This window comes from Sipha flava, unplaced genomic scaffold, assembly GCF_003268045.1.
Source record: "Sipha flava isolate LNK unplaced genomic scaffold, YSA_version1 207_pilon_pilon, whole genome shotgun sequence".
NCBI classification, from domain to species: domain Eukaryota; kingdom Metazoa; phylum Arthropoda; class Insecta; order Hemiptera; family Aphididae; genus Sipha; species Sipha flava.
Window position 1 is genome coordinate 1,288,101 of NW_020272813.1, and position 72,089 is coordinate 1,360,189.

Consider the following 72,089-nt stretch of genomic DNA (forward strand, 5'->3'; position numbering starts at 1 on the left):
ATAGTTTTTTTTCGGAAAACATTTATCGAAACTCTAATAATAAAAAAAGCTCTAAAGTTTCCTTACGAAATGTCTTTAAGTTTCAAAATATAATCAGACAGTTGTTTTAACAAAGAATAATTCTTTCAAATTTAAAGTATTTTTCGTGTTAATATTACAGTATGTGGGTGGACTATTTTTGAAAATTCTCTTTCTGCGTAGAATGTTGTCAATAATTCACTTATAAACATAGTTTTTTTTTATTTTATTTGTACTTAAATAAATAATAAAAATTATTAAAAACAATAATAATTTTATGTGTCATAATATTTTTAGAAGTTATTCGATCAAATATATTTAATTACGTACGTTTTTATTATAATAGGACGGTATCCTTAAAATAAATATGCCATGACACCCAGCGTCTAGTTCATAATATAAGTTACAGTTGTGGAATAGAACTGGGGCGTTTGAACCAAAATATAAAAGCGGTTTCTCCTAGAGGATGTAATTTCGTATCCTACCAAACCAATATATTTTCTTCTGCCTTGGGATTAGTGTAGGCATTCAAGTGTTTGAATATACTGCATCGTAAGAGATCATGATAACATCTATTTTGAGTGCGAAGGGAATCGTGTTTCTTTGAACTTAACTGAATCATTACATTAATTTAATCAACTTAAGTTGTTTCTTTCTTTATTATTACATTTGCATTGAAATAATTCATTTAATTAAATAATTAGTCATTAAAAGCTATTTTGACGTGAGATTATATTTTGACCCGTGTTCTTATAATTATGATGGGAAAAAAACATTAAATGTTTAAACATTGAAATTTTAATGAAATTTTATTTTGAAAATCAGATACGGTTTAGAGAAACCAGAATTCATTCCCTATTCGTTTTATAATGAAATGAGATAGGATAAGAATTTTGAAATTATTATTTACTAGCCATCGTTAAATTTAACTCTATTCGAAGTAAACACAAATGTAAAGACGGGTACAGAAACGGTCCGTTATCGACATACGGCTTTGTACGGATCATATCTTATAATTTAGTGCGTAACGATGTATTATAATATATTTATATTACATAATATATCTCGTAGAGACAAGAGGAAGTCGTAGAAACTAGTAGTAGGAAACCATTAAGATCTTTTTAGATCTTAGTATCATAATCAATAATGATACGAAACTTTTTGCTTAAATCATATCGGACATGGCGAAATCATTATATGATCTCTGTTTTGATATTAAGTACGAAAGTTTTCTCTAACCCAACAAAAACGTATACAATCGATTGGTGGCCGGTAAAACCTGTAATTCAATTATAATCGAAAACCGGACAAGTGCGAGCGAATACCAAACGTCCGTGATTATTATTTGCAATTAAAGCGTTACAATACACTTTGTTCTATTATACACTATTACGTATGCGCTTAGAGAAAATATTATGTTTGGTTAAAGTTTTTCGATTTTAATCGCAATGAGTTTAAAAATAATATCGACAAACGCCAATGCGGTATTGTCGATTGACACCGGGAGCGAAAAAAAACCGCAAGAATCCCATCGATTCAATAGTTTCAGAAACTTTTAACCGTCTTGCATCTGGAGTCGTGTATCGATACGTTAAGGCCATGGGCACTGGCACCATCGGCTCCGATCACCGAGTTGCTCGGCATGCGCCTTGAAAACTTATCATGATAAATTATTGTTTGATCTAGGCGCACCGTTTGGTAAAGTTTTCCAAAAATGTTTTGCAAAGAATTTAATTTCCGGACACTAGATTTTAATGTGAATTATAAATTCAATTAAATAAATAAATAAAAAATTAAAATCTTAATCCCGTTTTCTGCATTTCAGACTATGTTTCATATACTATTTTGTCATAAATTAGTCGGATGAATATGGTATTAAATTACTCGGTGTTCGGGCAATGAAAATTGTTATTAACTGCGCTGTACTTTTTCGATTAAAGTGTCATAATAAATAGCATATAATTGTATGATTGATCTGAAATTGATATTCAATAAAAACGTGTGTGATACTATTTATCGTTATGTATAAACACGCACAATTTATCATTTATTTTATATATTGATTCGGTGCAGCACTCGTAATTTAGCTCATTTCTTCGACAATGAACGACCAATTGGTCTCCGTGCATTGAACGCATATTTACATATAACGGAAACTTCCGTTGTACAATACGTTCACTGTAACTGTTGTGCAATGACTAACTTCTTGTTGACTGGATTCTCAAGAAATAAATTGTTTTATTACTATTGTTTTATTTTACTATAACTATTTCGCTGAAACCGAAATAGTTATAATTTTTTATATTCGTGCATTGCATTTCATAATATATCGCATACAAAGTTCGATTATGATTTAAATATTTCGTAAAACGAATAAAAACAATATTGGTCTCTAAAAGTTTTGAACTTACTAATCTAATATTAAGTAATGTAGCGTATACCATTTACAATTCATAAGTACAGGATAGTGAAAAGGCAAAATACTGTTATTAAATTTCTTCATGCGTGGTTACTTTATTTCATAAACTTCTCTTTCAAACCCGTTGCGATACATTTCATTGGAAATGCGTATCTCTGGAGAATCGTATTAAGTAAAAAGATACATTCGGTTTATTCATCGTACTTCACGAAGTACTTTAATCAGTTTGCGTATATTAGTTATGAATACTATTATTACAACCTTAATATACGTTTAAGCTGGCAAACCGAATACAGTTTTAAAAACATATTTAAAAACCGTATACCTAACTTTGAATGGAACGCACAGTGTTCAAATAAATTAAATTAATTTTTTTTTCTCCATGCGATGACGAAGCCTTGCGATTTGTGATTGTTTTAAACTTTTTTGTTCGCGTTTATTTCAAAACTCGCAGTTAAATTAATCTGTTGTGTATTCTAGTTGGGATTTCGCTTTTTATAAAATATTTTCGTGCAGTATATTCGCATCAATATTAAAGTGTGAGAATGTCGATACACTCTAAATGTCTACGATTGGTGATTATTTTTGAACTATTTTAAATATTATTAGAGCTGGGCCGATACCGATACCCGCGATATTAATATCGGCTGATATTGATACTATCGGTTTATTCGGGTATCGGTTTTTTCTTGAAACCGATATAATACAGTCCAATATAAATTTGCGTGTAATGGTGGTGGTTATACCGATTATGCTATTTTTAGATATATTATGTTATATTGGTAAACATAGTAAATATGATGCTATCATAATTTATATTCAGTTTCATTATAAATAAATAAATTTTATTTTTTTTTGTATTGAACATAAAAACATCGGCTATTAAACAATTATTAGGCTATTAGTTATTGAATTACATTTTTCTTTTTTTTTTAAGTTTAAAATTTGAATTAAGACTTAAATTTGGTTGTATAATTTGATTTCCTTTAAGAACTTGATTATGTTAATATTTGATTGGAGATTGGGTTGTAGAGCTTCACTTAATTTATGTGGTATGTGATGTTAGATTCTTGATTTTGCATATTTGAAACAATCAGTGAGTAAGTGTTTAACAGTGAACTCCACACTATATGATTCACACATGAGAGGGTCTTTTCTAGCCATGAGGTAGTTATATATATATATATAATAGAATATATATATAATTTAATTCTTTGTCCTACTTACCGCGGTTTATGATTTTATTGAATGGTAATACTAATTGATAAAGATAATAATCAATAGTTAATATTTATTAATTAATTAATTTTAAAATGAATTTTTAAATGTATAATTATTACTAATTTAATTTTTGTCATTTATTATTATTTATTTTATAACAATTATGAATAATGGTGCCTTCTGCCGCCTGGAATTTTTTTTTTCAAAATGTGTGGATGACATAACGAAAGCTCAGTGCACATTGTGTGATAAAAAAATTTCGAGAGATGGATTTAATTCTCTAGATTTTACAACATCCAATTTGCGTTAAAATTTAGATAAAGAGCATCATTCAACTTATACCCGGTTTAAACGTAAACACAATGAAAGTTACAAAAGTGTTGATTTAGCTGATGTAAGTAATACTTTATAAAATAAATATTAATAATTACAAATTTTTTAAGTGTTTTTATTGATTCTTTATTTTAATATTTTATCATTTTATTTAAATATTGATCTCATCGTTTAAAAGTACATAGGTACCTAATAAAACTTAAAGTTGAAAGTCATATTTTTTATGATATCATTACTTGTTAGTAAATATTAGTAATACACTAAATAAATTAAATTTATAATTTGGTTAAATTAATTTAAATTTCTCAATTCAGTTAGAATCAGTTCTTATTTGAATGTTGTTCAGTGCGGTTGTTTTTGTATCGCTCTCGTACGTTGCGTAATCTTCTAGTGTATACAAATTTAATATTTTCAATGTCTACCTGTGTAGAGTGCTCTGCTAAAATTTTATCACCCCCATCAATATCATGTTCTAACTGCCTAAAAGTTAGACACGTTAAATGTGCAAAAATCTCCAAAGATGAATTTGACAAGCTTACCAAACTAAACACACCTTGGTATTGCATAAAGTGTTTTGATAATAGTGATAGTGAAAATATACTTAATTTATATTATATCAAAAATCTCATTATTGAACTTAAAGAAAATTTTTTTGAATATAAAGAAACCGTTAATAACAATCTCATATCAATTAACAACAAATTGGATAATATAGATGAAATCATCATAGAAAATTCTAAACTTAAAAAGGAAGTAAGTCTACTAAAAAATAAACTCAAAATACTCGAAAAAGCATCAATCTCTAATGAAATAATAATAGATGGCAAACCCGAAGAAAAAAATGAAAATATTCCTGAACTCATGCTAAAAATCGCTACAAGACTAAATATTAAGCTTAATAAAATTTTTATAAATGATTGTTATCGTGTTGGCTCAATAAATCATACGAAATTCCCAAGAAGAATAATTGTTAAATTTATTCAACACAAAGAAAAAATTGACTTTATACAATCTCGAAAAGTCATGAGAAATTTTTCTACTTAACAATTAAATAGAAATGATGATTTACCTATTTATATCCGTGAAAACTTAATTTCAAACGGGAACAATTTATTTAAACTGGCACGTGATTTTTATAAAAAATTCACAAATTTGTTTGAACATCAAATGACAACATATTTCTAAGACAAAATGAGCCTTCAAAAATTATTTACGTAGGAAACGAACAAATTTTATCAAACTTAAAAGTAAATTGTAATCCTTTAAACTTATCAAATTTATATTAGTACTCATTAAAGTTTCTTATTATTTATACATAAAATTTTCGCTTATTTTTTTTTTTTTATTTAATTTATATTATACAAATTAATTATTACACCATTTTTAAAAATCCTATTTTTTTTTGCATACAATTTTTTGTTAATTAAAGCAAATTCATCTGATTTTTTTTTTTAGTATCAAGCCATAATTTATGTTACATCATAGCATCAATTAAGTCTAATAACATTCTAATCAGTAATGATAATAAATTAATAATACCTCGATTCCATGTGCCACCTGTTATCAAAATGATTTATTTAACAAATATGACATAACAAATATGTCGATATCTTTTCACATTATTATACCTTTTTAAATTGACTCTCTTAATAATTATTGTGGCAATTTAATTTTACAAAATTTCAATGAAACTAAAACAAATATATATTCTATAGAACTAATAAAATTTTCTTTACACACTATCAATGCAATTAATATTATTGCAATAAGTATTTGTTGTGTAAGAAAGAATTTTGATGAATTATGTTTAACTTTAGGATAGTATTCCGGTGGTTTTTGATGTTATAATTTTATATGAAGTGTGGCTCGGCAATGAAAATATGGATGCAAATACTTTCCAAATTCCGAACTACTCTCTCTATTTTTCTAATCTTAATGAAAACCAAAATAATGGTGTTAAGGTATTTATTAATAACTTAATAGCCTTAATTTCCAGTATTGATAACCTCGTTCAAACATATACTGCTATAGAAATCTTTATAACAAAATGGAATTCTACATTTTTAATTTATACAATATATAGATCTCCAAAAAATAATATAGAATCTTTTATCGATGAACTGGAAAATCTAATTTTATTTAATTTTATTTAATTTATTTTGAACCTTTAGTGCTAAAATTTATCGTGAACAAAGCTTCTGCTGCCAAAAGCTATAACTTATCGAATAGGTTATGATAATAATCATTATCTTAAAAACTACTCGTAAATTAATATGTATAAAATATTATTTCAAAAATCTTAATTAATTTAAATTTCAATAGATTTAACAAAATTTAATCTTGGCAGGTTACATACATTTATATACTTAAACCCGGCAACGACGGGTAATTCAGTTAATAGGAGATATAAATAAAGATTTGTTAAAAGATACGACAATTCAAAACAAATACCTTACATTGATGGCTGAATATGGCTATTTGAAAATGATTAACAAAATGATTAGATATGCATCAAATACTTGAATTGATCATATATTTATGAAATGTAAATCTATACAATTTTCCAAAGCTATAATTAGCCCAATTACAATAAGCGATAATTAAGCAATATTCTTCAGTCTTCTTCAGTATTCAATCCTGAGATTGGTTTGTAACAATTCTCCACTCTTCCTTATTACTTGCCTTCCGCTTTGTCTCTTCATAAGAAGTCTTGGTCCTCTATTATATGTTGCATATATTCCATTTGTGGTCTTCCCCTAGCATTTTTTCCTTCCACACAGCCTTCTATAATTAATCCTAGCAACCCATCATGTCTCAAAACATATCCAATCCATTCATTTCTTCTTTTTTTTATACTACTCCATAGAGTTCTTCACTCGGACATTCTTTCTAATACTTCCTCGTTTGTTATCATGTCTGTCCAACTTATTTTGAGCATTCTTCTGAAACACCACATCTCGAAAACTTCTATTTTTCTCCGTTATTTTTTGGCAATCGTCTAAGTTTCGCTGCCATAAAGCGTTATACTCCATACATATGTCTTCAGAAGATTTATTCTGATGCGTATGCTAATATTTTATTATAATAAGTATAATATAAGAATAATTTTATACTTAGTAAAGTCTAGAGGAAGTTCTCCTGTATTCAATATCTCCTTTATGAATTTAAAAAGCTCACTGCGCATTTTTTTCACCAGATTCTTTCCAAAGTTCTGCTTGGATTTCGTAAATTTCTGCAGCCTTCTTCTTTTTTAGATCTTTAAGTGTTTTATCAAATTCTTCTCTCAGTACACTATAATTTGAGCTATTATCCATTACTTCTTCATCCTCTATTTCTTGTCCCATGAGTTCTGACTCCTCATATAGCTGTTCTAGATACTTCTTCCATATGTTCCCTTTATGTATGTTCTCATAAATAATTAATCCATTGTTATCCTCTATTTCCCCCTTTTTTGGTTTTATAATCGTTAAAGAAATTTTTAACTGATTTATACGCTGCATCTCTGCTACCATTCCTCATTTGTACCTTTAATTCTTTGCATTTTTCCTCTAAAAAAGTTTCCTTTGCTTCTTTTGACTTTCGTATTACAAGATTTCTTAGTTCTCTGCATTTCGGCTGACTTTCAAGAGTAGTTTCATTCTTAAGCTTTCTTCTTTCTTCTATCATATATTCTTGCTATCTCTGTTGTAATCCATTCATTCCTAGGTACTGTTGTTTTATTTTCTTTTAGAGTCTTTGATGCTGCTTCTGTCACTGTGTTCTTTATAATACCCCACCTATTGGTTATATCGGTTCTCTCATTTATATTTATATTGTTTGTAAGTTCTTTAAACTTTTCATTTGCCTTTTCTTCTTTTAATTTATTTATATTCCATCGATCATTGTTTCTCATTGATGCTATGTTCTTGAATTTTAGGTTACTTTTCATCATTAATAGGTTATGGTCATTATCTATGTCTACTCCTGGTTAGCTCCTGCAGTCTTTTACTTGGTTTCTAAATCTCTTTTTGACTATAATATAATCTATTTGATACCTACCTATGTCTCTCGGCATTTTCCATGTATACCTTCTTCTTGGACGGTGATTGTAGTAGGTATTTGTTATTAATAACTTGTGTTTTGAATAGAAATTTATTAATCTTTCTCCTCTTTCATTTCGGTTTCCTAGACCATAATTTCCTATTATGTTTTCTAGGCTTTCTTTTCCTACTACAGCGTTCCAATCGTCCATAATGATAAGATTCTTTAACATCTCCTTTAACTTTTTCAATGATTTTTTCTATTCCTTCATAGACTTCTTTTATTTCTTTCTCACTGCTATTAGAAGTAGGCATGTAGACTTGATTGTATCAATGATTGAACTATGATTGTATCATTAGGTTTCGCTTCGATTTTAACCAATATTATTCTTTCATTGTACTGTACATATCCTTTAACTTTATTTCCAATAGCCTTACTCATTATTATGCTTACCCCTCTAATTCCTGGGTTATTTTTTGTAGTTCCTGTATGTATCAACCTGTATTTCCCACTCCATAGATCTCCAGCTCTTGACCATCTCATTTCTGACAGGCCAAGGATATCAATCTTCATTCTTGCCATTTTTATTTTCAAGTTTTCTAGTATCCCGCATTGCAACATGGTTCTAACATTCCAAGTAGCTATTCTTTTCCAATTCTTAATATTTTCTTTTTCTCCAGTAGTCTCCACCCAGAGATCTGATTGGGAGACTATTTTACCGCAGGAATATTTCACTTTAGAAAATGTCATGTTATTGCTATTTCTTGGGATGATTTATACGGTGGTCCCCCCTTGCCTTCTGTATAGCAGTACAGCCACCAGTTATACAGTTTTCGTATCTGCTGGCTGCTGTTTGGTGTGTAGCTGTTTCTATCATTGTAGGTTACCTGCACTTACACTCAATATTGTAGTAGCTGCTGTCCTGCTACAAGTCCATTTCAGTCACTTTTTACGACAGGCAGGAACAACTGATGGTCTATTTTAACCCCGACCAACAGGTGTAATTCCTTAGTATCGGAAATTTAATAACAAATAGAAGCAATACTCCAAATCCATTTACGACATCAAAAATAAATATCTCAAAGCTCTTAATATTTAATTTACAGAACAATGACCAACCATGGACATTCGTTGACTACAGTATGCAAGAAGCTTTTCGACTTAATAAAGTAAAATATTTAAAAAAAACAAGTATCATATTCTTTTTTTGTTCAAAAGAATTTAGTACTACTTTATAATAGTACCAGATCTCTAAAAATAAATGATTGGAAAGATGTAATGGATGTATTATGGAAGATAATCAAAAATATGTTTTATAAATGGTATATTTAAATATATATTTTTTATTTATGAATTAATTATTCTAAAATGTATTTGCAGGAAATTTAAAATAATTTATATAAAATTATGTCAAATTTGATAAATAAAAAACGATGTGAAAGAGTGTTTCCAACGGTGAAACAAATAGTTTTTTGTTAATGTTACTTTACGTTTTTTATATACTCAGAGTCAGCAGAAGTGTTTTTTTTTTAGATCATAAGGCTATTTTTTGCTGGTTAGGTTAGGTTATACATGAATTTCTTAAAACTCTATAACCGTTTACCTTTTGCCCCATCAACATTTTTTGATGTAATGCATTGGAAATATATAAATTGAATGAAAAATTTATTTCTTCAGAACATTATTCTCTTATTACGTTCGTGTTCCTTTTCTTAAAAATTAGGTTTTTTAAAATATACTTTTTGAACGAAGTGCCATGGTATACAATATAATGTGACCATTATAAATTTATTAGTTATTATTTATACAATAAAAATTATTGTTAATTAAAGATAATATTACATATCATGTACAGCCAAAATGCTCCTACTTTTCGTTTAAAGTCAAGGAAGTCTTTCTTGAAGATGATTAAAGAGTTACCAGACAAACTCTTACAAAGTAAGTTAGATGAGATGGAAACTTCGGAAAAGTTACTTTCTGTCTACAACTTAGACTAACCGGTATGAAAGACGCTGAATACGTCAATAAAAAATATAAGAACATGGGGATATAGAGAACAAAATATAAAATATGAATGTGGACAAAAATAGACAATGTCACACCTACTTGTACGCCTATCTTTCGGTAAGCAACCAAAATGTGATAAATACGGCTCAAATTTGGGCCAAAAGAAATATATAACCAATATACACTATCATATATCATTTAATTAGTGTGTTATAATTATTCATATTTTACATTTTTATATTATTTGCTATTTATTTATTTTAAACCATTCTAGTTCGTTGTATAAATTACATGTTTGTTTTAAGTTTTTAAATATATGTTGCCTGAAATGAGCAAAAAAACTACTAATCATGTCACTATAAAATATTAATACCTTATTTGAATAAATATATACATTTCTCAGTTGTTATTATTTGATGTCGCATTCACGCACGCTGATACTTTTGCGGCTTCTCGAGGGGAAATGCGGAAATCGGATCGTGCGTGTTATCTATGCAGTGTATGTGAATTTTGAATAATGTTGTTATCATTGGTATTGCAATTAATTAGCACCAATTGTTTCTAGTGTAACGGATCATAAACAGTACATCTTTGCGCCAAATATTTACAATCACTTAAAACATTTAATATGATGTTATGATGTATCTATATTATTTTTAAGTATTTTTTGGCAGGGGGACTACCCACCTACCAAATATTTAGAAGGATCAATTGCTCCAAAATAAAATCATCACTACGCCACTGTTCGTGACGTAAGTTAGTTTGTGTACTTAACAAATTAATATTGTGCCATTTTTTTTTTAAATTTATTTATTTTAACTCTATATCTCATATTCTACATTTTAATTTAAAGTATGGATCTACGAAATCAAGATTATATCATTTGTCTAATTAATGTTTTCTTTTGAAAGTTCAACAGAATGTGTATGTGGATAATTTTAGACCTCAAACCTGAAACCAACTCCGAGACTCTTGCTCCTAGATAACGGGTGAAAGACGATACTACCAACCCTATTGCATAATAATGGTAATAGGAACTCCCTGCGCTATACTTACTATTCTCGTTAAAATGGGGTTTTGTTTGTATTTTTATCATTTTAATTACAGTTTATCCCATTATTGTTATATTATTATTCTTATTATATTGTAAACAGCTAAGGTATCATGTATAACCGTCTATATTTTAGGTGTATGCTACACTTAGTGCAAATGAAAATTTATCACGTCATGGTGGTGAGCGTTATTTTGGTAAGAGCAGTCATACCATGTTATTATCATGGACATTTTCAAGTATTTTTTATTAACGCTATATTATTCGGCTGGTATGCACAACGATAATATGTATATTCTAGTGTTGTATTTGCATAACATACGAATAATATATCCGTGCGCCGGAGCGTGCAGAACGATATGGGGCTCAAGATGGCGTACTTTTCGGATCCTGCGGTGGAAGGCGAGGGTGGATGCTGTGTTGGAAATCCGTTATGATTTGTTGTCCACCGTCACTAAGGATTTGTACCATAGGAGAATCTACAGGGTATGCCGGGTGTGCCAGGACACACCCTGCGACTCGTGTAAACCTATGTAGAGCTTATAATAATCATTTAAGTTTTTTTTTTTTAGCTTTTAGCTTTTAGTATTAACTATTACAGCTCAACAATTATATTATATACAACGTAATTAAATTAGATTAACAATAAGATATTGTATCATAATATTGAGTAGGTATACAGAATAGAAAAAAAAAACCAAAAATATAATAATATTAATAAGGTTAATATAAAGATAAGGGCGTATAGATTGCATAAATAGGTTGAATGCAATTGTTGGTAATTGGTTGTGATAACTTATGGGGAATTCGTTGTGAGTTTGTTTATTAGGATGGTGAGAAGGGAAAGTAGAGGGTTTAATAAGATTTTTATTTCAATCAGAAATGTAGATATAGTATCATAAATAGTGTGTGTTGGTTGCTCTGAATATATGTTGGCATACGTTGGACCCACTTTGGTGTTGTTGCCATGATGACGAGTACGAGCTTCTTGCCTTTGAGTATTTGGCATTTTTGTTTTTTTTTTTTATTTGATAGTACCAATTTCTTGCGAATTGGGAATCCTTTGTATGAGGCTGTGTGATCACTAGAACACAGAGCGCATTTAACCGGGAGTGACCGGTCTTTACTACAGTTCGCTGTGAGATGGTCCTCATCACATTTGACGCATCTAGGGGAGTGACAACAGTAATTGCGGGTATGACCATATGCTTGACATTTAAAAAACTGAGATGGGTCATTAATTTTAGAGTGTGGTTTTTTGATGACTACAATGGAATGGAGCAATGTTGATATGTTGAAGATATTGTGATTATTATTCTTAAGTGCCAATTCGACGTGGAAAAGAGGTAATGGACGTTGATTCTTTCTTATATTCACTACGCGTACCATGCTCCGCCAGGGCATCGGAGATATCGGATAGAATAGTGGTATGATGTAAATTGCGAATTACAACCTTAAAGTGGCGCATGTAATAGGGACGGAAGGTATGAAATTCCGCGCTAGTGCTTATTAGATACTTCGAAATGGTGGCGAAGGCAGGGTGACTGTTGGCCCTAATTATTAAATAAGATGGTGTGGATTTACAAGAAAAATCATTAATACCCGTGAGGTGTATTCATTTTTTATGAAACTCAGAAAAGTTTCTGATGTTCTTTACGTAAATCGCCGGCATATGAATGGACTTCAGTACGTTTTGACTTGGTGGTAGTTGCTCGCGCTCTGTAGCATTGGAGTTAGACGTAAATACGTCCGATACCAGCTCATCATTGGCCGTTGACAAAACAGCGAATCGATTTGGCGGGGTAAAAGATTTGGTTTTTTTTTTCATACTTGGGAGAGCTGGAGTGCGAAGACAAGTATCGTTTAAAATTCGTTGCCGGTGATGATTGAAGCAATGCCATACTAATATATGTGAAACGATTCGGTCCGTTACACACCCATTAAATATGTGTTGCGTAATAATGGACTACGGTCATTAGACGTTGCCAATACGGACTACGGAGCGCGATAAAGCACGTGCTCCCGCGATGATGGACAAAACCGTACTGAATCATTTAAGTTATAACGGTTTTGAGTCTAAATATTAAATAATCTATACATTTTAAAACATTTTTATGTATTGTCAATAAACATTACCTGATTATTTTTTAATATTATTAATATTGTTATTTAAAATAGGAAACATCTATTAAACATATGATAACTGATCTGTATTTTGAATTACAGAGGGCCTCTTTGAAGTAAAGGCACATTCTGCGATGAAATCCTAGATTCATCAATGATTTGTACGACTATACAGTATGACTCCGGAGCTATAAAACCGTAAGAGAACTAGTATTTTAACGCGATCGACTTGTATTTATCGTACACGCCCATCCCGCGCACACGGATCCTAATCACGTCGTTTCAACGACTTGACGCGAGCCGTCATTTTCGAAACCCCTCGAACGTTGCAGGTAAATTAAATTACTATCGTCGTTCGGGGCGCATGCACAAGTTTTACGCTCACGAGGTAGCTGGTCCGCTGGATCGGTATTTGAATTCGAACGTGATAAAACAAGGCTTGAAAAACGATCGATACGTATCGTATGTTCTGGGTTTATAGATCGGCAACTATGTGTCATAGGCAGTGGCGTATTCACCTTATTATTAAAGTGGAGGGAGGATATTTACCCCTACCAATAAAATGTACATACGTTTCAGTAAACGTAATTTGATCAAGATAAATAAACAAAGGATAGAATATAGATACTTCTGTCACATTTTTAAGAAATTTAAACGTTCAAAAAAAAAAAAAAAAAAAAATAGAAAAACCATCATAATATTGAAAAATACTTGTAATAAAAAAATGAAAAGCTCTAGGGTGAGGCGATGGGATCCGTAACACATTACCTCCCCTCAAAAACAGTGCAGGGTTTTCGGTAGTTTCGCGGTCCGTTGATCCGCCGACGCCGCGTACACGGGAAACCTTTTAAAAACTCGGACGCGACGTAATAATCCCCTCCGCGTGCAACGGCAGCCGGCAGTCGTGTTTCCGGTCGCGGCAGACCGCTCGCGTGTGTATTTTCTCCCATGCCGCGTCGTAACTATTACAATATTAAAATATATTCAAGACAATAAATCTGTACGCGCGCGCGTGATCGTCGTCTCCGCGTTCGTTTATTCATTTTTTTTTTTTTTGTTTTGTTTTCTCCGTTGTCGAATTTTTGATACACGTACACGGATGGGCGATATGAAACAGCTGAAGCCGTTGTCCTACGCGGCGGCGTCGTGTTTGCTGCTGATGACGGTCGCCGGCGCGTCGGTAACCGTGAACGTGACGCATCTGTGCGATTCGCGAGCTACCGCAACCAAAGATCCGTCGTCAAACACCGAGTCGTCGTCCCGACCGTCGAACGCGGACGGGCCGTCGGCTAGCTTCACCGAGTTTATCACCGTCCGCAAACCGTGGATGAGCTTCATGTACGCTAGTCGAACTAATGTGCAACGGTCATCATCACAAAATTTCTCCCGATCGCCCTCGAAATCTTTCCTTCCGTTCGTCTTGCAACCATCCCCACGACCCACTTTGCAATCTTTCTTAAATATCTCTACAAAACTCTCCTCCGAACCTGCCGTAGAACTTTATTCGCAATCTACTTCGAAACCTTCTTTGCGATCCACTTTACAGTCTTCTTTGCCATCCACTTTGCAGTTACTTTCCTCGCAACCTACTTCAACACTTTCCTGGAAATCTACTTTAATGCCATCTTCGCAATCCACTCCGCATTATACTACCTTGCAACGCAATTTATATCCTTCCCCGAAGTCTCCTTTACGGTCAACAACTCACCACCCTTCCTCACGACTCGCATCGGAATCTTTTTCACAATCCACATTTTCTCAAATCTCAACACAATTTGTACAGATATCCTCCTTACTGCCTTCATTGCAATCCTCCTCACCACCCAGCTCACGTAATTCCTCGGATCTCGTCATTAAAGGACCGATAGCCCTTAAACAAGTCCGGTTTCCCAGTGCTAAGTATGATGAGAACGTGAAACTGGACCAACAGACATCTCGTCCCGACTTCAGTATTACTTCTATGGGTCCATTCGGCTTCGGGCTCGTGGTTAGCGACGCTGGACTGCGGTTCATTGGCATTGCCGAGGCTGCGGTTATGTGGCACAGTATGCCAGCGGAACTTGTCATTGATCTCATCAGTAACCCGTACGAATGGGATGCAATAGCCAAGAAAGTAAATATCACATTTATATTAATAAATACCTCATAGGCGTGCGTATTTTGCGTATTTTATTCTTTAATATTTGGTAAAAAATAAATTATATTTCCTAATAGAAAATAACAAACTTAATTTTCTTAATTTTCGCGCAAAAACTTATTATTAGGGCAGAGAACTTGTAGCTCTAAAAAATCAAAAAATATGCAAGCGCTTATGCATTTAAACACTTATAATATCCTCTCAAAATATGCACTTAAAACATTTTTTCAGCGATTTAATTTCAAAGTATTAATACAATTAGTAGTATTTAAAAAACACAATATATTTTATGCCATTGCCAAGTAAATAAAATACATTTTTCTTAATTAAATATGCATTCAGCTCACTGAAACGATGATGTGGTATCAGAAACGATTATCTATGTATTAATAAAATTAATTACAGCAAATTAATATTATTGTTTTATCGGTGATCCGCAAGCACTTCTAGGAAAAACGTGTGATCGAACAATTTATACAAAAAAAAATTTAAAATAAATACGTTTTTATACAAACCTTTTTAGTCAGTTGATTATTTAAAACAAACACGACTGTGTGAAGAAAAATAACTCAAGTTAAATACGTCATGTCTCAAAAAGAATAAAATAGCGTATAAAAATATTAAATATGCCTTAAAAACAAAATATACTCAAAATATGCATTTATATGCAAAATAAAATTTCAAAACTAGTTTTGTTATAGCATGAAATGTATTTGTTTTGTACTCTGCTATTTTTATGCTGTGCATAACAAATATGTAAATGCTACAAGTCCTCTACCCTACTTATTATGACAGTATATATAACAGTTAAAATAGTCTACAAAAGTAGATACGATTCAAGGAAAACATATTCATTGAGACTATTATACCATGGTATTAAATAAAAATTTGTGTTTATTTAAACATTATATTTAATTAAATATATCAATAAGTTTTATTAAGATAGGGCCCAAAAGTATTGTAGGCACTTTCTGAAATACAGGTCTGCGCACGCCTATAATATACTTATATATAATGGTAGTACGATGATATGTAACGGAGACGGGAAAGGAAGAGTATTGTTTATTGAGTTTTCGAAAAGTGTTTTGTTTGGAAACGTATTCGTGTAACCGATTATTGCAGATAAACGCTCAATCGAACATATTAATGATTTTGAACGTTGTATATTCTGCTCGATAAAATGAGTAAAACCTCGGATGTACTATTTTATATATTTAAAAAAGTACGGTAGAAAGAAATTCTGTAGGAATAAATTAAATCGGTGAGAAAATTTAATTTGGTTTTTCATATTTTTTTATTGAATTATTAAAGCTCGAAAGGAAAAGAATAAATAATACGTTTATGTACAAAATATTAAAAATACTAGACACTAAATTTAATAATATAATGCTTCCTGTTTTGATGGTTGTACAAATCGTTAATAGTATCGTGATAATCGAATCTGTTCAGCATTTCGTTTTTTACATGAAAATGATTGTAAGTTTTAAAAATGTCGCAGCTTTTCACGTAAAGTTTTTGACAAGTTTTAACCTGTCAAAATCAATAAGATTACTTTATATGTATAATATTGTCTTGCATGTTGCACAGGAAATATGAAAATATGTCGTATAATGCTGGGCATTTTGTTTAGATGTATTTTCTGGTTGTGGATTTTTTGCCATTTTTATTGCATACTGTTATGTATATAATGATAGGTAATGTTGTATTATTGAGAAGTTATTAAAAATTTAATTCATTGTAACTTAATCAATTTAGATGATCTTGATTGGTTGAGGTTGATTTGAAAACCTAGATTTACCAACATTTTGCAAGATCAGTATGTATTTTTATCATCCTCGTATATTATTGTGATGATCGAGAAGCTCCAAAATTAATTTTCCCCAGATCCTAAGAATCCTTAGTATGGTTCTATATATAGAGATAAATGATTAAATATTAATAATTATTACATCAGCCATAACATCATAAACTATCGAAAACATTTGCCAATAACAGCATCATGTTAGAAAATGATTTATTATATTAATTTTTTCCATTTACGAAAAGCTTATAACTGAGTCATTGGATGCATAAATGTAATTATAAGACTTTGCAATAATAATAGTTATACTTTTTATTGCATAAATTGTATTTGTAGTCAAAATCAGCAATATATATGTATTTACGTAAAATTTTGTTTAATAATTTCCGATGACCTATATTTTATTTAAATTAATATTCAATACTTATACATTAAGTCATTTAAGTTGAAAATCGAATAAAAAAAAAAAATTGAAAATCTTGTTTTTTTTTTTTTAATATAAAAGTTTTACTGACGATGTTAAAGATAATTATAATACGTAGTTCGACATCAGTAAATTTTTGCGGCTGTAAAAAAAAAAAAAATAATAATAATCTAATATTAACATAGCGTAAGTTAACAACTAATTCAAATAAAATGCGAAGTAGAAAATTACAGATTACAGTTGAAAGTTTCAGTTATCGTGAGGACGACCCTGTTTGAATCGACGTCACTGGGGAAAATCAGATAAGAATGTTTTGTTAAACATGTACCATTAATAATAGTTGTTATAGTTGTTAAAAAGGTAATAAAATCGTATTTAAATGGGCGGGGGGGGGGGGGGGGGTGGCAAAGCCACCGCGGGTCTGTTTTTGGAAAGCGACTCGGTGAATGCGTGGTATTCGTCCATTGAACACGAATTATTCCCTTTTTCGAGTGCGCGGACACCTAGCGGTATTTCGTTCGTTCGGCATCACCGCCGCCGTGCGTTTACGTTGCACGCGGGACACGAACAGCGTCGCGTCAACGACATCGCTTCGCCCTCGTCCCTCAGACACGTGCGTTACGCCAGCACCACCCATTAGGAAAATTTGATTTTTTTTACTATCAATAATAAGCACGTAATTAGCATGAATTTGCATGACCAATTTCGCAATTTGCATGTCATCCATTTCTCCAGAATCGCAAAAATTAACGGACGGTGCTAGCGAAACGTTTCGCCAGCACCGCCCAATCGCAAAAATGGAATTTCATATATTTTTTCACAGCCGTTATTTAGCACGCAATTAGCATGAATTTGCACGACTATCACCGAAATTCGCTCGATCGTTGTTTCCGTGCAATAACGTATCTAAGAATTTGCACGTTTCGCCAGCACCGCCCAAAATCAAAATTTTACGAATTTCTTTCTTTTGAGCTTTTTTGTTCTTTAATATTTTAAGTTAGATTTTTACTATAATATTATAGTGATTATACCATTATTACGATACCACGGCCGCCCGCGACAGTCTCCTAGTGATGACGGTAAGTGTAATATAGACGCGGCGGGAGGATTTCTTTGTTTATCTCTTTCATGCACGAGATTTTGAGTATGCTCCACACCCTTGTTGCACGAATATATACATATATACATACATACGAATATATATATTCACTACTATTTTGTATTTAGAATTATATCCAATTATAGATTTTAGAAATGATACAAAAAAAAAATTAAAATTGTAGGAAGTTACCAAAAGTGGGACAGCGTATTTCATTCTATTTTTGACGCAATATGTACACAAATATAAGACATTGTGACTTGTTATCAGGTATTATTTAACAGTCTGTTCTGTTGTTCACTCTTTTGTGAATATATTTTCATTATTAAAGTGCTTTTTTATTATTTTATCTATAAACTACTTATAAAATGAAAGAACAAAAGCCTTCCCTTCATCCTGATGTAGTAGTTGAAGCAGTGCTTCAATTTAAAGACCGAATAATTGTTGAAGATAATGGTGAAAAAAGTAAGTTAACTGCTGTTTCTTTTATTTGTAAAATGTTTATGTTACCTTTAGCCGTACAATATAATATTTTACTCATTTAAACAAAGTGAGCATTAAATATGAACTAATCTAGATAACTAGATAATTAGGACATTTTTTTACATTATTTGGCATATAATAATAGATTCTATATTAGGCAGTTTTATACTGGGGCATATTTACAGGGAGGGGGGGATCATGGGATCACACTAAAAATGTTATTTTTCATGATAGTGAAATATAATTTAAAATATTTCTTTGTACCTATACCTATCACTACATTAATTTTTTTCATAAAAACATTCTGTATGAAGTATTGTGTGAGTACTATATGGTTATAATAGACATCAATAGGTTGGTTATTATTAGGGCCCGGAATTTTATGCATTGGCATATTTTTATATATTAAATTAAAAAGTAGCTAGGTAAGACAAAAAATTGTATCTTAATCTAATGTGTTGGTATGCGAAATTAAATTTGGTATATTTTTGCATATTTAGAACATTTTAAATTATTATGCATATTTTAGTATTTTTCTGAAATATAATGCATATATAGAAAAAATATTACGAAGTTATTAATATTATTATTTATTACTTAGCGTAAATTAAGTCGTCTGTTGGCTGCCTTGGCATAGTTGTTAGTTCTTATTTAAAAATCAAATTAAAAAATACAAGTCTAAAAGAATTGAATGCACGCCGAGATGTCCTAGACTCCTAGACCGATCACCCGTTTTGCCGTATAGGCGTATCTCGGCGGCAGGAGTCTGCGGGTCGCGTGTCTGCGTAACCTGAACACCTACAGCGGTTCACGTTCTACTTTTTCGCTATTTGTCCCTTATAAGTTCGCTTTTCCATCACGTACAACGTTCTCGCGCACCCACGAAGTCTGACTACGCACGCACAGGTAGTACGCACATCAATCAGAGCATATTTTAACATACAGAGTACGTGGCACTAGCGTCCCCCAGTGGTGGGTGATCATGTCACCAACCAACACATTTTCATAACGACCGTAGTGACAGGTGTTGATTTTCACTTCGTTAATTAATTAACACTTCGTCCGTGAACTACGATGGTAGACAATTTCATTGAAGAGCCACCTAGTGAAAATTACTTAAAATATGTTCTGACATCGATGACTACGAGACGGTCGGCGCGAGATCTTAGGCCGCAGTATACTATCGCCATCTGTAAGGTCTGGAGCCGGACCCGGGCTTCGGGGGATAATAGTTACCCCTCTTTTCGAGGGTCGAACGGAATAATCAAACATGCACTCGCGTGACGCACCTAACCGCGTGAAAGCAACACCATACCCTGCACGCGCACGTATATATTATTATAATACGATATATTTTGATATGCTCGTACGATTATGTACGTTATATATATACGCGCACATACACACACACACATTTTGTGTATAGCGTATTATTACGTACGCGGTGCATAAAAAAAAAATGTGAAAGGAAATGAGTATTTTTTTTTATTTATATATACGTAATAATATAAACCCACAGGCAAGACGACATTGGTGGCGGCTTTTGAAAAAGCAAAAAAGCAAAAAAATAAAAAAAATATCTCTATTACCATACAACTCGGAAAAAGTTTGTAGACAATTAAACGAAAAAATAAAAACGGATGGAAAAAAATAACCCTCGAAACATCCTATTAATTTACTAGAATATTACTCTAGTTCGTTCTAATATATAAATTACTACACGAGTGTATTTTTGATTTTCAGTTGATACTTTTTATTTTGTCATTTTTCTAATAACTCGTCATCCGAATCCCGGTACACAACATGTTGTACGTCGTATTTCTCACGCCTCTTGTTTGTCTACTATCACGAGATTGCAGATATTGAACTGCGGTTTCGTGTTATTACGATCCATCCCCGATTGGAAGAAAATGTGACAAAATGATATAGATGTTTCTAACGTCTCGCGCGACCGGTAATACTTAAAAATATTCACTACTACAATCATATTTTACGAGTAATTATATGGTGAAAATTATTTTGAAAATTTGAAACACGTTTTTATTATTTACAATACATTACTCTAAAATAATTAAATTAGAAAATTAATATAGCCAGTAAACAATGTGATTTCTCACTTATTATCACGCGTCAATATTCAATCGCATGTAAAATAAATTACGTTCAATTTGTTATCAAAAGAATAATAGATTTATCGAAAAACTTTACTGTTTATAACAGTTATTCATGATTTTATATCATCATATACGATTTGTAATATTTTTTCGTAGAATTACCATATTCATTTTAAATATATATTGTCTAAGATTAAATATATCTTTTTATGGTTGTATACGAGTCAGAAACTTTTCTGTGCATTTAAATAGATTACTAAAACACATTATAAATTAAATTGTCGGTCGCGTTATATTCTCCAAAGATCTAACCTCTTTAATTAAGATTTATTAATGTATAATAAATAAACAGATCGAATACATTATTACATCCAAGTGTTTTAGAAGTCATAATCAATTACATAGTATATACTCTACATCAGAGGCTAAAGGAAAATGCACCTACTCGCCGGTCGTCAATTATTATACCTGTCATTATTTCAGATGAATCATTTTTATTAGGTTACCTGACACACTAATAACTTACAACTATTATTATTAAGTTTGGAATAGTGCCGATGTGCGTTCTCGAGTAGTAATATTGAAAGCTTTTTTTGTTCTAATAGTAAAGACAGAAGTAATACATTGTTCTGGATAAACAATCTTTTTTCTGAAGCAAATATTTGTTCTACTAAAGACATAGATTTATTTGATACGCTTCGTATGATAAACAACCGAACCAATCTTCGACATTTATTGTGCGAAACATTACCGACACACACTATCACGATAATTTATTTTAACCACAGTTACAAATCACAAAACTAAATCTATGTTTCAAAAGTATCTGCGTCTTTACTTTTTAAACAAGAAAAAGGATAATGAAATATTGTAAAAAAAAGGCGTGTACACTGCCATTCCTTCAATCTACTGAATATCATTATAAACCAACAGTGCTGTATTAAAAACGTTAATTATTCAAAACGATGACCTATAAAACATAGGTAAAGAACATGTGAGCTATGAGTTTGGATTAAACACAGTCATCAAAACTGGAACGGTGAAAAATGAAACGTACCCCGTCATGTTTAAATTACGTATTTATTAAATTGTTTATTTTAAAATCCTTTAAAAAGTACGCATTTAAATATTTCTCATCATCAAAAAACTACCGTAGGCAATATCGAAGAGATAATAGGTCTTAGAGCAGTTTAATAATATTATACTCGGCCGTGCGAGAGGGCGCGTATGTGTGTGTTTGTATAATTAAATTAAAAGCGTATTGCATTGCGCATTTGTACGTTTGCTGCCGTAAAACATTCTTCTATCTGATTGCAAAAAAGTAGTGGGAGGGTAGGGAGAATAATCAATGCTATCCATACACAGTTCGACTATGGTTTTCTGTCGATAATCGGCAGTAGTAAGTGGAATTCGAAAGAATTTAATAATAGTAGTAAAAAAGAATAAAAAATAATACTCCTCATGTCGTAGTATATTAATGTCACAACCCTATGGATTTAGAGTTTCCAGATAAATTAATTGGTTTTACAAACATGTTGTCCAATATTACATTCGAATAAAATTCTTATTGTAGAACACGGCAGTTTAATATAGCGTCACACATACTATACACGAGTATAATGTAGCGACTCGAACCAAAGCTACGATTTAAATTAAACTCAATCTACTTTATTCCCGGTCGTAGGATTATGTTTAACTGTTTGAGAAACTTTGGCAGTTGAAGTTTTATTTGTTATTAGAAAATCGAATTTGTGCAGTCAATCACGTAAACTCACAAAAAAATTTCATCTTATTGATAATAAGCATTATAAATGATTATAAATCATTTAAGAACAATTCGTTTCAATTGAAAAATTGTGTAACTTTAATGGGCAATGTTTATCAATCAATTTATTATTAAAATTACTATTATTATTTTTTATATTCAATATACATTTAGTAAGTTCATCGTACAGTTGGTTAAAAATATGCGTTCGGTGAACAAAAAAGAAATAATAACAAAATTGACTTAACCCATATTATATTTATCAAGTACAACAATGTGGTTTTGATTTTCAATAAAAAAATAAATATAATTAATTTTATTTTTATTTATTATAAAGTAATACCCTCGAAAAGTAATATGGTACAGTAAGATAAAATCATGAACACTACGTGTGTATAAAGTAAATAACAATGTTTAAGTTTAAGTACCAATAAAAAAATAAAAATAAAAATGTTTACAATGCGATAATGATAAATAATTATTCTTTAATAGATTAGATAAGAGGAATATGATAAATTATATTTATAAGTAATAAGTAGGATTAGTTACTAATAAGTATATGCCTTAAATTTGTTAATGTTGTCATAGAAAAGATCAAAATTAGAAATATTATTACAAGATGTAAACATACGGTTTAGTGAGCTGTGTTTAAAGAAATTATCTTTACCAAAATTAGTGTAGAATAATGTGACTGGCGGGCATTAAAAACTGGTATTTTAAGATAAATTTTTTCTAGTAGATCTGGATAGTCTATTTTATAATTAAGTAATTTATGGATAGATAATACATCTGTGTTTAGTAGTCTTGATTCTAAAGTTGGTATTCGGAATAGTATATCGACGTCTATTACTGGTTTACCAATTAATTTATTTTATGGGCACTCATACGAAAAATATAAAATATTACAATAAATATAGGTCTAAACCCGAATAAAGTAATATGAGTGATAATGCAGAATGCTCTTTAATAATTGTATGTATAATAATATTATTGCATTATAATTATACTTAATTGTATAGGTACTTACTTTTTTCAGCAATAAAAAGTTGATTTACTATTTTTATTTTTTTACATGATTTATTACAAATAAATTATATTTCTTTTAACGTGAAGAAGTACATGCAACTATAAGCTTGAATATACGTGTTCTCATTGAAAGTTAAAACCTAAGCTGAAGATACAGTAAATAAATATGTAACGGAAAAAACTTGGAGTTACGATTTAAAAATCAAAAATTGATGCTACTTAATCGTGTAAGTAGTGATAATGTAGAGTATGTGAACTTATTAAGGAAAAACCGATTATGTTTGGTAGATAACGAAGAGCAAAGTATTACTTTATAGATAAGTACATCAAACGTCCACGAAGTGCTCAGATGATACTTTACTCTACATTAGCTTTGATTCGCGAAAGCAGGTAAAGCTTATGAAATAAATTGTGAATGTAATTAATTTTTAATAATGTATACATACTGAATATTTCAAAAATATTGTATGCAATTGTTTTGAAATATTCAGTAAATTATTAATTTTTTTCATTCGTGTTTAGCTAATAAATTGAGCTATAAAAAAATCGATAAATACAAAGTAAAAACGAGTATTTTAACGAGATCATCGGGTATTTATTATAAATAGGAATGTGTGAAAAAAACTTGTTTTCCAAAAATAATCAATATTGTTGAATAGATAATATATTATTGAATGTAAATCATAAGTTTATAGTTTTGATAGAATTAAATTATTGAACAATATATTGAAAATATATAATGTGCAGAATAAAATAAATGACTCATCAAAAAAATAATAATTTCATAATTACTACTTTTATAAATAATCATTTACTTGGCTAGAATAATATTGGTTAAAAATAATTTTCTTCAAGAAAAAAATCGAAACTTTGGCCGAGATCATAATTTAAGTTTAAAAATGTAATTAACTTAATTTTAAAAGTAAGAATTTACATCTTAATGTTTTGAAATATATATATATATATATAGATGGTATTTGATTGTTGGTAAAAAAATTAATCAAAATGTATAGCCATTTAAATGTTATAATGCACATTACTTCAAAATATTTTGATTTTTAATTTCTTTTCAAAGTCTAAAAATAATAATTCATAAAAAAACTTCTAAATATCATTTGTATTTACCTACAAGCAGGTACCAATTGAAAATATGTGTTATCAAAGTAAAATATTATTAAAAAGTTGTGTTTCATATTTTTGCAGAGTTTCAGATATTGTTAAAAAAAAAAAAAAAAATGTAAGCAAATAATTTTTAATTAATTAAAACTATAGTTTTTAACTTTTAACAGAACGTTTTAAAATGTATGTTTACATGTGCTGATTTTTTTGATTCTGTACCACACATAAAAATGTACAGTAAATAACTTTTTGCGGTTATCAATTTTATTTTTTACCCATCATGTACTAATTTTCGCACATACATTTTCGCACGCTTTGTATGTAGTACGCACGAAGATAACATTATAGGCACTGTGTATTTGAAAACGTATCGTTTCTGTTTCCGGGGTCGGCTATATATTATAAATTGTACTGCGATGAAAAATGTATACATTTGTTTTAAGGTTTCACTCGATACGAACCAATTGATGTACAGAAGGGCTTCGATGGTCGGAACGAATTCAAACCGATAAGTGTCGTCCGGATTAGGATCCTACTGGATGGTTTTTAAGGGACTCACGACTAATAATGCGTTTCGTTCCAAATCCTCGATTTATTAAATTTAACGTAATAAATAAAAAATAAAAACAAACAAATAAATATTGAGTATAATAAATTCAACCATTTATACAATTATCATGTTTCAAATGTATTGTTACGAAAACAATATTGTTCCCAGGACACCATCGCGCGATTCCTCGCTGAAGATGCGGTAATAGAGTGTATGTTATAATATTATTTCGTGACGTTTTTCAGATATTGCCGTACGAGTGGCCGTTGATCGTGGTCTGTGGTCTAATGATAGTCTGTGGTCTGGTACTGGCCCGGTATGGCGTTTACTGGCAGAGACGGTACAAAGAGGCAAAGTGGTTAGGAGACACTGGCTGGGAATCGGGTTGCAAGAAGGGTGTGTTGGTCGTAGCCGTTCAAATGCTTCTGCTCATGTTAGGGTGAGTATAAATAATATACACCGCGAACGCTTGCACCCCAGTTGACATTTTCCATCCAATGTCTTTCAACTTATTTCGGACGGTTTCGATGGAAATGCTACGGATTGCCAGAGACGTTGATTATTGTTTCGTTTTAGAACCTCTACACAGTGGACGGAATATCGAAAATAGCTGGAAACAAATAACAAATGTAATATATATTTATTTTTAAATGTTTTAATGTACTTATAACGTTAAAGTACAAGTTTTTAATAACATTTAAGATTTTTTTAGAATTTATCAGCCATATACTAAAAATACATGAAACAAATTTAACATGAAATACACTATTTTATTTAAAATTTGAGTCAGTTATCATAATCGTTTTTTCGGAAGTAATTGAATTCGAACAAGTGAAAAGAGTCAACACTTCAGAGGATAATGACATCATTTTTTTAGAAGGATGTGGCCGTATTGATGATATAACCGAATCAGAAGTAACAATTAGACGATGAAGAAGATTAATATTTGTATCAATTCAACTGGTTTTCCGAGTAAAATGCTCTCGAAAAGATTTATAATGCTTATTTCTTGCTTCCGAGGCTTCCTCAGATAATTGTTCAATTGGTAGTAAGCAATGTTTTATAACATCAGTACCGTGTAATAAAATTTTATGAACACTAGCCGGCATATAGTACTAGTTATAGTGTACTATGTAAAGTTTTGCCGTGCCCATAGCATACTTTTAAAATGCCTTAATATTTATATGAAAACCACTTGAAATTGTTGAGAGTATTACTCCAAATCTAGATACTAGTTATACATTTAATCCAGTAATTTCTGCTGATAATATAGCATTTTCAAAAAACCATCTAGTAGTATTACCATCATTACTAGACCCACTAACTTGCTTAGGTTGATCGATAATGATACCAACTTCTTTACGAAAACGATTAATGATATACGTTTTTCTATTTTGAAATGATTGTTTTTCTTCTTTACCCCTCATTTGCCATTTCTTTACTTCTAACCTGTACAAAATATGCATTAGACACTCAAAAAATCGTATATGTGCATGGAGTGTAGACAAACCAAACGAATATGTTGATACATTTTTAGTTCTATTTTTAATAAAATCTATGTTGTTCATATTTTTTGGAGACACTCCATAAATATAGCAAACCTGGGAACTTGTTTCGGTTATTGCATTGCAAACTTTTCCGGTAATCATGGTAAGCAACAATTTGTTGTTAATTTTTAAATTTGATGAACCAATAATCACTTTTGTTGGTTCCAGGCTTTTTATTTGATTTTCAATATAACGGACTTCATTTTTAATGGTATCCTGTGTTTCTTTTTCAAACAGAAATCGAACTGGTCTGCAGAACCTAGTTGATGACGGACGTGGATTTTTCCATATTATTATTTTTTCATTATTGCTTTTTTGAAGTCCATATAACTGAATCGGTACAAGAGATGTCATTAAAAGATTTGAATCACTAACAGTATTATCAGTCAATTTCTGTTTGTATACACTTTGACCAGAACTGACGCCAAAACCCCATTTATATTTACATTCTACCGAATCTGGCTGTATATCATTTATGCATTGCTGAAGAACTGTTTCTTAAATTTTGACGATTCTGGAAGTTGTAGTATTTAATATTGCCTGTACTTTAATTTCCGCAGATGACTCGGTAATGATAATACTGTGGTCAGGGGGATAACATTCTTTTTTATATTTTTTATAACATCATAAAAAGGAAAAACATTAACTTCTTTTTCTTTTAGTCGTTGGCGCAATGTCATATATTGTTGCTTGCTGAAGTTTAAATCTACAAGAATAGCCAGAGCTTCTTCAGGGGTAAATATTTTATTATTACTAGATTTCTGCGTAAACATTTTATATGCTTTTTTAAATTTGTATGCTCGAGTTGATGTTGTTTCAGTCACTTTTTCAATAACTGTTGATGCGTGTCTTTTACCAGAAGACCATAGGCTTAGACGAGAAGCAAATGCTAGTTCTTGAGAACTATGTGAATTTAACAAATATTGAACCATTTTTTTTTTGGTTTTATCACACCTTTCTTGAAAAAGTTGTTTTGGACGGCCACGACTTTTAGTTATATGACTATTAGCCTCATTTTTATTAAAAGAAAAAATTAATTTAGTATCTAGCCAAGGACTATATTTTGAATACAATTTTTTTTTGCACTACGATTACACTCTTTCCATTTTTTTTGAAGGCTTGATAAAAAAGTAAAAATAACTGGAGAAATATTTGATTGAATATTGTCTACATTTAGTTTATTTTCTATATATTCAATAATGATTTTTCGAGATTGGGCGTTCAGTGGTCTTATATTTCTATTTTTTTTTTTAAAAATTCAAACAATTCTCTACGCATGACACCTAACAAAAATAATTATTACTTTGATAGAAGCAATGAAGAGCAAATAAAATATATGTTTAATTGAATTTTATGAACTTTAGAATAATTTAGCATAGTATTTTCAAAGGTCAATTTCGACCATTTTTTTTAAACTGCTATCAAAGTTAAAATATTTAAAATTAAACGTAAAATGTTGCATTGGTAATTTATAATACTACCAAATAGATGGTTAAATTTATAAACATAAAAAAATAATTCAAACATACTTTCTTTAGTATCATCCATATTAAATAAAATATATTATACAGAAATCAAATGACTCTTACAACTTGAAAAGTCAAACGCAAATAACTCAAAATATTATACGGCAGACCAACTATTAACTTATCGCAGATTATCGTTTACAATTTGAAGTTTGTTAAATATTATTATATCTTAATTACTACAGATAGGTATTATATTATCTTGACTATAGTAATATAATAAACAAATTGTAAAAGATAAAAGCAATTATACGATAGGTGAAAATTATATTTTTTCCACCTATTTTCGAAATTCCGCCCACTGTGCTGTATGGAGGTGTATACGTTATACAAAATACGTTATCGTCGAGTGACAGCTTTGAATAGACACAAAACCCAAGAAAAAATACCGACAGTGGAGTTGAACGAAATATTGGCAAATAAAATAAGAAAAAAATAAAAAAACCATAACATTTATTTATTTTCACCAAATCCTTCGATCTCAAACCATATCTAAAATGTATGTAAGCACCCATATTGTTCTTTTTTCTGCAAGCTTGTTGTAGCTCTCTAACAAACTTCTTAACAAACCAATACACTTGAAATTTCTCCTAATTATAATTTACTCTGTAGTATTCAATAAACTTGGTAATCGAACAAGCAAAGCGATCTAGGTCCTCAATGATATAATTTTGAGTGTTAAATGTTTTTCCTAACATTTACATTTTACACATTTTTTTACCAAATCTTAATTGAAAAATCAATAAATCCGATTGTAACAATTGTTTTCTTTTTTTTCGCGTGAAAATTTACATAGTCACAAGAGACCGTAGATTACTAAATTCTATTATGAGTTTATATTGTTTTTCAAACAAATGCTTTAATTTATTGTTGTTTTACTACGTGCATATATACACAGATATCATACAAATAGTGCAACATTGGCTTGCACCGATTACGACATAAACATCCTCCGTGTTCTGTCCGTATTTTTTTTAATTTGCATTTCATGCGAGTATACACGTTTACCGGTCCATTGTAAACGTCATAAATTTAATTTTACTTTCCATTTGCAGTTTCGGATTTTTGCTTTTTACAATTATGTTATCATGTTATTCTACAGACAAATTCTGGTCATGCCGTTCAAAGAGTAACACTATGTGTGTACGCAATTAAAAATGTATTATTAAAACTATAGGAACATATAAATGACTTGTCACATTATTGTTTTAGTTAAACTCACGATGAAAATTTAACTGACGACTGTTGTTGTAATAATATTGATTATTGTTTACAAAACGGATTTTTGTTGCAAGATTTTCGTGCGGTAGAGAGAGATAGAGAGATAGAGAGATAGAGAGATAGAGTACAATAAATTTTCACCGTTACTCCGACCTACTGTAGGCCATTCAGCTATTCATTAAAAAGCGTAGAAATTTATTAACTGCTGTGCAATTAATATTTCATCTATTGAAGGCATTGGTCGAAAGACGCAAAAATCAAATATGAACATGAATAACACATATAGCAACAAATATAATCGTATACAGACCCTAAAAAGAGAGAGATGGGGAATGCAATGTTTTATCCAAAGGAATTTTAAACGACAAGGGTCAACTGGATTTAAACATGAGCTTATAGTACGGCAAACATTTAACGAACGAACCGTGAGCCATGTCTGTCAACATGATTGTCCTTAATCGTTTGCTTCAAATACGGGTTTCACACCCTTTCAGTAATAATTTCATAAGCGGTTTACTTTGTACAATAACTTCAGTAAGTATCTTTTTAATGTAGGGATGTAAAATATAATTCAGTTAAATGAATCGATTCTCCTATTTCAGATCAAGTTTATTGAATTGATTCAGTGATTTACTTCGAATCATTTAAATATAATTTTAATTTAATTTAAATTATAATTATACTAATAATAATACCTGCCGATTTAGATTGTTTGTATATCAACTGTAAATTAGTTATTAATTTTTTTAACAATTAATTTTAAATTTATAATTGTTATAAAATTATAAATGTAATCCCAGTGGTATATTTAGACTAGAAGCCTCCAAAGGTACATCCAAGTTATGAGGGTGAGTAGGGAGGCATAGGATCTATATCATAACTATAAAATAAAACTGAACTTTTTAAATTTTTTTGCAATATTTTTGTTGAAAAAAATGTTTTGACCACATTTTGTATTTTTATTTTGAATTCAATATAAATATTGCTATTATTATAACTATGTATGAACACTAATTTAGATAATTATAACTATTAATTTAATAAATGATAAAATAAAAATAAATGTAATTTTATAGATAAATTTAATAGTGTTGTAAAAAAAATAACATAGAAATACCGTAATAATTTAGAAATAAAATAAACAGAGATAATATCATATAACAATGACTGGATTTTCACATAAACTGATATCATTGGTTATTGATAACCACGGAATACTCTAAAATAAAGTATAATTGAATGACAGATTAGTTTGAATCGTTTAATTGACTTCTTTGACTTTTGATTCTGTAAAATAATCAATATTATCAATGAATCGATTCATTATTCAATACTGAATCAGCTCAATTGGTCTATCTTACTGAATCGCTACAGTGAATCTAATCATTCATAAATTACCCATCTCTAATGTAATGTTATCATTTGACGTACCTATACGTTTTATCATTACGCAGTGAAATAATCACTTTCAACGCATCATTACAATATAATTTAATTTTAATTTAATCATTTATTTCTATGTATAAACTAATCTGTTAATGGTTTTAATATTAATTTACGAGTTTTAACCATTTATTAATTTTTACCGAAATGTAAAATAATATTATAATAGACATTCATTAGATATAGTTTTATGGATGTAATTCAACATACAGTTTGTCCCACGAAAACCCTTCGTATATTTCCTGAGATAATGAGTACAAAATGTATACGTACTTCTTATGTTTCGGTAAAAATAAATCATTTTTTTTTTGATATTTTCGATAAATTTATACAAGGTCTTATATATAATATATTTTATGGATATTTTAACGTTTCAAATTTTTATTTTCATTAACCTTATAGTTTTAATTTTATTTTATTAGTTAAAAAAAATGAAGATATTAAATAAAAAATAATTTTCATATTATCTAATATGGTTTTCTAATAATTAAACCACCATTTTGGCATTATAAAGTAGAATATTTTTCTGTAAAGATATATGATGTATCTTCGCGTTATGTTGTACACAAAGTTGAGGAAATATCTATTACATTATTTTGTACTCAAAATTTAAAAGTTTCGTCTGTATATTTGCACTATTTTGACTGTACCTTTGGGGTTATAATTTATTGTAAATTACCTTTAAAAACGAGTAATAACGGATCGTAATATTAATATATTTTGACAAGACATTCGTATATGTTAAAACAGGCAATAATGTATTTGCGTTATTGATATATGGTAATCACAAAATGTTGGCTATTTTACTTTTATAATATTTTGTTAACTCTTGTCGTAAATTAATATACAGTTCTCAAACAGAAAACGATCGGTTGTTATTTACATTTTGGATTGACGTCGTGAGTACAAGTATCTTGTAGCGGATTTTTTGATATTTTTGAAATTTGATGCTCAGTTCCTAACAGTTTATATATCTCGTAAAAATAAAATAAATGTTCAAAGTACAGTTTATTTTTTTAGATATCAATAGATCCAAGAAAACATCAATTCATATAAAAAAAAAAAAAAAATTGAATTAATTAAGGGCTAATGATTTGTCGCTAATTTTTAACAACAATGTGTCCTGTAAAACGTTCGGTATTCACTTACAAATAGGGAATGGTAGAACATTTATATATTAGCGGAAACAGGAATTCCACCTTTTTAATACTTGGCGTTATAAGACTGTACATCGAATGGCAAACCGGATTTATGGTGCACATATTTCAAGCCCGGAGGAAAAATATATGTGAGTGTTGTAAAGTTTCTGGAATGAGTTCAGTCGCTAAGGGTTTGTGTACGTATAAGCTCAAATTGTTAGCGAAATCGGTCGTTATGCTTATAACTATTGCATTATCGTTGTTTTCTTTTATTTTGAAACCGAAAATACCAACCGATTTTCCGCCTAATTTATAAATATAGTATGTTATAATATATATTGTATACGCTCTATAATTTTGCCGTATTCAGAGCTGGTGCTTGCGGACTGTTGGTAACAAACGAAACAATGGGTTCCGCCGTAACTAGTGTCGGAGACTTACTCGAATTCGGTGTTGGTGACCTGGTGGATATGTTTTCCGTAACTCAGAAACAAATCCGGACCATAACTGTCGGATCAATGGATTCCACTACCGATGCAATTTTTTCAAAACTAGACGGTATGCAAATTACAGTCGGATGGTTTGTATATCGACTATTAGTAAATTAATATTAAAATGTGAGCGCGAAATAGTGAAATACTTTATGTCTAAATAAGTTATGTCATAATTGTATGTTTATATTATATTTATTTATTTTTCTTTATTATATATTTACGTTTATTTAAACGTCATTGAAAAGTAAGTACTGAAGAAAGTAATAGCAAACGTTCTGTAAACATATTCATTGTATTGTGATTTTTAATTTTTATTATAAAGTCAAGTTATAGAAACTGTCTGTATAACTGTATAAACTTTAAATCGTTATTGCATAAAACAAGAATTGATGAATTTAAATACAATTCTTAAATATTTCAATGTAATATATAATATTATTATATAATAGTGTTTGAAAAATTACATGAATAATGTGAGACATTAATGTACCAATTGTAAATCAGGGACTGGAACCTATAGGTTTTTTCGGTTCCGGTTTCGGTTTCAGTTTTTTAAAAAAGTAAGGGTTCTAGAACCGGTTAATTTCGTTTAATTTTGATTATTAGAGATTTTAAAAAATAATATGAAATTATTTATTTATACTTGTTTAAATTGTAATTGTTTCATTTAATGAAAATAGAAAGTATTATGAATAATTAAAAAAAATAATTATAAATATATTAAATACGTACAAGTATATTATATCAGCCTATTATATTTCTTTGAGTTAGGTTAAGTTATTTTATTTTAACTCATAGTAAAAATTTGTAAAATATTTTGTAATATTGTGAAATATTATGATTTGATGAAATAAATATCTTTAATTTAAAATTTAATTTTAATTAAAAATCAAACTTAATACTGGCTACTGTTGTAGCTACAGATTTGTATAAACATTAATTATATTAAATACTTAATAGATAAGATAGATCAGGGTTTCCCAAACTTTTTTTCTGTCGGACCCCTTAGAGATAATAAAAATTATCTCGGACCCCTTAGTACAAATAAAAATTAAAAAAATATTAATAAATAATAATAATTTATATATTTTAAATTTTCGTTCGTGGACCCCCGGTGTGCATGCGGACCACAGTTTGGGAAATGTTGGGATAGATGATATACACAATTGTTGGTAAATTGTAATATATTAATAAACATACAAAAATAATAATAATAATAATAATATTACAAATTTACTTAGGTATTATATGTATTATGATATTACAGTTAACAACACAAAATAATAAAAACATATAAAGATTTTACTATTATTTTTCTGAACCGACAAATGGACAAACAAAATAGTCATTACCATAATTTTATTAGTGTAAATAACACTGACCTAAATCAACACTTTTATAATTAAGGGTACGGTTACGGTTTTTCATTTTTGGAAATAAAGGTTCCGGTTTCAGTTACGATTCTTAAATTTTAAAGGTTAATCGGTTCCAGTACCAGTTCGTTTCAATTACGGTTCTGGTCCCTGTTGTAAATTACTTGATCAATCAAAATAATATTCTGTAAAATGTATTTATTTTTATTATTTTTACTTCGATGAGTATTAAAACAAACAATTTCGAAACAAAATATATTTTAATAGGATTCAATAACATAAACAGTTATGATAGTAAGTTAGGGTTAAGTATAAAAACTATACGTTTAAATTGTTACTGTAGTATACTCGTAGAATTTATTCTGAGTAAATAATTTTTCATACACATCCGTTCACTGTTTAGAGAAATAATTGTTTTATTAAAATAACTGTGTAACTATAAGTGTAATCAATAATAATTTATAACTTTTATTGACTTTTCATAAACTAAAATACAATTTATTAATTAATTAATGGCAATACACTATCAGAGATACTTTATTGTTTTCACTTTTTGAGTGATTTATTTTATAAATATAACGCGTTGATGTTTTATCAATATATATTTTTAAATTGAAATAATAAATTATCATGTTAATATTCCTTAATTTTTTTTTTTTACCTTAAAATCGCACTAACACACATCTATAATATTGTATGATTTCTTATGTATTTTTGGTGTACTAACGAACAATTGTATAACTTAAATGATTATTGTTTTTTAATATTATTATGAATTCAAATTAAAAACGATTTTTTTGATATTTTATGAAATAAAATATGTGTTATTATATAAATAATGGTTTTCTTATCAACATGTACTATATTATATATTTATGTTAATATAAATATGAAAACTTTATTTTAAAATTGTAGCTTATATTTTCATTTTGATGCAGTTAATTAATTTTGATATTTTCAATGTTTATATAAAATTACTGCCGACTGTTGTTCGAGTATAGGTTTTAATATTTTATTATTATTTATTTTATTTTTAGACAACAATGGCAAATTTTTTTTTTTTTTTTTAATAGAGAAATAATCTCAATGAATGAACTTCGACTTAACTTCTAATTATATCTATAGTCAATTTTATACGCATGACTTTAGAACATAAAATTAAATTACTCATCCCAGTTGCATCATTCTCTCTAATCTATCATCTCAGACAGATTTATTATTAAAAGTAAGTTTTTTTCCCTCGAATTCGACATTTTACGACTTCTTAGTTTTATAACCCCGTGATAATAAAACGTGCTATGTTTAACAAGTAGCTTATATTTTCTCAATTTTCACTTTATGATCAATTATACAAACCCGCAACATTTAAATTCCTGAAAACTTTATTTGTGGATTTTACAAACAATTTATGGAAACCTGTATTTATTCTTAGTATTAAATATTAATTTTTAATTGAAAGAAAACTTATTATAATATATCGTGGATAATATTTTGAATCAATATTTTGTTATGTGTTATACATATTTGAAAAAATGTAAACGTTATCCTACAAACAATTGACATATTTAAATTCTTATTTTAATTCCATCACAAGCAATATATTTATTTGTTAAAATGCATATAAATTCAAATTATGCGCATTTTTAAACATATTAAATGTCAATTTAAAAATCAACACTGTCATGAGTTTCAAAAAGTATTTATACCATCTTTGTCAATAACTTAAACAGTAAATAATAAAACTGTATATTTTTTTAGAAATAACTAGGTTATAAAAAAACTTTTGACACGTTTTCTGCAGGCCCGTGTAGGTTAAACTCATTAACAATAATATCAATATAAAAATGTATTCAAATCTTCTTTCGTTCTCGTTAAATCTGAAGGGACGTGTTATAAACTAACTGAACCATAGTAAAATTGATTTGAGAATATGTTTTTAATTACATCTTAGATAGGATGTGTATGAACAGATCGCATCAAGTGCAAAAATAAAAAGAAGTGAGGTTTTGTGAATAAAAAATATATTATTTATTATAATAATTTCTGTCATAATTTCCTTGTATGAGTTTTGTAATATAAGTACCATTGGGAAAATGTTTGTAATATTCGTCATTAAATTGAAAAATGTTTAATTTATTTTAATAAAATATAGATCCAATATAGGTATATTATATTTATATATATATTCAAATCAATATTTATTTGTGAAAGTGTGAAATTTAGTTATGCTTTTAAATATAATTAATATTTTTTAATAATTCATAAGACACTAAAAATCGTTTTTTTTTTTTTTTTAGATTAATACATAATCAAAAAATAAATATCTAGGAGTATGAAAGTATGCAAAAAAATATTTATTTATGTTTTAAAACAACACAGTATATAAAACAAAATTTAAAGCGTAAAAGATTAACGATTGGCGTATACTTAATGAGGCGAACACAGAAAAACATGAAATACGTCCACTGTTTATATTTATATGTTCATTTAATTTGTTTATAATCTACGTCCTCCTGTTATTTAGTGGTCTAGAAATCGTCCTTTTGATTTAATTGTGTCGTTTTTCTAAAACAAGGATTTGTACTTAACCATATAGCATAAGTAGACCATGAAAAAAATGAACTAAGGATGAAATAATTTACTTTTTGAAAAAATCTAGATAAAGCTAAATAGGCTTCATGAACATAAATTGTAAATATTTATAAATATTTTAAATAGCAATCAATTATAATGGAAGTGTCTCTAAAGTTATTAATTGTTTAAAATACAGATACATTTTAAGCTATAACCAAGATCTCATTACATCAATATTATTACATATACTCCTCAAAATCATAAAATCACTTCGAAGTCGCTAGGCTTTTTCTATCTTCACCTTATTTCAATTAATCATCACTGATGTTACCGCAATAACCTATCATCTATCATACTTACTATGATATTATTTATACGTAACTAAAATATTTATAAAATATATGTTTTACCTTTTGTGATTTGGATGATTACAGTAAAATTACTACATTCACCTCATATAAAAATATTTTAATTTAAACTTGGTGTAAACAAAAAACCTTTGGTCCCTCATACTATTTTTTTTCTTGTCGAGCACTTCTGTATCTGATTAATTTTATCTGCCGTGATGTTTAATTGTGTCGTATGCGAGAAATAGTTCACCGCTAAAATCAGTATGCTGATACATGCCAAGTTTCATAATGGAACCAAGTTTTTTATAAGGTATTAGTTTAAATCATTTACACATAAATGTATTGTTCTCGAGTTCCACGAGTATAATATACCAAAAGAAAAGTTTTATTGAATATAATTTAATATCAATATTATTTATGAACAACTACAGTCATCGTTTATATTCCATGTTTGTATATTAATTCTGATTTATCGACCAATACTTACTTATACTTACTTTTTACTCATCATACAGTTCATTATACTGTTATAAAATCACACAATTAATTTTAAAGTATTTTTCGTATTTTAAGATCATAATATTTGTCTTTAAACACACCAGACTGGCACGTTTAAGTATTTTTTGTGCACATTATCAGGATTCTAGTTATGGTTCCTATAAAATGCATTGAAATTTAAATGTTACAAACAATTTTTATAAACCTATTAAACAGTTATGAAAAAAGTGATTTGTTTTGTTTTTAGATATAGCCGAACAATTAGGAGGACCCATTGAAAACGATATATATGGTCCAAGTCATATATTTGGTGGTTCTAGGAGTAACGTAACTAGATTAGTTCAAGGTGATGTATATTACAATAAGCTGTTTAGAATGTTTTTTAAGTATACTTATTTTACGTTACAGATTTTCAAAAAATATTCCCAAAAGCAAAAGATGTATTGTCCCAAGCCGAATCTGTCAAGGATGATATTATTATGTACAATAAAAAAATAATCGAATTGAATACTGAACTTCAGATGGTACCCGAACGGTGTCCACTAGAAGTCTCCGAAATGTGTAAAATTATTTCAGATAACAAACTGAAAGCAGAGAATTATACGTATTTGGTGCGTGGACAGGGCATTGTTATTATAACGTACCTATGCTTATTTTTCGTCTTATTGACAATTGATGTTATTTACCGTTCGTAGGATGATTTGATTAATTCGATTAAAGGCGTTTTAGAAGTAGAAAATGATGGACTCTCCAGCCTACCCCTGACATCAGCTGAAAATGCCAACATCCCAAAGGCACTATACGAACAGACGGAAAAAGAAAGATGGCGTAAGCAGAACGATAACAATAACTATATTATGTGCCGATAAGTATATTCAGTCGACGTTTTTTAGGAATCAAACAAACTTTGATGGATCGAAGACGTCAATTGGAGTTTTCCATATATCCATACGAAAGTCACACGCGAAAAATCGTTTCCAAACTGATGGACATGAAAGAATCAGCAAACAATTACATAGTCCATTTGAAACGGATCGAAACTTACCGATGGTCCGTTAGTGTTGGTAAGCCGTTATTAATTGGAAAACAAACATTTTCGCATACATTTTATTGACCGTATACCGCATATTGTAGGAATAGCAATCGGTGCACTCTTAGTTTGGATTTTATTAGCATGCAGTATTGTGGTAAATTATTGTTCACAGACGACTTGGGCTAAATGCTATTTCTTCGGGTAAGTTGATTTAAAAATTATTTGTGACTACTTGTATTCATGAATTAATTTTATTAATTATTATATTTTATAATAAGAATATATTAAGCTGAAGTTCCAACTAAAATAGCTGGCAGTGATCCTATTATTTTTTTTAAAGTCATTCGTATTTTCATAATACAGCCCATAAAACTTACAATTTATTAAAAATGAAATCATGATAAGTAGATAAAAATATCAAAATTTTAATAAAATAATCACGACGTAATATATAAATCGATTGAATAAGTTATGTCTTGTTATTCATTAATATGACACTTCCTTGAAAATATATAAAATTGTATTTTAAGTTTAAATGCTATTGATTATTGTTAATAATCTATTAGAGCTGAATATTTACATTTAATTATGCACAAAGTAATAATATGCTCATAAAATATAAATAATTTTATAACTAGTATAATTCTAGTTTATGAGTGAGACGAGATATGTACTGATTTTATTAGGTGCAATTTTCCCATATTCAATTTTTCAAAAAGTAAATCTATCTGTTTTCATTGATATTCCATCAAATTGAATACTATACATGAAAATTAATTTAAAGTGGTCTAACTAAAAAATAATTTAGAAGTCGATCAAACAAGTGTTTCAATTAATTTTAATAAAACAAATCAATATTTGTTCTATTGACGGGCAACTAAACAAAAGAGTCCAGATAGCCGAAAATGTTTTGTGTAGTACTAGGTATTATTATTACTATTATTACTAGGTGTTAGGTAGGACTTCCAAAAACTCAGCTAAGCTTATATTTCATTATTGTTTAAAAATCGAAATGTGACATAATAATTGATTATTTTCATGAACAGTGACAATTATTAATCTTTTGAACCTTCCAAGTGCTGTGAAAATATTTTCTATAGATAAAATTCTAACTTCATTCCATGTGCGTGTAACACAAGTGACTTTAACTCGAGTAATTTTAATTACGTACAGCACTAGATAAGATCTTAAACATATCATATTACGTCATGCATATTTTCATGCTTCGTTCAGAGTTGTTTCGCGAATTCGATAATTTATCATCACTTTCAAAACGTACCTATATAAATTTATCAGTACAAACAATACACAACGGATTACAACAACAGCGTCAACGACCTACGCGCCCTGCGCAAAGGCTTAACAGTTTAATTTTTTTCTTCTTTTTTTATGTACGACATACACTCAGCTGTGTTAGTGCAATGCGATTAACAAGCATAGCACTTTGGTTAGCAGCATTAGTGGGCTTAATGGTGAGCAGTAATGGCGAGGCGAACGTGTGCCGACCGTTGTACGACGAGCCTGCGTACGAGACCGTTACGAAAATAATGGATTGTCCGACCGTAACAAGCGAACGCGGATTTTTCTCTTCGTTCGTACTCGGCAACGAAACGTCCATAGCTCCGTTCAACGAAATCATCGAGTAACTATATGCATTATAATGTTATACTGTACAAAATTATTTACAAGACTCGGATTGTATAGAACTTAAAGGTACAAAAATATCGAATATTATATTACCCAAAGAATTTTGAAATAAGCGCATAAATATGCTATAAAAACTATGGTTTAAAACCGAAAACATTTTTTCTGATTTCGATTTTAGTTTCGGATATCGCTATATATTTTTTCCGATTTCGATTTTGATTTTGGATAACGATATATATTTTTTCCGATTTCGTTTTTAGTTTTGGATAACAATATATATTTTTTGCGATTTCGTTTTTGGTTTTGGATAACGGTATTTTTATTTTCCGATTCCAATTTCGGTTTTGAACATCGGTACTTATTTTTTCCGTTTTCATTTTTGGTTTCAAATATCAATGTTTATTTTTTCCGATTTCGTTTTTTTCTTTTGAATAACAGTATTTGTTTTTTTCAATTTCGTTTTCGGTTTCGAATTTCGGTGTTTAATTTTTAAAATTTCGATTTTGGTTTTGAATACTGTTATTGATTTTTTTTCGTTTTTTAACCATTTTAAACGGTACTCATAAAACGATATCAAATACCGGTTTCAAGCTCTGTTTTAAACTCATAAAATTATCACAAAAAACAGTTTATTTAATTTTTTTTATTCAAAACAATTAAAATTATTGCTATTCAAAAATTATTTAAGAATTAATAACGTTTAAAACGAATCGAAAGTTTGAGAAGTGCCACAACATTTTTTTTTACAATTTTATAATTCAAACTACGAGATTTATGAAAAAAAGGCAAATAAATTATATTTAATATATTTAAGTAAAAAAAAAAATAGCATCGAAACTTAAGAAATGCAAAACGTAAACGTATAAATCAATGTATTATTAAAACTTTAAAAGAAATATAAAAATATACGGTGTACAATTTTAGATTATAAATTCTTATTACGTTTAAGAAATGTAAATCTAACACTGGTATTTTTATCAATAATAATTAATAAATGTTATAGAATCCGTACTTATATGCAAGTTCGCTGTGCATAATTTTTATATTCATTTGCCGTTTTCATTTATTTAGATCGTGCAAGGGTAATCACTCGGCGTACTCCACGTTTAATTTGAACAAAGTCTTTGACGTGGAAACGAGTTCGGATTACAGCAAATGGCCAGGTGTAATGGATGCCCTGGATGGTCTCAAAACCAGAAGGGTTCACGTTGAATTGGACGTAAACAGTAGAGCACCGTCCAGAGCTGATGCATTGAAACCGATTTCCGAATCGACCAACTTAGACTTTCAAAAGTTTCGAAGTCTCGTAAGATATGTATTCGTTTACATAAGTCCCGTAGTCAACACCCCTATATATATATATATATATATATATATATAGTTCGTATATTCATAAATCAAAATAACGAAGTATGGAGATAAAAAATAAATAAAAATAATATTCTTGCGATAAAATATCATTGATTTATGCGTATCGATTGCTCAGATATAATGTTACCGTACTATTTGTTCTTATTACAAATTATTGTTCTACTAAAATAATATAGTGTTCATCATTCTTTCTTTCGTTACGTGTTAATAACATTTTTATTTTGCATTGCATTACCATTATATGAGTTTTTTTCTTTAAAATTTGAGCAAATAAAAATATATTATGTTTGCAATAATATTATTCTGAAATGTACAGATTTTGACATCTTCGTTAGAGCATGGTCGGGTGACTTTACTCCGCGATCAGCTCAATACACTTTTGACGCAAACGACAACTTTCTCGAACACATTTAAATATACATTGAAACATGTGGTGGCTAATATTTCGGATTTAATCGAAAGCGTGATGAGTCCAATGGGTCAGAGGAAAGTAAGGAGCATTTCTACCTTATTGAAAATAGAATATCATATAGTATATTATTGGTATTCAATACAGAATATGTTACTCTATCATTTAACATTGATGGAAGTCGAAATGGAACCACTATCAGAATCATTAAATCAAACTTGGGCAAACGCGTACACTAGAATCGAGAATTCTGACTTTGATCAAATATTGCGAAAGGTAAACACATAATATGTTAAGGTGTACAAGATCAAAGTAACATTGATAGAAACTTATTGATTTTTTTTAACAGTATAAATCTTATGTTACATTACGTTACCTACCATTTATTGATTGATTTGGAAATATATAACCTTTAAATAAATGATGTAATACATATTTTAAAGGTTAATTAAGTCTTGTTTTATCTAGTACTCTGGAGTATTCAATGTTGTTCTAATATGCTGACAATATAAGTTTACTGTATAATAAATAGATATTTACTGAATAGAAATGTATAACTCGTAAAAATACTAAATTTAAAATTAATAATGCAACATTATTGTATCTTAAGCGAACCAATTTTTTTAGAATATGGCTCAATACATGAACAGTATTAAATCACTGCTAGAAAAATACAAGTCGCACGTAACTGAAGCCGTAAAAACTGAAGCTACATCATGTAGACCTGTGTGGAATATCTATAGAATCGGAAGAGATTTAGTATGCAGACAAGCCTTAGATTCACTGGTAAATTATTATATATCTATTCTATTTTTGACTATTTCAGATTATAAACGATTATTTACTTGCCCTTTTAATTTCAGAATGGATTTTGGGTTATATGTTTTTTTATTGCCATGTCGATTACTGTAGCAATACCGGTAGTGAAGAATTTGAAAATTTTTCACAAGTCTCCGTTGACATCTATGTCTCTTTATACAATACCTCCACCACCAGCGATGGAACTTATGTGCACGAATAATTAATTTAAAAATCGACAGATCAAAATTGTTTTAGAAAATATTCATGTAAAATAAATTACTTGCTAGCTAAGGTAATATCAAACAAATCCATTGTAGAAGATATTTAAAAATTACAATAATTTTTTTTTTTTATTAAATTCAAAAATTAAAATTGCTTGAACTGTATAAGTATCTGTTAATTAAAGCTATAAATATTTTTAAAGTTTTCAAGTATACATGAGATATTTTTTAGGAAATAAGTGTTTTTAAATGTAATCGATATTTGTAAATTATATTAAGTACAATTTTGCCTACTATAGTATCACAAAGGAGGGTAATTCTAAAGTTTACATTACAATATGGTGCACAAAGAGAAATTAAATTATTTTATCAAACTTTGGAAATATAATTGCATTGTGAGAGATAATTTAATACTTACTAATGTCGTCACATATGGTTCTATGAATTATTCACAAGTAATATTTATTACTCAGTTAAACGATACGTTAAATAATATTCCTAGAATAAACATATTATAATTCGATGTAATATCATAGGGAAACCAACAAACAATTTTACACATATGCGTAACCACCAAATACCTGTAACTATACGTAAAGCCAAAAATATGTATGTAGCAAGAGAAGTGCATATTTTATAATTCGCATTTTTAGAATTGAGATGAATCGAATTTGTAGAATTTATTACTTTTTAAAATTTTCACAAAAGGCTATTTTGATGGAAGATTAAATAACATGAATCATTATACAAGCCGAGGTACGTACTGCATTCATATAGAGAATAAAAAAACTGAAGTGTCTCTCATAAACAAAGAATCTTTGTGCGACACATGTGTAAAAGAAAAACAAATTCAGAAAGAATGAGTAGAAATTTTTGAAGGACAAAAAAAAGCTACAGAAAAAATGATACAATTTAGTGATAAGAAATTAGTTATAATTAAAGTTGGGAGTTATGTTTTAGTTAATATTCCAAAGGTAGATCGTGGACCATTAGACACACAAAATATAATTGGCAAAGTTGTCGACAAAAAAAAATAACGTTTATCAAATTGGTACACGATTTGGAATTATAAATACGTGGCTAAGCAGAAATGTATTACAGACAACCGATGCAGAATTTCTTGACGAAGTACCAGATATAATTATGACACTAAGAGAAATAGCGAAGAAACATTCTCAATTTGGAGGGTAAGGTTATCAAAAATATTTTTGCAAAACATTGTGCAAAACAAATAAATGCACTTGTCGGAAAAACAATGTACTGTATAGCTCAAGATGCCACTAAAAAAACCACATGTTACAATAAATAAATACCTTTATATTATTAATAAATAATAATGTTCCATGTTATTCATTTATGTTACATATTTGTACTGTGTTATTATCAATAACCCTTAAAATAAAATAATTAAAATGGTTTTTACCATAAAATGATTGTAGTTCTTAAAAGGCCTAACTGAAATTAGTATGTATGAAATGAGCCTAAAAAACAGCAGGCTGTTTGAAAAAATAGTAAGTAATTCTTAAAAAGCCTAACAGCTGTTAGTCTGTATGCAATGAGCCTAAAAAACAGCAGGCTGTTTGGAAAAATAATAAGTAGTTCGCAAACGGGCCACCCCATTGCAAAGAGCCTAGTCTTTTGCAAAAAAAACTAATTTTCCATATGACCTACGACATATACATATAATTAAATACTAATAAAACGTTGAAGAAGATATTTTTTAGTATTTTTTCGATAATATTTTGTTATGTAGATCCCATTAATAAGATTAAAAACAATTATTATATAGAATTACACTTTCGATTTTTAATAAATTTATCTAGTGTTCACTTGATAACTTATAGTTTATGGATGAAATAATGCTATTTCAGTGTGTTACATTAGGTAATAAAAAATTTAATCTTCCTAAAAATGTCTAAAAACGAGTTTTTATTATATTTTTGTAAGAAATACGGTTTCTTTTATAATCATATATGCTGAGCATAGTTTCTATAAAAATACAAAATTATAAAAAGGTTGTGATCTTAAGTAAAAGAGCCATTGAAAGTTTTTTTTGTTATAATTTTAAACATTTTGCAGAAAACGTTAAGACAGTATAATAAGTAAGAAGTTGAGAAGAAGAAAATATGTTGCCTTTGATACTTAGTTTTTCTTTTACAAACTGATTTCAATGGGATCTTAAAAACAATTTAAACTATAACATGTAAAGTATTTCATTATTTTCATGCCAAATTTTACCACAAATTTGATCAAATTTTTAATTCGAGTATTCCCCAAAGGGCCGTGTAAGGGGGGGAGGCATAAGGGGGTGATTTCCTCCGAGCACCCTAGTTTTGTAAAAGTAAGGGGCGCCCTTATCTACACTTAATATGCTACCTGTGCCCAGTGGCCCCCAAAAAAAAAAACGTTGCTCCGGGGCGCTGAAATGTTTGACACGGCTCTGTTTGTACTGAATACATAGAATGCTCAAAGTTTGGGTTCTAAATTTCTGGTCAACAAAACCCATATGATGATCTAACATACCCAATATACTTTCCATTAATCATTATGAATAACTTTGTTCCCTATGTATACTTCTTTCTCCATGGTTAAAAAAAAAAACAAGGAAGGTTTTTGTGTATTTTCAACTATGAAAAATTATCTTTCCAAAACTATATTGTAAAACTAACATAAATTGGATACTCGAGATACGTATAATAAATGTCTTTGGCTTTTATTGTTGTTTGAACACTTTGTAATTTTCATTACTAATTTTTTTTCCTTCATGATTGGTCTGGATCTCATGTGCTTTTATATTTTTTATACTTTGGTCATAATATCGGTCTATTCCAACAACGCAACCATAATCAATAATATTTATAGGATTTTATTACATTAAAAAAAGTTAGTTTTTTTTTAAATACTTATAAAATGATATTTTCAATTTTAATTTCACTATTTTTTTTATTTTTAATTATTTCATTATTCATTTTACTATTTATTCTCAAGAGACAAAATAAACATTATAGAATGGGCGATGCCTGTTTCTACCAAAAGTAGACCTTTCCCTTTTCCACCAATACCCGTTTCCATCAAAAGTGTATCATTTCCTTTTCCACTAATATCCGTTTTCACCAAATGAAATATTGACCACGTTTTTATCAAAACAATTGTATACTACGCTTAAATTAAAAACCATAGCACAGAAATAACTTTATTTAACATATACCATTAATTCAATAAATGTAAAGGCATTATATAATATATACAATATAGGTTGGAAAATGTTAAAATTTATTTAAAAACATGGTCAGATATAAAAAGATGAAAAAATAATATATTATAATATACGATGCCTTAGATATGTAAATTGTAACTATATATATAATTAGTTGATATTTATTAACCATTCCAATAAAAAATTTAAAGTTGTTTAGTACTAGTGTTTTATTTCCACGCTTACTTCCGCTAACTTTAGCCATCATAGAATTATAAATTTTAAAATGTACGTTTTATTTTAATACACACTATTTAATGCACTATTTAAACTGTGCCATCTTTTCACTTGTTCATAAAGTATTTGATTATTTAGATATTATAATGGTTAATGTACATAAAAGTACATGCATAAGTACGATAACGGTGTAACATACAATTAAATACAATAAATGTACAATATACATTGATTATATTGAGTGTATATTTATATATATTTTAAATCAATCCGAAAAACTCATGAAAAGTATAGGTACTTTATCTTATTTGATGGAAACAGACATTGGTGGAAAAGGGAAAGATACAGTTTTGGTGGAAACGGGTATTGGTGGAAAAGGAAAAGATCTACTTTTGGTGAAAACGTGTCACGCCCTATAGAATGAAGTGAGAAAATTAGATGAACTATTAATTAAAAAATCTGCTTAAACTGTATGAAATATAATTTATTCGTATTATTTCATTATCTGCAATTTATTTCTTAAGTAATATATTCTAGGTCAGTGGTGCACAGTATATTTTGATCCATTAACCTACTAATATTATGTAAGTATATAATATATGTTTACTTAAAGTATATAAAAACTGTAATCATATAAATTAAATCATTAATTTTAGGCAATATTAATATTTCTTTAATTTAATAAATCCAAAAAATTAAAAAAAAACTACAAAATTAGATTTTTTTTTGAAAATATAAAATTATATAAAATAATATACTTAATATATAATTATTTTATTTGGTGTTAAATTATTGGAAACCCCTAAATCGCAGATCACTATTCTAGACAGATGGATAATTGATAAAAAATATTGAACAAAATTAATTTCAATCTCAGCATTTTTTCTATGATCATCTGCACTCCAAAAATGCATTATAATATCTACTGGTACACGCAAAAGGAGTAACTTAATGAAACTTATATTTATCGAACAATAAACACATAGTGCTTGGTGACTCGGCTTCTACTTTTGTCGTTTATCATTTTTTATAGTGTTGATAATATGAAATGCATTTTATGCGATAATTATCATTACTATAATTATAATTTTACTCTTGTAACTATATTATATTATTTTTAAAAAGAATAGCATTCAATTGATTTTGTTTTATATACAGTTTAAAATGTAAAAAGAATATTTTAAAAATAATAGTACATCCAATTATCGACCAATTACCATTATTATTATGAATATTATATTGTGATAAAAGTGAAATTATAATTATATGTAATGATTTTTATCATAAAAAATATTTTTTTATAATACCAGTTTTATAAAAGGTGATGAGCGATAAAAATATGAATCCAGCGTCATATTGTGTTTGTCGTTTAGTGAACCCAATTTTCATTAACGTCACTTGTACCAAAATTTATAAATAAAATATTTCATTATCAATTGGTTAGGTTAGCACTTGTGTGATCGAATACATTAACTGTTGCTTGTCCTATTGTATGTCACTTGACTAATTTTTCGGTCGATATCAAAAAAAGTACGAAATTTTGTTTTTACTTTTCTGAAACGTAGTAAAATTGTCACTTATACCTTTTTACCACCGTCGATATGTTATGTCTAGTCAATAAAAATCAAAACAATTTAACCGTCATCGTGTACTAATACTTTCAATGTCACTTTATTTCTTATTTGATAGTCGATAAAAAAGAAAAACATCGAACATCTTAGATGTTAAACCTCCGTGACTGGTATGAAACATAAATTGATTTATTTTGAGCATCACTTAAAAGGGACAACATTGTCAATATAATATCTAACACTCGAAATGGGTAAGAACCTAAAGGAGAAGAAGTAATTTAATAAATTAATTAATATTATATAAGTAAATAAAGTATATTATTCTTAACAATGTTAATTTGATTTGTACAACAATTAGTAAATTATACCCGAGTAAGTATTTAAATATTTAAACTAATTGCTTTTACAAGTGGAATAATTATTTTTAATTTTTTTTTCGTTATTCGAGTTACATTTAACAATGTTTTTACAAATTTAATTATCTATACAATTATTACACCTCTTTTAATAATAACTTAACATAGCTTTAAATATAGAATAACTTAACTTCTTATTTAAATTGTAGCAATGTATTTTACTATCTTTTTTCCATAGAATAATATAATTACATAAAGTTTTAGATCAAATAAAATGGTGTTATTTACAGTATATTCACTTATCTCTCAATATAAATAGTATTGGGCCGTTTTTTTTGTGCCGATTAAAGATAAATCTAATAATAAAATTCAAATGGACTAAGGATCTAAAATTTTCAGTATCAAGTTTAGTTCAATCAAATAATTGTTTCAAAAATATACATGTGTCATACTTATTGAGTTATTGATTTACAAATCTTATATTTGTAATTAAAATCAAAATCAATTACAAAAATAAAAAAATAAAAAAATAATTTAGAAAATTTTAAGTATGGTATATAATATATATATATATATATATATATTATTGTATATTATGCAATTTCTAAGTGTTATATAACAAGTTAAGTTTTAAATATTTTTACACCAAAATTTTGATTTGCTCAATGCCTATAGTTATACTCGATCGTGATAAATATAAATAAAACATAAATCAGTTAGGTTTCGTTTAACCGTTCGTAACCCAATCATTCAAATTTGGATGTGTTTTAATACAAAATAAAAAAAAATTACTGTTATCCGAATGATTTATTAGTTTTTTCTGAAATAAATCATCAATAATATAATAATAATATCATGATGTAGAAATAGAAAAAATCAAATCTTGATTCGTTATTATTTTTTATGTTGTTGATCAAATTATTTATTTTTTATTTAAATTCAAAACTGTTTTTGAAATAAATTTTCTATGTATTTATTTCATCAAACCATTTTTATAGTTGTGCACTGAATTTGAATGAATACAATCAGTTATAATATGTCTTAATATAAGTACAATGTAATAATTGTCATGCTATAATATCCTAGAGATAAAAGTAATAAAAAAAAAAAAAAGTACAATGGACAATATATTATTGTTAAACTTGATAAATTATAACAATATTAGTGACAATTATATTTATTTGATTTGAAAATTGTGTGGGTTTGTGTGTGTAATAATATTGAACAGTGAATGAAATTTGTGTGGGGCACGGCCGGGCACCAAGACATTATGTGTAGGTTTGTATTTTATATTGATCTTATAGTTCAGCTGTATACTACGCATAAATGTATAATATAATAGTTTTAAAATTTTATACAGGTACGTTTGTATCGTTGTAATTTTTTCGTCATGTGCACTACGGGTTCGTATTATTACTTAGATTTTGAATAAATATATGATCCATATTTCTGCGCCTAAATAAGTTACAGTCCATAAAGTTTCTCCTTAAGATGAGGAAACCGTGAGAATTTGGCCAGCGAACAAGTACTATTATATTAATATATAATATAAACAGAGGGTCAACAATGTATATAGTATAGCGTGTAACATAATAATAAGTTGTCACATTGTTTGGGTCTTTTTATGACGGCTGTTTTCGGCGTAAAAATTCCAAGTCGATGGTCATTGCCACATTTTTCCATGTGGAAATCTCGACAGAACGTATACGTTTACCGTTAAGGTAAATACTCTAGTTGAAAAAACGACACACATCTCTCAATTAATAGCCACACACAACCCGGAGAATTAAATGTCGGAAAAACGAATTTTGAAACATCAAAAACGATATATTACGAACTTTCGGCAACAAAAAATGAAGAATGTACAAAATAGTTAGGTTTAAATGTTAAGCCATTGATTGTGGTAGAAATTTAGTATGATAATAACTGGACGAATAATAAAATATACAGCTACTATATAACTTATCGACAGTTATAAAGAGCGTATTAAATTTCGATTTTATGATCGAAATTATAATTAAGATATTACAATTATAATTTATAATTTACAAAACGGTTTTTTGTGCTTCCTGAAAAATGTCAAATGTGCGCGAACAAAGTTTCGTCAACTTATTGCATTGTAATTGTAATACGTTTATAAATATTCAGTGGCTTATAATTATGGACGGGGAACACTATGTTGGTATCAAACTGAAACGGTATGGTTATCATTGTTTGTAGGAATCTTATTATGTACTTTTTACTTTTGTTAAATTTATTTTAATATGCACGAAAATTTGTTTTTATTTTTAAGATTAAGAGAAAAAACGAATTTGATACTACGGTAAATTGCAACTTAAGAATCGATTAGGTTTCGTAATGGAGGCAGCAAAAAAAATAAAAATTGGTTGCAACTAGGGATGCGCAAACAACATCAATACAGTAAAAACTGTTTTGTAGAAAATCTAAGTGTCCTCAGGAGAGCAGTCCTGCACCGTGCGGATGAAAAAGACTTTGAGCAACATTATTCTTAGGAAACAATGATTGTCAAGTTCCTCGATGCAAAACAACTGACAACGATAAACGCATATTTTATTAGCATATACATTTTTTTTTAACAGTAGATACTTTTTTTCGAATTATACATTTATTTCATAATAAATAAAACCAATCGATTATTAGAAATATATTTCACCTTGGTCGAAAAGTGTTCCTAATAAGCGGCTTCTATTGTACTATCGTTTCATCGATAATACAGTCTAAAAATTTCGAAAATATCGATTTATCGATATATTATCGATATACCTATTATAACTATTATTTTCATTCTCTCTTTTAATGTTATTTTACATGATAAAAAGTCATAATAATTACTTTGATTATCGACTATTGGAGTCAGCGCTAATGGGAAGTTTTCCGGGGCCCGGAACAGATTTTGTTACTGAGCCCAAGACATTTTTTTCGTGAAGACAAAATATATTTTATTAGACGGTCTAGTACTCGTATGCAATATTTTTCTATTTTACATAAATTATATAAAAATATTTTTTCGTTTGTATGAATATTATGTTTTATCATCAAAACGTCAACAATATATTATTATTTATTAATTTATTATTATTATTATATTATTTATACTACAATATAGGTACCTACTAAATATAATATTGAAGTTAGATATTAAAATACCATGTACATTTACACGTGATAGAGGGAACTTGTTATTTAATTTTAAAAACAATATTATGTGGTAGACTTGCTAATGATTAAATTCCATAAAAAGCGCCGAGCCCTGAGTAGCTGTCCCTTCTGCTTTGCTCTTCCGCCGGGGCAGTTTGGGGAAACGTATTTGTTAATATTATAGATACTAGGTATATTACCGCGAACTCGACGATAGTTTTCATACCAAGATTCCTTGAATTCTCTGCGACACTCATCGACAATGTGTTGTTAAACCATAAATAAAAGTTAAACTAAGATCTATAGTCGAAATAAATATAGACTATAAAGTATAAGTAATATAATATTTACACTTTACAGTGCCTGCTTTCGTCCATCGTTTGTTAATAACTGCAAACAATTAATTATTTATCTGTGTAAAACGTGTATCACTGTGATTTTCAATATTATTGATTTATTTTTGTATGAATAAATTGTAAAAATAAGTTTAAATATATTTATAACAAAAGTGAAATTTCGAGGTGGAAAAGTGGAGTTCTTCACGTACCTCGAGGTACGTGAAATATAGTAGATCTACTATATTTCACTAAAGTCAATCAATATTTTTAGAAGTATAAAATTTCTACAAAAGTTTATAAAACGCGGAGATGGTGTTCAAAATTTAAGAAGCTATTTAATTACCGAAAGTAAAAAGGGAACTGATAAAAAGATAAAATTGCAGTACACATTAGAGAATGTTAACAAAAAACAAACATTAGGTAAAAAAACCGGTACGTATAAAAAATTTGTATTTCTACAATCCATAGATGATAAGTTTTGGCTTTGATATTCTACTATTTTTAACTTATAACTTGTAAATATACAATTTGAAAATTGTTTAAATATACAATAGCCAATTATAAATTATAATATTAATCTATACATTTATATCGATGTATTAATGAATCAATATTTCGAACCATTATCGTTTTTGCGCAACCTTAGTAACAACTGCGTCGATCGAACGTGCTACGAGTGACGTTTGCGATCGAATCTGACCAGTATCCCGCTGAAATATACGTAATAGTGACGTAGTGGGGACGGAAGGACGAGAGAGGGTAAATGAGCTGGTTGAACCGCACACGACCGAACAGTCGCGCGTTACCGAAACACCATGGACGGTCGTCGCGCGGTAACGTACCGGTCGTGGTCGTGGTCTAGGTCGCGATCGTGGTTATGGTCGCAAATAGTCTTCTGCTGTTGCGCTGCCGTTCTGTTAGTGACGTCGATAAATGGCGAGGTTGACGCGAGAGAACCGGTTGAAGCTTCCTCCGCCTTCGAATCACGGTGTCCGAACGATGGATGTGCCGCAGCAAATTGTCCGCACAATCAGGAAGTATGTCTACTGGGTCTGGTACCGGACCGTTGCGGTTGCTGTGCAAATGGCGTGTGCGGTCTGGCCGAGTCGCAAGAGTGTGACGCGATCAGCCGTCCGTGCGCAAACAACTTGGAGTGCGTCAAGATGGTAATAACATAATTATAGTGCTGTTCCTAAGTGAATCTCATGTATCATAATTAAAATACAGGACAGATATATGGAACATAATCGCGAAGCATATCAATCGGCCCCATTGCCACCATTGTGCACGCGAGTTAATTGTTTAAAATCGCCACCACAGTTGCTCAACCTCCCGCGTTACTTATGACGTATGCGTAATAATGATTTTGGGGCCGAACGTTATGTTTCACGTACCGACCACACTATATGTAGTTCAATACACAACCTAACAGTGGTGTGTTGAATGGAGTAATCGAGAGGCAGCGCCTTTCAGTTTTGCGAATGGGTGGTGGGTTGATATATTTTTAGTTTCATAATTATGAGTATAGGAAAATAATACACAAAAATATATTTTAATATTGACATAAGCGGAAGCTAGTGTCCAGTGGCCACTTGCTAGTAACAACAAGTAACAAATATTTATTATAAGCGAGCAATGGGTACATTTGATATAGTGTTTATCACTGTGGCCTTGTGTGTTGTTAATTTTCAGATACATTGTTTTGATTTTTATATACAGTTATTATTCAATAGAATCTCCTGCAGGGCGGGTGGATATAAAAACATACTTGTTTCGGAAAATATTTGAGTTCGCCAGGCCATTACTATCTAGTGTATATGATCAAAGATAATATTAGAATATAGTCTTGCCAAGCCCTGATTAAAGTATACAGTGCTACAGGACCACAGGATTTTCTTTCCAATTTATAAAGAAGAAGAACCGTTTAATTTAAAATCATTACTGCTACGAATGTGTACACGATTGAGTATGTGTAATGAACAATGAATATGTAACAGAATGAAGAAACTTTTTTTTTGTAATTTATATTATTTTTACCAATTTAAAAAGGCGCTTCATAAATAATTAGACTCAGATACTCTATTTATTCGAATTAAAGCTTGCGTATTACATGATGTTAGCGAAAGGTTGATCATAAACACTGCTGAGTGGAAAAACTTTGAGGAATCTTCAAGAAAAATATACTCAATACCTATCCAAAATGTATATAAAAAAAAAAATGTATAGGTAAGATTGTGACAGTGCTTTATAATAGGTGAGAAAACAGTTCTAAATAGGTGAAGTATTCCAAAAGTTTCGAACGAATATATTGAAAACAGTACTGAAATACTCATCATAATTTTATGTGGTTTTCAATGAACATATATTTTCAACGTATGTAACAACTGGTAGAAAATGCATGTTCAACTATAAATGCTCAGAGAAATTATTACATAAATAATGATTTCTCAACAATTAATTGTTACTATGTGTATTGTACACATCAATACGATGCACGTTAAAAAGCAACTTAATTATGTATGGTAAATTATAATTTGTAACCTAATGCGATGAAGAAGAATTTGACCACTCATACTCCTCTCACAACTCATTAAAACATGTTTATTAAAACTATCATTTGGATTTATTGTTTAACTACTTATTTCGAGAGTATTGAACAGTTACCGAAGTATATTCACCTGCGAGAGACCGTTTAGTAAGAGTATCACAGAGGGTCGAAGGGGTAAAATAGATATTTGTTTGTTTTTTTAATTTTACTTGTACAGGTGAAACTATAAATTTCAATTAGACTCGGCTAAAAGTTTATATAAGATCCATTAAATAAAGTTTTTTAATACGAGAAAATATGTTGGTGGCTGCCGTTCATTAAATTACCTGTTAATAATACGAACATAACAAATTTATTAAAAAAATTATTGAAAAGAAAGAAAGTCATTATTGTTTAAAACTATTAAATATTGATAGCTTTTCTTAAAAACGCATATTTTTATACACTGTCGTCTTATCAGCCATATTGATTTTTAAACTTAAGTTTAAAACATGAAAACCGGTGTTTGCTTAGTATATTAAGACCATATTAATATAAATACAGTCCATAGTCACATTTTCGGAAATAAAACCATAAAAGGCATGCATTTATTACTGAAACCATTTTTTTTTTTTTTTTGGCTTATATATCTTGCATTTACCATTCACATTTGTTGTAAAAAAAACATTTATAGTAGTATAATAATTGTAGATCATTGCCTGTAGAATCTTACATTTATTTATATTTTAAATACTACAAGGGCTACTTTCAGACGATGACTATTCGATTCGATTTTTTCATGTATACGGTTTTATCGAATACGAGACAACGATTCACACGAGAACTCTTCGATACGATTTCTTCACGTACCTAGGGGTTTTGAGTTACGGAAAATGTTTTGTAACAGCATTGTAGTCTACTCGGTAATAGTGTTAGAAGTTGGCACATAATCGACCTCATGGATTCACGTGTTCCATTTCTTTTATACTAGTACAGATGTTCAATGACATATAGTATATGTCATATACCATAAATTAGGTTGTTCTTCAATTAATGAAATAAATAATTCTATTGGTTTATTGAAATTGTCTTCCAACTTCCATCTTCCAAACAACACGTCGAACATATAGCTGATAACCACTGGGAAAACGTTGAAAACTACTTCAAGATACGGGAAAAAATTGTTTGTGTGGACGACACAATATAAAGGTAATTACTACTTTATCATGTATTCGTTAAAACTTATTCAATATTTATCAAATCATAGTGACAAGTTTATACGGGTATTTGAGAAAAAAAAAAATCACGAATACGAGATTTTTCCGCACGGACTTTCTGTGTACGTGCAAATTTAACACGCGCTGCCACTACTATATTTGATAAAATTCCATATACAGTTAACGGAAAAAAAACATTGCCGCCTAAACGTAGCCAAACGGTAAATAATAAATGTTAATCTAATTTTCATGTTATTTTTGTTTACATTTTATCTCTGGCATTATTAGACTAGGCTTTAGTCTAGTTGTCCGTATAATTTTGCCCACTTTTCGATTTCATAGAATATCCTATAGGATCTTATTTTCTCTCGACACTATACCCTGAATCCTTCAACTAAATAAAATATATGAAATTTATTTTATTTTTTTATTTTTATATAAACATATTCATCCATTTGTGAGATTACTAAATGTATTAAATGTAATGTCTGAGATAAGAAATAGAAAAGTGGAATACATTCCATGACTTCACTATTACATTGATGGACATCCTCATCTATAGGTTCTAAACGTATTAATAGCTATTTTTCCAATCGGTTAGAACATTTTTTTCTGATTAACCTAATTACCTAATCACACTCAGTCATGTCACATTAACCAACACAACAACAATCGATTTAGGTACGTCTGCGCGTATAGGATTCTTTAACTTCATATACTACTGATATATGTTGGTATACCTACTTATATATAAATATACGTATATACACTTACGATAGAGTAACTATTCTATACGATATTTTTGGTTGAGCGTGTTTGCATTTTATTGAACGTAATATTGTGATCTTGCATTATTATTACATATAGTTCTATACACGTTGTTACGTATTTTTATTTCCAAGGGTGCGAGCTCTTTAGAGACTACCACATGCTCGTTGTATGCAATTTAATTAGAGCTGGTGTTTTTTTTTTTATACCCCAAGGGTACAAAAAATAGTAGTGATATGTAAAAACAAAAAATATTGACGTTCCATGTGTGAAAGAATAAATTGTTAAAAATGAGTCTACTACAAAAAGGATAAAAATAAATTATAATGTATGCTTGAAGGTTCTGAAAGAAAACTAGGTAACTCTATAATTGACAATAATCTTATCTAAGATAAGTTATCTTTTCGTCGAAGGTCGAACACTGAAACATTTCCACAGATTTACTATTTTATTTATATTTACTCGCCAACAATATTATAGTCTATCAGTAAGTTTAGAATCACTATTAATATTAGAAGTTGGATGGAAATTATGATTTTATAAACCAGTGATGATGAAGTTTAAATAAATATAATATATCGTATAACATTTTTATTACAAGAAAAAATCTAATTGAAAAAAAATTAAAAACATAATTTATGCATATTTTAATTTTTAAATAAACACGAAGGACCTAATCTTGATGGTTTTTTGGGGGTCATTATCTCCATAACCCCCTCCTAATCCGAGCCTGAGCTATGCTTGAATGTGTCTGTGCATTTTTAATGTCTGTCTATAGATGTATAATTGTATATTTTACTCATGTTCAGAAACTTTAATAAATAAATAGGGTGTATGTATATGTTGTATATGTGTATATTCTCAGCGGCTAACGGTGTATTTACAGTATGTTTACTTGGTAATCAAGATGGCTTCATGATTGCGTTCATAGTCAAAAGTTTTGATTAACCCGACGGCGTCGCCTTATACTGCGCAATATCTTGTTGGAAGTATTGACAAAGAAAAACGTCGATTTCAGAATCATGAAAATATTTAGGATCGTGTGCTTGGCGACTTCCGACCAGATTAGATATTTCAGAAAAAAAAACATATAGATTGATTTTAACGTAACTTGAAAAACAAAGATTTATTGAACGTTCCCTTACAGAAATTGAAGTTATGTTGTAATGAGTAAATTGATAAGTATCAATTTATTATTTATAGTTCTATAATTTCTCACACACACATACACACACACACATATATATATATATATATATATATATATATATATATATGTGTGTATGTGTATACGTTATACAATGCAAAGGCTGTCAGAAAACATATTAGTTCGTGTGAATACATATTATAGTGTCCGGTGTACATGATCGAGTGTAATCCACGAGTGTGTGTGTGTGTGTGTGTGTGTGTGTATAATTTAAGGAAACAACTGGTCGTTATAGTTCACAATACTCGACAAAACAATGCGATAACCCTTAACGTCGTTTACGTTACGTTTGCATACACCCCATTGCATATTATAATAAAAAACAAACACTAGTTTTTTAATATTGTTATGCAACTACTATATACGAGTATTACCTTCTATGTATTATTATGGCTGGCAGTTGTACATACATATATATATGTAGTGTAAGATAACCGCGCGATATTACTCTGTATGTATATACACTTCGATTACATGCGTGAATTATTATACATAAATACTAAAAGTCAAATCGAGTTCCAAATCGTTTGATTGGTGAATACACAAACGATTTTAACTGAAGGTATTTTCGGAAGTATTGAAGGTTTTCCGCTATTGAATGTTATTTTTTATTAATCTTCATCATTATTTCCATACCCTTTACTTTCGTTTAAACACAAAATATACTATAGCGTGTTCAGATTTCTTTTTAGGTGAGCACGCTTATACATTATACATAATATTTATTTGATGAAGTTAGTTTATTCATAAATACAAATAATATTTTATTTTTTTTTAAATTGATGTGTATATCATATAATATTTTGTTAGAAATACATTTATACTATACAGCATACATGTTATACATCATATTATCATTTGTTCCATGGAACAGCAAACTTTTTAGGATTTATAGCGACGAAACTGGTGGGAACCCCGTGTATAAAGTATTATGAAGAAGTCATTTTATTTTACTCGTATATTTTCGACTTCCGGAGGCTTATTTTAAAGTAGGCAATGGTGATGCGGGCTTTAGGCGATAAATTTACGCTGATTGTTATTCATTCATCATGTCAGTACATCGATAGGGACTGCTGGGAAGGTCGAGAATGACAACAATGCACTGGAGCTTCAGGGCGCCAAAAATGTAAATACGTCTTTGATCCCCACCGTCTATATTTCGAGTATAAGCTTTAAATGGCTTAGGCTATAATATAGTATATAAAGTATATTTTACTCGGAAATATATATTAAAATTATTTAAAAAAAATAAAAACAACAAAGTTATGTCTTTATTGAACAATAATATATATATACGAGTATCTATCAACATTGAAGAATTGTTGTTTAAATACGAATACATTGTAACAGTCTACAATTAATATAACGATGTATACAATATCAAGTAATAACAATACGTTCATATGTAAGTTAATGGAACAGTTTTTTAAATCATTAAAAATTCCAAAAATGAATAAATCAATAGCTACTTAAAAGGTAATCGTTCTGTATGTTTTATTAATGACCGTGAATTCAGAAGTTGTTAACAATTAATGGTCAATGTATTTCGTGTTGACAAAAACATTGATTTTAGCTGACCGATTACGGAAACGATCAAACTTTAAACGCATGGGTCATTTAATTCTGATATTAACATTGAAAAATATGTCGACGCTTACACAACGACATATGGCAGTGTCTTTATAGCCTATAAAATGTTTGTATTTGAGTTATTTACGTGACTATAACATTTTTGATAATACAAGTACAATCTGCAGGACGAAACGATACTGAAAAGGACTCTTACCTACATATTTAAGCTATATACAATCTAATAATATTTCCAAGTATGTATGGTGTAATACATATTTTTATATCTGTCATAAATTTCATATCGAAATACCACGTGTTTTGAATTATATGACAATACTGCAATATTAATATATTATATATTGGGTTAAAAACGGGGACAACATTATCGTCAGAAAATTGTAAACATTTAAATGTGTGGCTAAGTAAAAAATAGTCCAGGTACTAAACGAATGTGTTTACAGGTGTTCTGGTTTCGTATCTTTATATTTAATTTTGGGTGATTAAGAAACATCACGATCGAAAACCATCCAAAGTATACTACTTAAATACTATTTGAAAAATATTATATCCGATTTATCGGAAAACTCTTCGATTTAATAGTTCGCAAGGAGGATTCGGACGCATAAATATTTTTTCGTTTACGCTTTGACAAAAGTTAATCCTACAATATTATATATGATTGTATTCGACTGTTGAACATAACATAATAATAATATTATTATTCTGTGCAGATTGGAGTGGGTTTAAAATATATTTCACCCAGTGAAGATTGAAAAGATCTTATCAAAGAAATGTTGCACTGGCGATATTCGTATAGGTAGTTGTTGTTCTTGCCATTTATCCGAACAACATTTAACGACCTTTTTTCAGTTACAATGTGCATGTTCGACTCTCAATCAATGGAATACACACACACACACGGAACAGTCTATAAGTGTATACATATATGTATATACATAAGAGGAACATTATTAGGAGCATATATATGTTGAATACGTGGATAAAATGTTCGTATAAAAATTAAAACGATTTCCTTTAAAAAGGTTATTTGTTGAGCCGTACACGTACGACCTGCGTCGGTTAAACATAGAAACATAAGAGTGCACGCGTAATCACTGAATATCTATAGCGCTTGTCCCGCACTTGTAATCATTCTTTTCCACGAGTCGACCGATGTTGAATTTATCTTTCTCACAACTACCCTGCACACGTTCTTAATTTTCTTTGATGTTTTGTGCTACACAATTTTGTCTCGTTTCATGGCAATCACTTTGTCGGCACATAACGTGCGAAATTTTTAATTCTGCATTGCATTCCTATCATTACTTGCATCGTAATAGATGATTGATCAGAGTGAACCATCTTCATTAAATTTTTTATTTTAATACAAAACAACAGTCAAAGTAACGGATTTTTATTATTCGTCGTAACTTTGTAAAAAATAATAAGTTTCGATAGTATTATTATTAAATACAAGTATATATAAATCAATGATAACATTATACCCTTGATTAAAATATTGACTAGTACAACGGTTTAATAGAAATTGTGAGCTGTTATCCGAGCGAGTGGAGCTAATTAATAGTAAATATTATAACGCGCGTACAAACCGAAGATTTTTTTATGAATTTATACCATCGTATTCGCAGCTCCTGAATATGATAACGACTGCTCTATGAGTTTGTCCAAAATTAATTAATTGGCAAAGAAAGGTGGATATACACGACGATAGGTACTCGTAAAAAGTCCTTAGTTATAATACACATAATATATTATCACTTCTGTCTGCTATTGTCGTGAATACGATGTAGTATGACTACTGCACTATATTCACTATATTATATTATAATATATACGCATTATACACGGACATCGCGTAGTAAACCATTGAAAACATATTATATACGTTTAATATTATTGTAGTACTGTACCCACATAATATAATTATAATAAAATAGTAAATTTATTTCTGCAACAACGTGATAATCCTTCAGTCTTTTATGTATTTATTTTTGCTACGTTATTCGTATCTGATACCGTAACATCTAATATCACAACACAATAAACTTATATTTATTGATTTATTTTTTTAATCTGAAACAACTGTCTTAACATTTTCTTGCAGCATCAAAAAAATCAATAATCAAATTAGTTACAAGTTAAAATTGAACATTTCTCCGTCTTTTCTCGTGGTACACATCGTAGTCTAGCTTTATAGCATTTATAATTTATTATACACTTTAAGTAAAAATACTTTCCAAGGTAAAGGCTGAATGGTTATTATTTTATATTATTTTATTAGAAATTATAATAATCCGAGAAGTTAACCAACGTAGGGCAAAGTCAACACGATAGCTGGGTTTGATATTATTTTAGTACTTTTAATTTTTCAGTGATTTTATTTAGTAAAATAATCTTGGTAGATTTAATAAGAATGCCTATGAAAATAGTTGTAAACTGCAAAGGATATCACTTCTTGTCCATATATCGAACCCAATCTTGAATCCATGTATTCACACGCACAAAACTATTTTGATCTAGTAATGTGGCATGTGAGTAAATATAAAGATTAAATACATAAATTAAGACTTTTGTTGTTGTTGTTGTATTTTAAAGTTTTTTTACTACGGCGGAAGTAAATTTTACTAAATATTGCATTTACAAACGTCTCCTATGTCATATTACTGCGGTCCGCAATAATAATTTGATATATATCACCGTTTGTTGGCCCCTTAGTATTATTTTATATTAAATCATTGTTGTGTTTGGCGCTTTCCGGTCCTGCGAAGAAAGATGGCGTGGGCACAAAGACGGAAGTGTTGTACCGATGCGCGTGCAAAGAGAAAGAAATGGTGTGCGGGTCGGACAATAGGACGTACTCGAACGTTTGTCAGCTGAACGAAGCGATCTCCAAGCTCGGTAACAACAGGACACTCATCTCCATACAATACTGGGGACCGTGTCAGTCGGGTAAATAGACGAAACATTATTTAATCTCAAAACGTATTCATACATTAATAATCTTTGTCCTTCTCCCTCATCGAGTAACAGTCATTGATCGCATTTATATTCATTTAAAAGTTAATACTTAACACTCCTTGTATATATCAAGTACGGGTGCACTAAAACCGATACTTACGTGTTACTCTCGTATTGCTTTTCAATTGAGTTTTACATCAAATATTCCTTTCTGATTTTTTTTTTTTTTAGTTTTTTAGTGAATAAAGGTATTTATACTTCCTCGGCTTAAATATTCGACTACTTTATTTTTATGATTTCCCTTTATAGAAATAAAACCAAACGGCGTCATGCGAAGAAACCGTTGAAAGAAAGTCTTAATATTTTTTATAATTTTTCTGTATAATTTCTGTAATAATATAAAATATGATAAGGGTTTTAAACGCCTTGTAGGTACCTATAGTACTATATACTTTATAATACTACAATGGTATATAACCATATGCTCGTGACATGTATACGTTTATTTTAAATAAATTAAATTACAAAACAATTAAAACCTGTCAGGTAGTGGTTGTTCCTCATAATGTTTAATATTATAATAAAATACTTTACTATTGAATTTTAGCCCCTGTAATCAAGTCGGCTCCGAAGAACTTTGCTGGCATTATTGGACAACCCGCCGTGTTCGATTGTGAAATCAATGGATACCCAGTGCCCAGCATTAATTGGCAGTTCACGGACATGCTCGGGATTACTAAATCGTTACCAGGTGCGTTATTATCGAAGGTTTAAGAGACGAATTAACAACGTACGTCTTTAATATTAACCTTAATATTGATAGTTAATGTATTTAGAAATTAGTAAATATATACAAGATAGTATTTATTATATATTTATATATTTATTGATTTATATCGATCAATATATAGATACACATTATTTTATAGAAAAATAACATGTTATGCATTTATTCTTACGTATGATTTTACGATTTATTTTCAAATCACATTTTCTTTTCGCACATATGACAAAGAAAATTATTCAGCAATAAAAGCAGACTTTATTTCGTTTTTTATTTTTAATGATTGGATGAAAATTAAAAAAATCACAATAAATAACGTCAGTTCTTCAAAGGAATTAGTATGAAAAAAGTTTCAATTCTTACCTTTTATTTATGAATAAATAAACAAAATATGTACCTTTAATTATTATGATTATAATTAATAAGGACTTAAATATTATCACGACATAGGTATATGTTGATGACAATGAACTACTAATCGATTGTTATTATATGATTACATTCAATGACAACCAAAAATAAGTTTGTAAATTATATAAGCATTGAAATAAAATCTTATTTTTTTCCACAATGTCATTAAGAATATGAAATAAATTTATATTAGAATTCAATTGGTAAATGTTCTTGAAATGAAAGTCGCAGGGTATTTTCTCTCTAAACTGGCCCACATAAAAATAAAACGACAGAAACTCGTAGAATAAGAATCGTTTCTAGAATATGATAATAAATAATAATAGTTATCGGTTTTCAGATGTAATATGGACGTGTTATCCACCCTAAATCTATCCACGTGTGAAGGATTCTTGTTTTTTGTATAGTGTATTCTGTAGAAAGAATTGAAATATTTATGTGAAACTACAATATAGTGCGCTACGACTATACTTATTGTGTTTGATTTATTATCTTTTTACTCGAAAATACACCGAATAGATGTAATAATAGTATTTTGTGAGGAAAAATTCGTTACAACATGAACGGACACGTCGAAAAGTCTAGCAGTGTATTTTTTTTCAAGATAATACACAAATATACAGAATTATTGGTACTTTTTTTCCCTTGTCTATGGCATTCATCTTATTGTACTACATCGTAAAATATCAGAAAAGAATAAATTTCACTCTGTAACATTAGAAACATTGAATACTACCGGGTTTTAATTCAATTCCATATTTACGCCGGACCGATCGAATTCAAACGATATTTAACTTTTAACGATTTCATACACACTAGTTATAACCAAATTAACTTCTAACCACATTAAAATTATGAGTTAAATGAAGAATATATAAATTGTACATTGATATTATTTTTTTCTTGTAATCAAACTTTAAATAAGAAAATTTCATAAAATTATCAAGTAGTATCTTATTAGATCGGTAATGGTAAATGGAACAGGGACCATATCTATATCAGCGGTTCCCAAACTGTTAGGCACACCTCACAATTTGGGGAAGCACAAGACAAATATTTTTATTATATTTTACACTAACATATATTTATATATAGGTAAACAATAATTTTCTTATATTTTAATAATAAAATATTTAGTTTTATTTATTCGTGGAGGGAGGTGCGATTAAATTTGTTAGGTTTTGGGGATGTGTGATCCATAAAAGTTTGGAAACCGCTATTCTACATGATAATTAAATAAATAATTGAACTAAAAAGTGATTTATCGAAAAAATTTCAAAATTGTTAACACTCTAGAGTATATCATGGGTTGATCAAAAGTGGATTCCGTACGATTAGAAATAACCGTATCAACGACTTAAATGTAAAACAACCGTGCCATCGTCGTCTAATCAGTGGCTTACGTGACTTAGTACATGCTTTCACAAATAACGATTATGAATAGTCTTATTTTTGTATAATTGCGTTCATTTAATTTCACTTGTCTTCGCCACAAATATTTATTTATAAATATTATTTATTAATAATTGACAGTAAGAACGACGATATTGATGTTGAACTACTAATCTCATTAGTAGAAACTAAACCTGTCTTATGGGTTGATTCCTTACAGTCACCTTGGGCCTATTGATTTATAAAAATTTAAATGGTATAAGAAAGGATCGAAAAGAAGTATGAATCGACTTAAAATCAGATTTATCAGATATAGTGTTTGATATCTCATAAATATAATGTAAAACAAACTATAACCATAAATTTATTATACATTGTAAAAATAATAGGAAAATGTTGTCCAATCAGTTATTGTTGTGTTAAGTCAGAAATTACAACAAAGTTCTCACGAATTAAAACAAAAATATATTCATATATTTATTAAGTTATTTTTTACTAAATAACAAGTTTAAGATCCAAAATTTTTATCCGTATATTTAATAAGTAAATAAGTAATACGATTAACTAGAACATATTCGACCTAATATGTACTTATACTATTGGCACGGAATTTGAATAATTACTGAATGTCTTCAGCCACATCAACATTCTATCCAAAAAATATTGTGAAACATTCAGTTTCAATCATACATTTATTAAATTTTCAATTCTTAAATACCATATGTGTTCATTGTTTATATTGTGTAGGTGACGATACGTTACTTGCAATACAAACTAGAGGAGGACCAGATCGCCATACAGTTTCTTCATGGGTACAAATAATGGAATTCAAACATATTCATTCAGGAAACTATACTTGTCTTGGTACAAATAAAGTGGACACGGTTGTGGCTTCAGCAGTATTGGACATCAGAAAAATGACTTAGAACATTTCATACAATACAACAATTGAATACTATACTCAAGATAAAGTGTATGTTTAGAATATAATTTTGTGTATTGTAATAAAATATTATACTTATATATATATATATATATATAATATTTAGTATCACTTTTAATTTTTACATGTAATTTTTCTTTTTCAATTTAAACCAAAAAATAATAAGTTTTTTCTACTTCATTATTGTATCGGTTCTTAAATAATTACACAAAATAATAATTAATTTTACATAATTCAATACATATTTATATATGTCTTTTTATTTACAAAATCAAAGTAAAGTTTTTGAAAAATATTTTATTTTGATTTAAGGCCAGTACATTATAATGCAAGAAATAAATAATTTTCATATAACAAATATAAAAATATTGTATAAGCATAGTTTAAGTCTAATTCCAGCGTACTGACCATGTAACTATTCATATCCTAAAGAATTACAACAAATATAATTTGCACAGCATAAAAAACAAAAGGTTAAATACTATTTTAAAGGTTCATCCTGTTCATCTTTCTCAGCTTCTTTTACCGCTTTCATCCCTTGTAAAAACAAACCACCCAGTATAGCAACAACAGTAAATCCTTGAGCTGCTATTCGTCCTCTCATCATTATTTGAGATTTCATTCTGTTACCTTCGTACATACTCTTTAGACCTACTCCCAAGAAACCCAAAGTAACCACAGCACCTAAAAATTATATATTTATATATATATTATAATTAAATACATAATATTAATTATTATTTAGTCTAAAATATCAAATGATAAAAAAACTTTCTTACACAATCAAAATAATAAATGTTGTTAGTTGATAATACAATTAATTTGATATACTTGTAGATTTATTTGTACTGTACATAAATGTTATTTTTCAAGGAAAACTATTAAAACCATCAATGACCAAAACATAATTTACAAAAGAAAAAAAATTGTTTAGATATTTTTAATAATAAATTTAACAGTGCGTATGTTATTTGGCAGGGGAGAAATGATCAATCAAGATTGAGAACAATTTTCCATTTAAATAAAAAATAATAGGTACATACAGTAAATATTATTATTGTTCCGTAATATCAAACTTGATTTTTTGTAGAATATTCCATCTAATCATTTTGAAATTTCTATAATGGCCTACATACATTAATAGTACCTGCTACAATTTATGTTTCGAAATCACCAAAAGTAATAATATTTATGCACAACCTAAACATAAAAGGGACGCAATATTAATCAGTAAAAAAACTTACCAATAGGAACTAAAGGGTTTTCTTTGAATTTCCTAATAAACTTGTTGCCAACGTCTTCTACTTGTGCTCTAGCAACATATTCCGGTGTTTTGCCTTTATCGATTTTAAATTTCAACCATTCTAGAGGAAGATTTTCGTTCTTCGAGGGGTCAGACATTTTTCAGTTTAAATTTGAACACAAAATATCACAAAACGAAAACAAAGTAACGAGTCAACAGTCGGCTCTGATCAAAGTCTAAATGCAGTGGATATCGTTTTTATCGTTCACTAAGCGGACTACTATAAAGAAATAGGAATCGAGATCGACAGCAACAACATGATGGAAAGAGAAGACCGAAGTAGGATGCGATCTACTCGGTGGAAAGCATAATCAGAGCTATTATTATAATTACAAAATGAGTGGGTATGGAGCACGGATAACAAGATGTTGTGTAATAGGTATACCTGAGTAAGTGATAATATAATTTCGTCCCGTGTTGATATGATTGTACGTCCAGAACCAGAACCGTGATAAAACTGGACCTGTTTCCGGTATACCAGTATATTGTGACCAAACCTCGGATCGGAACACGGTTTCTTGATACCAGTATTGTTGTGTGTGGCAGCCGCCAGATAACGGTATTATTGTCAGTCTGTTGTTTTCTTTTGTACCCGTGGTGGTAATTAAGACACATCGGAAAATGTGAACTTCTTCGACTCATGGTCACTATTCGTGTTATTTCTGCTTCATTTTGTTAGATTCCGATCAGCGCCCTTGTCCCTTTTCGGAGGGTGATGCTTATCGACCTCGTCGTTTGTCGTCGATGCCATTTTTAATGCGTTGCGTATGAAACCGATTCGAATATTGATTGTTATCGATTCGATGGTTGTTCTTAACATTTAACATATGTATGTATAAGTATATAGTAACATTTAACAACAATGCCGGACACGGACAAAAGTTTATTACCAAACAATCGCGCGGTCGTGGTAAGTCGTAATAGACAAATTACTAATTAAATAATCAATTTTTTCTGTGTATGCTACAAGTACTTCCTATTATTTTCCCACCTTTCATCCCTTTTAAAAATACACAAAAAGAATAATAAACTTCCCCATCAGTTTTTTTATCATCCCTCTTGGTCTGTAATGGAATTTAAAAAGATTATCGATTTTTATTTACTTTTGTATATCTCTTTATTACATTTAGGCACCTTTATTTTATTTGTTTTTTTCAAACGTAGCTGCAAGAGAGTATATCAACAGATAAATCTACACTATACAACTATAATGAATTTTAATGATTGCTTTTCCTATATTATGTATCATTTTTTGTCAGATATTGCAATTTTTTAGTAAATAAATGTATTTTCTTTAGTTTTAATTCTTGATTGTTTTAACTCTGACTTTAACTATTTGATGCCAAATCAAAAGAGAGAAACAGTTATTGAAATCCCTATAAAATCTCTTAAAGTGAGTAGTCACTAGAGATTAAAAACTGGCCACTATTGAGACTTAAGTATAATTATTTTTTTTATACCCGTTTTCTTCATTGTCTATGTGTTAAATAAGATTACGAATGCAATCCTATTAGTGAAATCAATCAATGCTTTAAAAGTAATACGTTTATTTTTTCAGGACTCTAAAAACAATATTATGAATTCTCTACAAGTGTCAAAAACTGAAAGTCATACTATTAAATCAAAAGCTGTTGTTAAGTATTCTTCTGTCCTACGACCTGCCAATTTCGCTCATCTTCAATGTAACACTGATCTGAATTTACCACCATCAAATTGGTTGAGCAGTGCAGCAGAATCTTATGGATTACAACACATGTCTTCTCATTCAGATGGGTTTTCTAGGTAAGATATTATAATGTATTGAAGTTTGTATACATAAGAACTATTTATGTATATATACATGTCATTTTTATATTAATAACATTTTAAATAAATGCTTATCTTTATTTATTTCTAGTTTTCAAATGGCTCATATGTTTCCTGATTGCATTGGTGAAGTGGATGTAGTATCAGATGCTGAAAACATTAAACGCCTATTGAAAATACCTTACAGCAACAGATCTGTAATTTAATTTCTATTTTATATATATAATAATAATATATCTTAGTATTTTAGAAATCTTTAAATAAGTATAATAGTATCATCATTTCTAAGTTATTTTATAGATTAATATAATTACAGATTATTGATAAAATTTACTAACATTTTTAAAACAAACAGTGTATTATAAAATTATATTTGTAATTTCTTCATCATATTTTTTGACTAGTTTAGTCAGGGGTCTTCAAACTGGTATGCGAATAAGTTTTAACAGGCCTCTCGTAAGATGGTAAATTATTGAAAATATGCGTTATGTCTAATGTTGTTGTCGCATCCATTTATCAATTATCACCTGTATCATAATTTACTAATTTAACAATTACATTTAAGCACAGTATTGAGATTAGTCACATAATTAAAAATAATTTCTGAAATTAAATCCAATAAATCAAAAATAAATTTCCCCTGCCTAACATATATTTGTAATCAATTTTGAAAAATTAAAACTAATAACATACAACCTAAAAAAATATTTAGAAGTATCAATTTCAATAAAATTAAAAATAATATATTTTTATTCTTTTGGTCTGCTAAAAACTTTTGGAGATCCCCGAGTAAAGTCATAAAAGTTTAACTTAAATACTGTTAAAAAGAAATTCAAAGAAGTCAAACGTTTATTTTACTTATGTAAATTTGACTTATATTAAATGTAATATTTATGATAGATCTATAAAATGTTTATTTAAAATATAAATATCATCTATCTAAGTTAATATTTAATGTAAATTCTGTAAATTTGTTTGTTGAACTGTAGTGCAGAAAATAATACAATGCATAGAAAAAAAAAATATAAACTTAAAGCAATACATAATATGTATAGTAACATGGTTATAGTGTGAATAGTTCATTACAGTTTGAATATTATTCAGATATATGTAAACAGTTTTAGTTAAAATGTAAATTCAATTATTTTAATTTAATTTTAGGTTAGCATGATGGTTCACAGAATTGAAAATACATTACTTATAGATGAATTTGATGTTCACAAACACTTGATGGTTCAAACAGAAGATGATTGGGAATGGTTAAGAAAATTTTTCTACAATCACATTTTAGAATCTTTTGATAGAAAGGTTAGTAATAGTATCTTCTTGTACTGTTTATTTTACTGGAATTATTCAATATTTTTTTTATTTTTTTTTTATGTATACATTTTTATATTTTTACTTATATCTATTGAATGTCTTACTCTTTTAATTTTTTAATTATTGAGTTAAATTATATGTATTTGTATTTATGATTAAAGGAAAAATGTATCACTCACAAAGTGAATACTTTTGATGTAATTCAACAGAGAAATCTGAATTCAAAGTTTTTGCATTATAGCATTGCTGATTCAACAAATTCTAGTAATAACAACCAATTGCCAAATACAATTTTACCTAGTCCACCTTCTTCAGTACGTAATTTTATTATATTTTTTCTTGCAATTTCAAATATTTCTAAAAATTATTGATCATTGTGTTGTTTTAGTTTTATGTTTATATTAAATACATTTGTAAATTGTTTACAGTCAGCTCCTCCTTTACCAGAACCTTCACCTGAAGAAGAATTTCCCGATGATCCTAAAACCCATAGAATGTTTAACCAAAATGTTTTATGGAATTTTGAAGATTTAAGAATGTTACTTGGTACAGATTTGCCAATTTTTGGAGGTGGCACCTATCCTTGCCTAAGTTTAAGATTAAGGTATAATATATATTACTAACTAAAGTATATTTTTGATTTTATTGAAATAATACTAAATATTAACACAGAATAATAACAGATTAAATAAAATTATTGTTGTCTTGTTTAATTTAGAGATATGTCAAAACCTATTAGTGTGTTAACTGGGATCGATTACTGGTTAGATAATTTAATGTGTAATGTTCCTGAAGTTGTTATGTGTTATCATTTAAATGGTATTGTTCAAAAATATGAGCTTGTAAAAACTGAAGATTTACCATATTTGAATGATTCAAAATTTTCACCCAAAGTTATAAGAGATGTTGCACAAAATATATTGTCATTTTTGAAATCAAATACTACTAAAGCTGGACATACTTATTGGTTATTTAAAGGTATAAATTAATAATGAGTAATAAAAATAAAATAATATAAAATAATTGACTGCGAATTCTGCGTATTAAATTACAGGAAAAAATGATGATATCGTAAAGTTGTATGATTTGACATCTTTATGTTCTGAATCATTAGTTGAAGGACGTTGCGAAGGTCAAAATCCATTTACTGTTCCAGTGGCTATGCTTTTATATCGTGTTGCTCGCAATTTAAAACATAACCCAGATGATGGAAGACCATCTAGTCCAGTTACTATCCAAATGTTACTAAACAATTGTTTAAAATTATTAGACAAAACTAAGTATCCTCAAGTAAATAATCATTAATTCCTAATATTGATGTTAGATATTATATTGAAGTTCTTTTGCAACTTTTAGATTGTTACATCTGTGAACTACATGTTATCTGATCTCTACATTCCGGTTAGTACCAATCCTACATCACCAAAATTAGATGATTTAACTAATGTGGGTGAAGATTCACTCACTTCTTGCGTTGATCCCAATGACGAATCATATGGTTGTGATGATGACAAGAAGCCTACCTATTCTGTTGACGTACATGACCTATGTTTATCACACAAGAAGAAAAATAAATCCAAAAGTAATCCTTTGATTGTAATATGATTATCAGATTGGACAGTAATTTTTATATATTTATTTTGTC

At 29.0% G+C, this 72,089-nt stretch overlaps 5 protein-coding genes across 5 annotated transcripts in view; 3 read left to right on the forward strand and 2 right to left on the reverse strand.

The window, feature by feature from the left end:
- Positions 1 to 8,311: 8,311 nt before the first annotated feature.
- LOC112682581 (craniofacial development protein 2-like) lies at positions 8,312 to 8,761 on the reverse strand. Its single transcript, XM_025553214.1, has one exon. The coding sequence runs from the start codon at positions 8,759 to 8,761 to the stop codon at positions 8,312 to 8,314; it is 450 nt and encodes a 149-aa protein (XP_025408999.1).
- A 5,344-nt stretch (positions 8,762 to 14,105) lies between these two features.
- LOC112682617 (prominin-1-A) lies at positions 14,106 to 43,512 on the forward strand. Its single transcript, XM_025553261.1, has 14 exons — positions 14,106 to 15,306; positions 25,957 to 26,150; positions 32,958 to 33,145; positions 38,124 to 38,222; positions 38,285 to 38,487; positions 38,572 to 38,704; positions 38,770 to 38,940; positions 39,011 to 39,110; positions 40,318 to 40,551; positions 41,628 to 41,862; positions 42,244 to 42,417; positions 42,484 to 42,612; positions 42,964 to 43,122; positions 43,200 to 43,512. Exons 1-14 carry the CDS (start codon positions 14,293 to 14,295, stop codon positions 43,359 to 43,361), a joined length of 3,195 nt encoding a protein of 1,064 aa, XP_025409046.1. The 5' UTR covers positions 14,106 to 14,292; the 3' UTR covers positions 43,362 to 43,512.
- Positions 43,513 to 52,996: 9,484 nt separating this feature from the next.
- Positions 52,997 to 66,076, forward strand: LOC112682612 (insulin-like growth factor-binding protein-related protein 1). Its single transcript, XM_025553257.1, has 4 exons — positions 52,997 to 53,381; positions 62,296 to 62,476; positions 63,093 to 63,236; positions 65,820 to 66,076. Exons 1-4 carry the CDS (start codon positions 53,031 to 53,033, stop codon positions 65,996 to 65,998), a joined length of 855 nt encoding a protein of 284 aa, XP_025409042.1. The 5' UTR covers positions 52,997 to 53,030; the 3' UTR covers positions 65,999 to 66,076.
- A 240-nt stretch (positions 66,077 to 66,316) lies between these two features.
- On the reverse strand, positions 66,317 to 67,708 carry LOC112682586 (HIG1 domain family member 2A, mitochondrial). The gene is made up of 2 exons (XM_025553219.1): positions 67,260 to 67,708; positions 66,317 to 66,699 (listed from the first exon to the last, which is right to left on the reverse strand). Exons 1-2 carry the CDS (start codon positions 67,414 to 67,416, stop codon positions 66,497 to 66,499), a joined length of 360 nt encoding a protein of 119 aa, XP_025409004.1. The 5' UTR covers positions 67,417 to 67,708; the 3' UTR covers positions 66,317 to 66,496.
- Positions 67,709 to 67,850: 142 nt separating this feature from the next.
- LOC112682585 (erythroid differentiation-related factor 1) overlaps positions 67,851 to 72,089 on the forward strand; it is a 9,091-nt gene continuing 4,852 nt past the window's right edge. The window contains exons 1-9 of the mRNA XM_025553218.1: positions 67,851 to 68,228; positions 68,877 to 69,100; positions 69,216 to 69,321; positions 70,286 to 70,432; positions 70,606 to 70,758; positions 70,873 to 71,048; positions 71,163 to 71,422; positions 71,499 to 71,734; positions 71,801 to 72,026. Of these exons, the coding sequence (XP_025409003.1) occupies positions 68,181 to 68,228; positions 68,877 to 69,100; positions 69,216 to 69,321; positions 70,286 to 70,432; positions 70,606 to 70,758; positions 70,873 to 71,048; positions 71,163 to 71,422; positions 71,499 to 71,734; positions 71,801 to 72,026 (1,576 nt within the window). The 5' untranslated portion in view covers positions 67,851 to 68,180. The remainder of the gene's footprint in view (positions 68,229 to 68,876; positions 69,101 to 69,215; positions 69,322 to 70,285; positions 70,433 to 70,605; positions 70,759 to 70,872; positions 71,049 to 71,162; positions 71,423 to 71,498; positions 71,735 to 71,800; positions 72,027 to 72,089) is intronic.

Bases quoted from the DNA above. Each gene is read 5' to 3' on its own strand.
- LOC112682581 (XM_025553214.1), bottom strand. From the start codon at position 8,761: ATGACATTTTCTAAAGTGAAATATTCCTGCGGTAAAATAGTCTCCCAA.
- LOC112682617 (XM_025553261.1), top strand. From the start codon at position 14,293: ATGGGCGATATGAAACAGCTGAAGCCGTTGTCCTACGCGGCGGCGTCG. The intron at 39,111-40,317 runs GTAAGTTGATTT...ACATACACTCAG, and splicing joins GCTAAATGCTATTTCTTCGG to CTGTGTTAGTGCAATGCGAT. The intron at 43,123-43,199 runs GTAAATTATTAT...TTTTAATTTCAG, and splicing joins GACAAGCCTTAGATTCACTG to AATGGATTTTGGGTTATATG.
- LOC112682612 (XM_025553257.1), top strand. From the start codon at position 53,031: ATGGACGGTCGTCGCGCGGTAACGTACCGGTCGTGGTCGTGGTCTAGG. The intron at 53,382-62,295 runs GTAATAACATAA...GGTCCTGCGAAG, and splicing joins ACTTGGAGTGCGTCAAGATG to AAAGATGGCGTGGGCACAAA. The intron at 63,237-65,819 runs GTGCGTTATTAT...TATATTGTGTAG, and splicing joins GATTACTAAATCGTTACCAG to GTGACGATACGTTACTTGCA.
- LOC112682586 (XM_025553219.1), bottom strand. From the start codon at position 67,416: ATGTCTGACCCCTCGAAGAACGAAAATCTTCCTCTAGAATGGTTGAAA. The intron at 66,700-67,259 runs GTAAGTTTTTTT...TATAATTTTTAG, and splicing joins AAACCCTTTAGTTCCTATTG to GTGCTGTGGTTACTTTGGGT.